Below are 71661 nucleotides of genomic sequence, written 5' to 3' on the forward strand. Positions count from 1 at the left end.
CACATTCACTGTCACAGTACTGTAACAGGTCTCCCTCTCACATTCACTGCCAGAGTACTGTAACAGCTCTCACTCTCACATTCACTGTCACAGTACTGTAACAGCTCTCACTCTCACATTCACTGCCACAGTACTGTAACAGCTCTCACTCTCACATTCACTGCCAGAGTACTGTAACAGCTCTCAGTCTCACATTCACTGTCACAGTACTGTAACAGGTCTCACTCTCACATTCACTGTCACAGTACTGTAACAGGTCTCAGTCTCACATTCACTGCCACAGTACTGTAACAGCTCTCACTCTCACATTCACTGCCACAGTACTGTAACAGCTCTCACTCTCACATTCACTGCCAGAGTACTGTAACAGCTCTCACTCTCACATTCACTGTCACAGTACTGTAACAGGTCTCACTCTCACATTCACTGTCACAGTACTGTAACAGCTCTCAATCTCACATTCACTGCCAGAGTACTGTAACAGGTCTCACTCTCACATTCACTGCCACAGTACTGTAACAGCTCTCACTCTCACATTCACTGTCACAGTACTGTAACAGGTCTCACTCTCACATTCACTGCCACAGTACTGTAACAGCTCTCACTCTCACATTCACTGTCACAGTACCGTAACACGTCTCACTCTCACATTCACTGCCACAGTACTGTAACAGCTCTCACTCTCACATTCACTGTCACAGTACCGTAACAGCTCTCACTCTCACATTCACTGTCACAGTACTGTAACAGGTCTCACTCTCACATTCACTGTCACAGTACTGTAACAGCTCTCACTCTCACATTCACTGCCACAGTACTGTAACAGCTCTCAGTCTCACATTCACTGTCACAGTACTGTAACAGCTCTCACTCTCACATTCACTGTCACAGTACTGTAACAGCTCTCACTCTCACATTCACTGTCACAGTACTGTAACAGGTCTCACTCTCACATTCACTGCCACAGTACTGTAACAGGTCTCACTCTCACATTCACTGTCACAGGACTGTAACAGGTCTCACTCTCACATTCACTGTCACAGTACTGTAACAGGTCTCACTCTCACATTGACTGCCACAGTACTGTAACAGCTCTCAGTCTCACATTCACTGTCACAGTACTGTAACAGGTCTCACTCTCACATTCACTGTCACAGTACTGTAACAGCTCTCAGTCTCACATTCACTGTCACAGTACTGTAACAGCTCTCACTCTCACATTCACTGTCACAGTACTGTAACAGGTCTCACTCTCACATTCACTGTCACAGTACTGTAACAGGTCTCACTCTCACATTCACTGCCACAGTACTGTAACAGCTCTCACTCTCACATTCACTGTCACAGTACTGTAACAGGTCTCACTCTCACATTCACTGTCACAGTACTGTAACAGCTCTCACTCTCACATTCACTGTCACAGTACTGTAACAGGTCTCACTCTCACATTCACTGCCACAGTACTGTAACAGCTCTCACTCTCACATTCACTGTCACAGTACTGTAACAGGTCTCACTCTCACATTCACTGTCACAACAATGTAACAGGTCTCACTCTCACATTCACTGTCACAACAATGTAACAGCTCTCACTCTCACATTCACTGTCACAGTACTGTAACAGGTCTCAGTCTCACATTCACTGCCACAGTACTGTAACAGCTCTCACTCTCACATTCACTGCCACAGTACTGTAACAGCTCTCACTCTCACATTCACTGTCACAATAATGTAACAGCTCTCACTCTCACATTCACTGTCACAGTACTGTAACAGGTCTCACTCTCACATTCACTGCCACAGTACTGTAACAGCTCTCACTCTCACATTCACTGTCACAGTACTGTAACAGGTCTCACTCTCACATTCACTGTCACAACAATGTAACAGGTCTCACTCTCACATTCACTGTCACAACAATGTAACAGCTCTCACTCTCACATTCACTGTCACAGTACTGTAACAGGTCTCAGTCTCACATTCACTGCCACAGTACTGTAACAGCTCTCACTCTCACATTCACTGCCACAGTACTGTAACAGCTCTCACTCTCACATTCACTGTCACAATAATGTAACAGCTCTCACTCTCACATTCACTGTCACAGTACTGTAACAGCTCTCACTCTCACATTCACTGTCACAGTACTGTAACAGGTCTCACTTTCACATTCAGTCTCAGTACTGTCACAACTCTCATATTCACTCACATTCAGTCTTAGTACTGTAACAGTTCTCACTCTCATATTCACTGTCACAGTATTGTAACAGCTCTCACTCTTACCTTCACCTCCTTGTTTATACTCTCTTTATAGAGATTCTCAGCACCTCAGCACTGCAGTTATGCTGATGTGGTGGTGATGTGTTAGTGTGGGTTGCACTGGTACAAGTGGATTAGACTATAAATATATATACACTGATCAGGCATGACGTTCTGACCACCTCCTTGTTTCTACACTCATTGTCCACTTTATCAGCTCCACTGACTGTATAGCTGCACTCTGTAGTTCTACAGTTACAGACTGTAGTCCATCTGTTTCTCTGATACTCTGTTACCCTGTTCTTCAGTGGTCAGGACCCCCATGGACCCTCACAGAGCAGGTACTATTTGGGTGGTGGATCATTCTCAGCACTGTATTAACACTGCTGTGGTTGTGCTGGTGCGAGTGGATCAGTGCTGGAGTTTTTAGAGAGCTCGATTTTTATATTTTTTTCAAAGGGCAGCTGCCTTTTACATTGTGTGAACATTTCATGATAAATGGACCAGTAGAAAAGGTGAAGAATTGCTTGGAATGAATGAATGAATGAATGAATGAATGTCTGCATATAAAACTGCTTGTAGAATGTAAAACACAATCACCATCATCACTTTTACGAGACCATATAGAGAAATTAAGCAGAAGAGGGCGTCTGTGTCTGTGAGCACTCAGTCCGCATCTCTCTCCTCCAGTAAAGGGTTAAACTCGGGGCGTTTCCTCCTCCTCCTCCTCCTCCTCCTCCTCTGCTGCTGCAGGTGCTGCTTCCCTGCAGAGCCACAGCTGCTCCATCCTCTCTGTCTGCGGCTCTGCACTGCAGCCTCGCTTACACAGGCCGGCAGTTCAGCAGCGGCGCTTAAACAAACGACTGGACGACGCCTGGAGGAGCTCTACTGATGCCCGCTGTCTGACTCTGACTCTCTCTCTCGCTCTCTCGCTCTCTCTCTCCCTCTCTCTCTCTCTCTCAGTTAGCCTTTCTCTTTGCAGCCATGGCGTGGCCGTGCATCGCGCGCGCGTGCTGCATGAGCCGCCTGTGGAGCGAACTGGACAAGGCGGACATCGCCGTGCCACTGGTTTTCTCCTCCAGCTACTCGGAGGTGGCGGACGGGCCGCAGGCCGGAGGAGGTGCAGCAGAGGCAGCTCGGCGGGACGGGGCGGCTCCCAGCGCCTCCAGTGTTATGCACGAGGACTTCAGGGCCTGGAGGGTCCGGCCTGAGAAGAGCTGCAAGCCCAAGCACGAGTACAGACCGTCAGGAGCGCCGTTCGCGGACGAGACCCAGTACCAGAAAGACTACAGGCCGTGGCCCATCCCAAAGAGAGGAGACCACCCCTGGATCCCCAAAGGCCAAGCAGGGCAGGGCAAGCGCGAGAAGAAGAAGGAGCGCGAGGAGGAGCGCGAGACGGGCGTGGAGAAGTGCGAGATCGAGGAGAGGGTGCACGAGAAGGAGAGCAAAGAGAAGGAGAAGGAGGCCAAAGGAAGATCAGCGGTGGATGCTGTGAACAGGCAGATTAAACAGGAAGTGTCCTCTGGAAGCTCGTACAGGTAAATGGGGCTCCCAGCATCCTTAGTGACTGTTATATAGTGAAACCATCAGGGGTGTCCAGCCTTGGTGTGGGTCATCTACCATCCTGGAGAGATCAGTCTCAGCTAGGGGTGGGCAATATGGCAAAAATCCTGCATCACAATACTTGAAATACTTGGTTTAAGAGGTTAGAATAGAGCAAAAAGACCCAGCTGTGAAAAACTGGATGCCCTAAAATGACAGGCTTATTAAATATTAAGACTTTTTATTCAGTGACTACAGAGAATTCAATGCGAGCTGGCTGAGCTATGATAAGGATAGGGAAGATGTAATAAAACGTAGGCCCTCGCTATTTAAAAATACTGTTAAACACAACGATGTTCAACATTTTAAACCCTAAATCCGTCTAAACAGGACTAATGCTGCGGTTTTTGTAATGACGCGTGCTGTTGGTCAGTGTGTTGTCATTTATCACAATAACAATAAAACATGGTCATATATTGCCCACCCCTAGTTTCAGCGTACCTGGCTCTAGTATTGAAATGCCCTTGAAGGCCTTCATTAAATGGGTTTATTAACGTGAGCTGAACTTATCAGGGTGGTGGATCGGTAGAAGCAGGGTTGGGCACTACCGCACTTAGCAGCTCCTCATCCGCATAATAGAGCTGAGCAATACATTGTTAATTGTTATCACTATATTGCCCTTTGCATTAGCTCACATTGCAGAAGACTGCAATATGCAAATAAGCTCCCTAACCAGTCGCAGTGTTTTTCACTGTGTGCCATAAGCAACCTGACGGTTCACAGTTCCGGACGGTTGCACATAATGCATATTATATAATATAATCGCAATACTAGTATAGTGTCTATAGGATGCAGTCCTGCTGCATAGTGATCCTTCTTTGTTCCGTCACACTGGACAGTGGCCTGAGTGCCGGTACACACAGCAGAAGAGTGACTTGTGTGCTGGGACACAACAGAACAGTGGCAAATATACGCAATATTAAAAATTGTACAAAACTTGGCTATGAATGTTCTGTCTTTATGCTTTCACCTGCTCCGCACACCTTTTTGCTCAAGAAAGGAGGGATTATTAGCAGTACAGCTCAGGTGTATAAGAGTATGCAGGTGTATGCAGAGCAGGAGGGGGAGCAGGGGCTATTTCACAAAGCAGGATTTCTCTGTTTAGCCAGATAACTTAATCCTAAAGTTAAATCTGTCCCAATGGAGGACAGCAGAGGAACATTCCTACTTGGTCTTGGACTTTAAGCTTAAGTTTTCTCTAAATGAGAAATCCTTTTTCGTTCACAGTCTTTCAGAAGTTTGATCCTTGATGGCTTTCCAATTCCCTTTATTTGTAAACAGTACTAATCCTGTGATACTCAATATTGTAATCAATGTTGTGTAATTTAGCACCCGTTAATATTTTTTTCTGATGTAATGTACTCCAAGAAATAAAAAGATCACAAATTGGACCTCAAAGAAAAAAATTTAATATTTAATAGAAAATGCGCTTTTCATGGTTATAGGACCGTAAAAGGAATCAGCATAAGATCATCTATATTTTAAGATTTTAGTAATAATGGATTAGAGTATCAAACACTTCAGCACTTTAACAGACATAGCCACACATCTCTAAGTAAAGATTTTTGAATGATCTTCCAGCAAGTGATATTGAGTATACTGCAAAAGTCCCTGATGTTGAATTAACTCCACATTTTTTGTAAATCCTTTAATATAGCGTATTAAACGTATAAGCACAACTTATCACAATAAAATATCACACTCAAAATCGGTTGAGTGTCTGGTTTACAGCTGAAATACCACAGACTGGCGATCCTGGTCATTGGCTTGCTTTTAAGCAGCTTGGGAACAGATGCACATCTGCGATGAGAAAGTCTAAATCTAATGATCGGTTTTACTTCTAAAATCACATTTTAATCAAATCCAGCAAAATTCTGCAATGCAGGGGATTCTCGTAACTGTAAGTCTTCCCTCACGGTCCCCCCTCACAGCCAATGGGTGTTTAATATGAGATGAGATTTGTGTAGCTTTAATAACCATTTTGCCACTTATTTTAGGAAGTTTATGCAGGTCCTGCTTCATCCATTACTGATCCTCATGTCCATGTAACACCAAGGCTTCCCTTCACTTTACAGCCGTTCTCTAGTGACATGGTTAATGCATTACTAGCTATAAATTCAGTGACATCAGTTGGCGAAGACAAACTTAATCCGTGTCTTAAAGTTTGCCGCTCCAATTGTAGTCAGCTGCATATAGTGTATTTTTAGTCTTTCAGTTTTAACTGAGATAGTTTCTAAGGTCTGGAAGGCTGCTTATGTAACCCCTCTACATAAAAGGGGTGGAGTCTTACAGGCCTATCTCCAAATTACCATGCTTGGCAAAAATAAACAGAATATCTAGTAAATAATCAGCTTAAATCATTCATCTCAGCACATTCTCTTCTGAGCATGCATCAGTCTGGTGTTTCAATGACATTATTTCAGCTTTAGATGAAAAGAAGCATCGTGCAGCCCTTTTTATTGATCTTTTAAAAGCATTCAATACAGCGGATCACTCATTAGAAGTGGATTTAATGGAATTGCCTATAAATTGTTTTAGAGTTACTCCATGGACAGACAGCAGTGTGGCTGGGAGATTTTAAATCTGAATTTGTGCAGATTATTATGGGTGTCCCGTAAATCTCGTTTCTTCTGTAACTGGATGCAATGATGATGCAGATACGGTACCCTCTACTGTTAAATTCCTTTAGCACCGCTTTAATGACTTCCATGTTGCATACAGTAAACATAATATAGTTCTTAATGCGGATAAACCTAAATTCACGTTATTTACCATAGCCAGAAATATTGACTATGATCAACTCAACATCTCTACCAAAAGTGGTACAAATATTGAGTCACAGTATACAAGCATCTTGGATCGAAGAGAATCCATCCATCCATCCATTTTCCAAGCCGCTTCTCCGTCAGGGTCGCGGGGGGAGGGGGTGGGGGGTGCTGGAGCCTATCCCAGCGGTCATCGGGCGGAAGGCAGGATATCGAAGAGAATACATCCTTTAAATATCATACAACTAATCTTGTGAGCTAATTAAAGGATTAGGATGAATTATAGGAGTAAAACGTTTCCTTCTGCACTGTACAAGGATGCATATTGAGGCAACTGACTTTTTGTCTTGGACTATGATGACATTTTATGCGACAGTCATAATACTCATCATTGTGAGCTGTATGTGAAGGCGTGGTAGACGCTAGATTTTATTTATTTATAAGGCTCTTACTTGTTCTCTGCTTCCTTACATGTCTTCATTGTTGTCTTTTAATGCAGCCCTTACATAACACACTGAAATGATTTAACTCGGTTGCAGGTTACTGTTTTTACTGAATGTAAAAAAAAAAAAAAAGTCTTATTTACTGTGTGTCTGTAACCTGGAATTAAACGCAGAACAATCTAAAGCCTCATTTCTATCCTTAGCGCACTTTAAACTTTTCATTCTGTATTAATTTGCTTCTATTTGTTTGTTTCAGTTGATGCAGTTGTTTTATATTTAGTTTTATTTATTTTTAAGGTTTTATTATTTTACCAATGTGGCTGTTTAGTTTCTTTCTTTGTGCTATTTAATGCCTAGTTTTCTTATATTTGTATATTTTACTTGGCTATATTGGGAACGAGGCCTTTACCTCAGTACAGTTCTTAGAGTTTAAACAAAGTTTGAATGAAATGAGCCGCTGTCCCATACTTCCAGTGTTAGTATGGGGACGGCCCAGCAACATCTCGGATACAACCGGCTCTCTACATAGCTTACATATTTGATTGATATATTTGAACGTATGTCATCATAGCTGAAAAAAAATTATAATGAATAGCATGTCTTCAAATTCATAGCCAAATAATAAGCCTGTACCTCAGGAGCTTAATAATATGATAGTTCCTAAGGTCTCACTGCTACACTCAGTGTCATTTTCAATGCTCATGCAGCCCATGTGAGCCTCGCTGGATTGAAAATGGTCACTGACACTCACTGAGGTCATTTCTACTTGATGGTTGGCTACATAGATTCAAGCAAATGGAGATTCTAGTCATTAATGTGATCTCATTCCTTAGGGCTCATATTTCATTCACAATCTCTATTTGTTTGTCTTTAGCCCAGCGTATCAGTTGCCATGGCAAATCATATGGTAAATCACAGCTCAGTTCCATCATTACTTATGGTTCCCTACATTAGGACTCACGATTCCTGTGCTAACTAAAAAGCCTTATTTTTGAACAGCGGTACAGCTGATCTGCGTTAATCTGTCTTTAGGGATCTTTATAGACGTGGCACACAGGCCTAATCCACTGAGCTGAAACCAGCTGTCCGTCTGTATCCTTGTCCTAAAATCTGATGAGTCATGCCTGGCTTTTAAGCCCTTACAGTTCTTGTCCTTTAGATGCTCTTGCTGCATAAATGGAAATGCCCTTCACATTATAGACGAGTGTGTGATATTTTGGTTCATATTTCTCTCGTATACTTCACATACACTCATCATCCACTTTACCTACCTTGTACTTGCACTCACTGGGCTCTTATAGGTCCTCTATATATGTACAGTTACAGACTGTGGCCCATTTGTTGTCAGGCATAATTTCTTTTCCCGAAATGGATTTGTGATCATCACTAATGGTCAAACCAGACTGCAGCTCTTTTTCGTGGTCTTCATCTCTAAATTACTAGGGGTGGACAATGGGGCAAAAATATTATGTAATGATGCTATACAAGTTAGATGTTTTCATGATGCACGATCTGCATCACAATATTTCTTTTTTTCTGAGGTTTTCAGTCAAAACAACACAGTGCTACATAAAATACTATAATAGTAAACCTGCAGCTATAATAATAATTTTTCAGTGTTTTGCAAACTGTGCAACACTAAATCCAAAAAACAGGCCTAATTATGCTCACTTTATAATAAAACATGTAGTTATTCAGTGTTCTTTAAGTACTGACGATATATATATATATATATATATATATATCATATATATACACACGACATGCTCAGAAAAGCATATTATGACATCATTTGTCATGATAATGATAATATATTGTCATATTGCCCACCCCTACTTCTCACATTGTTCTCTACTCTGCAGTATTTGGAACCCAATGTATTGTTCTCCTGGTGCTTCTTTCAGGACAGAATTCAAGGCTTACACTGACGTCAAGCCAGTAAAACCCATCAAAGCCAAATCACAGTACAAACTGCTGGTGGAGGAGAAGGCCAATCTGGAGACCAGCTACAGCGCCACCTTTAAGGGGGAGCAGGTCAAGCCACAGGCCACAGACAACAAAGTGGTGGAGCGGCGGAGGATACGCAGCTTATACAGTGAGCCCAGCAGCAAAGAACCCAGCAAGGTATGGACATGTTGTAACCACTGTCCACTGAATCTAGTCAATCTTAATACGAAGTTCATGTATTGCAGTAATGGCAATATTTTTGTGGTTTATTTATTGATTCTTGAACCTATGCATTGGCCCAAAATCAAATTAAAACTCTTTTCCACTTACCTAGAATTTTTTCAATCAGCTGAGAAACGTTTGGTGTGCAAAGTTTGCATCTTTAGTTTTACACTGTAGCTACAAGCCTAATGTAATGGAAGGTTATGTACACCAGTTAGCTTCATGCAAACTGCAAGCCGAAGCCACAACTATGATACGTTGTTAGTTAATCCCAAATAGACTTGCTTATGGGGTTTTTGACACTGTATGACATACTTTTATCTCTAAAAATGAAAAAAGTACATTACTTGTTAGATACATTAGCCTTAGTGCAAAACTAAAAAAACAAACAAACGTGTCTTGCCTGACGTGGAGAAAGAGGAAAATTGTGTACGTTTGATTTTTGACTAAATCATTAGGGTAAAATCTATGGCTCTAACGCTCCCGAGTGGCTCAACTGTCTAAGCGTTGGCCTTGTCATCACGAGATCTGTGATCTCGAGTTTGATTCCTGGTGATGCTACAGCCGTCCGTAGCCGGGAGTCCAAGAGAGCACAGTTGGCCTCGCTCTCTCTGGGTGGGTAGCATGGCCCCCCTTCTCCCCCCATCACTGAACACGATACTAGTCAGTGCAGGCGTCTCTTAGCTGACATAACAGATCTGGCGGTTGACGCTTTCCTCCGAGCGCGTTCGGCTGTCCCATGACATTGCGTGAGCGGCAGTTCGAAAAGAAATGGTGGTTGGTTTCACAGGTCTCGGAGGAAGCCTGTGCTGCCTTCACCCTCCTTGCGATTGGGGGAGTCCTAACCAGTGGGTGGAATTGGAGACGACTAAATTGGGTAAAAAATCCATAGCTACCTCATGGAACTGTCTTGAGATATCTTTCAGCGCATAAACGTTAGTAGTTAATGTTTTGTGGCATTTTGAAAGGTTGTTGTTCAAAGAACTGGGGCAGAACTGGCCAGTCATAGACACTTAATTGACACTTAACAACAGATTTCATTCCATTGAAAACAGTCACCTCTACCACAAATTAAGATGATTAGCTGATATTTCATAGCAGTATTTCTGTATGCATGTATCAAACAAGGGCAGTGACTGTGCATACATGTATGTATGTGTTTATGTAGTCCCTCTTCTCATCCTCTTAGGACGGTTCAGACAGTGACAGCAGTTCTGTTCTAAGTCTACTGTAGTCAGGTGTGTTTTTTATGTCTCTTATGCAAAGCATGGAGGACCTGGAGCATCTCACCACAGCACACAGCACCATGACTGAGATGATAAGACCACTCACAATGGGTCAAATTCAATCCCCCCGCAAGTATGACATGTAGAGGGCAGATACAGTGTTTAGGGCAGCAGAGGTGTAGAAACCAGGAAACAAAGCTGGTTTTGTGTAAGAAGTAACGGCTTTATGGACGGATGAATTAATCAGTTAATCATTACCGGCTGAAAGAATGGATTTATGGATGGATGCATGAATGAATGAATGTGTCATTTTACATTTTCAGCACTTTAACTTGCAAACTACTTGCAAAGAAGTAATAGATTAATGAATGGGTGAATTAATGAATTATTAATGGTTGGAAGAATGAATGAATGGATGATTTTTAATAGTTTCCATTGCTTTTAACGTGCAAACTTCTTGGAAAATGCTCTTAAATAGTTTAACTTGCAAAAAACTACCCCTGAAGTGTTTTACTGCTAGCTAGTTATCATACCACACCACATATCTGCTCTGTGAGGTCGGGTACGCAGAAATTTTCAATGCAGTAAAAATTGAGTTGTGTTGTGATGGCAAAAGTATTTTTATCATGGGGGAGAATAGAGATGAACAGTCAAAACGACAGGAAGCAACCAGATTAACTGCAAATACAATAAATCACACTGGAAAAGTACCTTTGAACATGTACAATTAACCCATATTATATTTCTACTTCATAAAATAAAAGGGGTTTCTCACTTCTTTTTAGCAGGTGAAAAGTGTGCTCAGTTAGGATAAGGTCTGGTGATTGACCTGGCCAGTCTGAACCTTCTGACGAAGTCTTTTACTGTGGTGGCAGTGTGTTTTGGGCCATTATCTTGCTGCATGATGATGTTCCTTTCAATTAGATTAGATGCATTTCTCTGTACACTGGTAGACAGAATGTTCTTGTAGGCTTCTGAATTCATTCTGCTGCTACCATCGTGAATTACATCACCAATAAAGAATGGTGAGCCCGTTCCAGAAGCAGACATGCAAGCCTTAAGTCATGGTACTACCTCCACCATGCTTCACTGATGATCCTTTCTCCACACTTTGGCCTTCCCATCTCTTTGGTAGAGGTTAATCCTGGTCGTGTCAATGCATAAAACTCCTGTTCCTGAACTTTTGTGGCTCTTCTCTGTATTTTTTTTTTTGTGAAATCGAATCCAGCCTTCTGGTTCTTATTGCTGATGAGGGATTTGCATCTTGTTTTATGGCCTCTTTATTCCTATTCCAATGGTGGATTGAGATCCCTCTGCCTTGTCGCTGACTCTTGTTTTTTGGATTTTCCTTCACAGCTCTCACAATGTTTCTGTCATTAACTGCTGTTGCTTTCCTTGGCCAGCCTGTTCAATGACTGGTTGTTAGTATACCAGTGGTTTCTTTCTTTTAAGCACATTCCAAATGGGATATGCCTAATGCTTGTGAAATGGTTCTGATTGATTTCCTCTCTTTTCTCAGCTTCAAAATGGCTTGCCTTTATTCCCATAGAAGCTCTATGGTCTTTATATTAGTTTATCCTTTTTAACAACAAATGTAGTCCTTACAGCAAAACCCAGGGCTCAAACTGAAAGAAGACCTTCAGAGCTATTAATTATTTACATAATCAATCTAACAGGCCACGTCGGGGTAACAAGAGACACCTGTCAGTCACATGTCCCAATATTTTTTTCCAATATTTATATCGTTTAATATAAGAAATAGTTTTGTGTGTGTATTTCCCAACTTTCTGTCTTTAGAGGGAGTTAGTCTTAACTAGACAACCCCTCTATGCCCTCCCCTGTTGATTTGCACCCAGTGGATGAATGGATGGATATTTGAATGCATGGATGGATTTATGGATGGAAAGCTGTATAGAAGTAGGGAGTTATTGGTGAATAGGATGAATGGTGTATGTTTAGGTGGTTTAAGCAGCAATCGTCCCAAAGACACTTAGTTTAGGATTAGCACTTGTGCGGGAGGATTGAATGCACACAGAGAGGTGCTGATGGTTTTGAATACTTTATGAATGCTCAACTTCTTCACAGTGAAGATGAGTCTTAAACACCATTCATTTATTTGCACGTCACAAAGTGGCATTCTCATTAGTCTAAAGCAGTGTTTCTTAATCTAGCTCCTGGGGAACCACTGCACTGCACAGGTTTAACTATTCCCTCAGCATAATCCGGTTCATGAAGGGCTTTTTAGTTCACACATGAATGTGGATCAGGGGTGTTGAAGCAGGGAACAGGTCATCTGTGCAGTTCTGTGGGTCCAGTAGCAGGATAAGGAAACACTGCTCACAAGAAATGGGCCCTATTTTCCTGCCAGTCTGAACTGATGCAAATGGCTTACGCAAGATCGTTGGTTATTCAAGCGAAATTCAGGGACCATTAATGATTTATGCCTTGAGATGAGATGAGATGAGATGCTTTTTACTATGAGCTTCTCTGCTGAAGATGGTCAGTTTATTGACCGGGTGTGTATTATTACTTTGCATGCATTTAAAATTAATACAAGTGATTTTATAATCCATTTTTTCTGTTTTGTTTTGTTTAACAGGTTCATACATGGAAAAAAAATGTCCAGCTCCCCTGTCCATATATTCTATATATAGAAACAAAGCAGCAGAACATTTTTTACTCATTGTGTTTGTGATGCTATGAACAAATGAATAATTTACATATATCTGCTTATTCAGCCTATAGCATTAGCCCTGCCCATTCATGCTGAAGTTATAAGGAGTGTTTCCACCCAGACTCCTTTTAGAATAAAAGTTCGGTATCAGTCAGAACAGAGCTCGTTTACATGTATCAGCCAAACAGCACAGTACAATACTAGCCTGTTTTATCCTGAGTATATGGGTTCATGACAAATAAGGTTTTCAAAAATGACCATTTTTGAAAATGTTATTGAAAAGGACATGATGTGCATTTTTATATCTGTAAATATATATTTGGATTTATATTTATGTGCATTTTATATCTTAAATATAGTTAGTGTTATCAAAGCTTTTTATTGCCTATTTCAGTGATTAAAACTGTACAGGTCTGGCTGCACCATTGAGTTTACTGGTGTGTATGTATATATATATATATATATAATATTTTCATTGCTGAGGTTATACTGACACGTTAAACTGAACATTTTTTTCCAAAATTTGTGAAAGGGCTACTGACCTTGGCATTGTACCATGAATTTCACTTGAGGTTTTCTTTATGATGCAATACACTGACCCCTCATTTGTAAAAACATGTCAAAATAAAAGTCCTTTGTTTTTGGTTGTGCTGCCTGAGAAGTGGTGGACAACAGTTTCTCAGATTGCCTTAAAATAGAGAATTAAAATTTTTCGACATGGTTTTTATTTTAAATGTTTGAAACGTAAAATCATGCCAAATGATTTTATTTAGATTTTTACTAAATTATGATAGTTAATCAACATACATGCTTGCACGGTTATACCACCTGTCAATTTTAGACTTTTGGACGCAAAAAAAACTAAAATGAATTTTTCCATGGATGCAATAGAAATTGTTTCGCATAAAAAGGTATTATTGAACAAGTTGATAGATATTTATTTAATAAATCATTTTTGGAGAAAGTAATGGACACAAAAAATGCACATCATTTCAAAGACTTATATATAACTAAATAATGATTATAGGTGGACCTCAGGGAAAAAATGTGGATGGATGTGGACACTTTATAATATTGTTTTGTTTTGTTTAGATTAACTATGGTTATAACATATCAATCCGGTTAATCCAACACAAGAATGTAATGTTTAAATGAACCAGTATTTGTTTTACTCAGCAGTCTGTTACAGTCATATTTATATTAGTTTAGAGTACATTGCACTGAACCACTCTCTCTTGCGTTGAAAATGTCATCTGCATTTGTTGAAATAGGGCCCAGAAACATCATACCGTAACGCAAAATACTGCCATGTCTGTACTAACAAAAACACAGCAATGGTGACATTAATTAAAAATGGTACAAATGGTTTAATGTGTGATTTTGTCTCTCACATTGAAACACACTAGCAATCCACTAGCTGTGTTGTGTGTTCATCACATAACAATCAGAAAGAAGATCAAACACATTAAAAGTTGTCGTGATTTGAAAGGTAAAATATCACATGCAATATGTTTCACTCTCTTTATGGCTGAATCACTGCTTTCACGTCTGCTTGCAGGTGATACTTTTGAACGAAATATCTGATTTTTGTGCTCTTAGGTGGAGCGGCCCAGCGTGTCCCACTCAAGACCAAAAAAGACGACAAGCCATAGCAAAACAGTGAATAAGGCTAAAGCGAAGCAAGTCACTGCTGCCCAACCTGCCAAGAAGAAAACCTCAGTGAGCAACGTGGAATTAAAGCCAGAGGGAGGCGTCACCAAGAAGAGTAAAGAAATTATCAACAGACTGGCTGAGGCGAAAGATTAAGTGCACTTTGAGTGTATAGATTTGGCTAGGGGAGCAGGGGGTGGGGAAGGGGCAGGAGGGGTTGGGGTGTGCGTTAGGAATTAGTGGAACTCTCACTCCCTTATAGTTAACTCCATTTATTATTGCCCAATTCCTTATGTTATGCTTTCACATAGACATTTTAGTATCAGTAAAAATGCACTTAAATGTGTGGCTGGTTTCTTGTAGACAGCAAACTTAGACAACTTGTGTGAACATTTTGTAAGCATAAACTGCTACCAGCTGACGTTCGTCTTCAAACGGTAGAGAAAACAGCAAGTTTCAGCAGGAACTGTCCTCCTAGATCTTTAGATTCGGATTGTAGAGCTCCGGATGTGAGCCGACAGCAGTGATTAGTTTCTCCTCGACACGACTGACTGAAGCCCCAGACCATCTCCTATTGACTGACACATGCCAGAGTACAGTCCGACAAAAGTTCATTGCTGAATCGTTGAATCGTTGTCTATGGCTATCAGTTCATTGTTCTCAATTGAAATCAATGGCAAGAAGTGCATTAATGATAGATACCAAAATGTCCTTGTGAACGCGCCCTTAAGCTTTACTGCGGACTACTGGTCTGATTTTGTCAGCTTGGTTCGCCTTGAATGTTCCACCACTACCAATCCATAATGGTTTTAATCTCTTGTATTTATCTCTGTCTTTACTTTTCTTTACACCAGCCTTCGAACTAGAAAAGGGCATTCATTGTTGCATGTAGCTTCTGAGCCGGCAGTGCTCAGCCCTTACGAAAGATTGTTTCTTGTAAAGACAGAAAAGAGTCAATAATGTTAATAACGATTGTCTTTCCAGTCACTCTGCAAGAATCACATTTTTTCAAACACTTATTAAACGTCATACAGGCGTAACTGCAATATAATCACATAGAATCACATACAATGTTGCATATACACATAAGGCTCCTAGCAAGTGAGCATTTCTTTCCTGTAATCACAGTCACTGAGTCATTAAAGAAATACATCATACCACCATAGCCAGAGTTATTGTAGGTATTAGCATATGTTAAAATGGTTGGAACAACCAGTTCCACTAACACAATACATTGCTGGGTCCAGCTGGGTGTAGGGCTGGCCTGAATCATTTGAACGCTTGAATATTCATTTGTTACATTAGTATTTGTTTCAATGTTCAGAAGCTCTTTTTGTCTTTCAAGCGGCAAAATTTGTAGCCAAAACTTTGCCACATGTAAACAGCAAAGGCCTCTAAAAATAAGAGATTGTTAATTAATATATGGAACATGTATATAGTTGGTTTAGTTTAGGCATCCATGTCACCTCACCTAAGAGCGCGGCCGACTTTACCGCTTTCCACGCAACCATTGAAGCTAAAAGAGAGCAGATACCTCTGTTTAAAACGTATGTGTGTGCGCTTTATAATTATTGGACGATACAAACAATGCTTAGTGCCGAATTTCTGATGAGATTCGCAGTGTTGTGAATGGAGGCACAACACCTTTGATGAATCATGTCAAATATGTAAGTATAGTGAGTACTGCTAGTCCCAGGTGAGGGTGAACGCTAAAACCATGGAGCTCACAACCTTAACCCTGTTTTAAGGACCACCATGTCCAGAGCGGTCTTCCTCACATTCAGGTCTGTAGCTCCAAAAGTTCTTCAGTCCTCTGATCCCGTCTATGCAGTTCAGCTCTGAGCTGCCTGCATGTCGCCCTCACTGCCGCTTTCCGTGATAAAAACAGTGAACCAGACAAATAAAGTCATTCAATAATATTTTTTAAAAAAAAGCAACAAACTAAGAGAAAAATTGTGACGCTGATAAATAAAATGCTAATTCATTACAGCCTTAGAGTCTCTGAGACTCATTAAAACTATCTGAACAACAGGGATACAATCAGGACTTCTATAGCATCAGTGTACAAACAGCTGGGCTTCGTACAGCGGCTTGGGACATCATTAGTGCCTACTTTATTTTGAACTTCCATACCAAATACACTTTAAATTATGGCAGATTATGAGAACTGAATATTCTTATTTTTAAAGGTGATTTTGAGAGTATTTGAGTACTGGGAAATACCAACCAGTATTTCAAAGCCTGTAAAATGCTATTCAGGCCAGCCCTGGTTTCATCATTATACATCACCAAACCACTGCTGAAAGCATTAATATATCAAGTCCATGAACACCTGATCAAAATAGCACCCAACGATTCACAATGATGTTTCAATACACCTTACTTTTCAAGCTGCACATCCAAAAAAATGAATTACTCCTATACACAACAATCCACATTGTGGTTTACCAGTCTGAAGGGATGTGAGGCTCAGACAAGCCTCTGTGTGTGTGTGTGTGTTTGTGTCTCTGTAGTGTACAGCATTAACCCCTTAAGCCATTCGAACTCTCAATTCTCATACGTGTTATGCTATGTAATGAGAAATAACTTGCTCATTTAACCTTAAAGCTGCCTGCTATCATTCTAGTTAAGCTATATGGAAGAATGCTGCTAAACATAGGCCTACTACTTTGGTCTTTAGAGTTTGCTCTTTCGGGGGAATATGAAAGCTGCTGTTCCTCTCTTGTCACACAAAAAGGCTGAGACTCTTACAGGTGAGCTTGGTCACCCCTGCCTTCTGTAGGAGTCTTCGTGTTGAGCGGCCGTACTGTCATTATCGTCTTGAGATGGGTTCCCCCTCTCAGTGTGAACCTGCAGCCTTTCGGTATCCCGCATCTCCTGGATTGTCCTACAAACGTGCTGTGCACACGACACTGGGTGCTATCTTCAAGCTATGCTGTCCATTTGAGAATACAGTGCCTGTATAGAGAGCAACATAATGCCACCAGATGCCAAACCTGTATGCGTTTGTATGTGTGATGTGCTTGTGGTGTTCGCTTGCTTTGAATGAAACGATTAAAGCAGTTAAAGATGACCTTTGCTGTGAGTCCTTGTTAACTTTAAAAGGGGTGGTATCCTGGAAACCCAGGCTTTTCTTGCTTTTTCGAAATGTGTTTAATGTAGTAGGAAAACTCTGATTTACCATTCAGTCTCCAGTACATGGCGTAGATGAAAACTGAGCTGCAAAACAGCCTGTTGTGAACAACCATGAACCTATTTACAGAAGACCCCCGTTCATGTTAAAGGGGGCACTTCAGTTAAAGTGAAAAATGAATATCTGTCAAACTGTCACTACTTCTGTTGTAGACATGCCTACTCGTCTCCTGCAGTGGTGTCACAGAGGTCTCTAGAGTGAGGTTTTCCAGTTTTAAGTCTGGCAAAAACCCCTGATGAAGTGAGAGGAACGTCTTTATACCCAGTTTTCTACCTACTATCACACAATGCCACCAGGCTGGGAGGTTGAAGGCTAGCATGTGCTTCTTCAGGGACATGTAAAGCCAACCACCGTATCTTTTCGATCTGCTAAGCATGCCTGGAGGAGAAGGCTAACTGCTAATTTAGTTACATCAGCTAACCCACTCGCCCATTAGCATTGCGCTGAGGCTGAGGTAGAAAAAGGGAGCAAGAGAGCAGACTAGACGTATAGCTGTGGCATCACCGGGGACTGAACTTGCAAAATCCTAATGAAGTGTGAAGAACTTCCAATGCTTTAGGGCAAATAAATGCTAACTGGTAAATGCAGAGAGAAGCCAGGCAGCTAACATTACTGCTAGGAGTCTGAATATCACATCTGTATTTATTAGAGATGATTAAACATGTGGATGTATCACTGCAGCTTTTCAGGGGCAGACGTGGGCTTGAGGTTAGGGAACCAGCCTTGTGACCGGAAGGTCGCCGGTTCGATCCCCAGAGCTGACAGCACATGACTGAGGTGTCCTTGAGCAAGACGCCTAACTGCTCCCTGGGCGCTGCGGATTGGGCTGCCCACTGCTCCAGGACCCTAGTGTGTGTGTGCTCACTAGAGTGTATGTGGTGTTTCACTTCACAGATGGGTTAAATGTAGAGGTGAAATTTCCCATTGTGGGACTAATAAGGGTCACTTAAACTTAATACTGCTTTCAAGTGGGAGGAGGAAGAAGTTGGACAATTTGTCCTGTGTTGAAAACTGCAGTGTACTGCACCAGCCAACTTTTCTTTTATTTCAATAAAACTGATACCACTATAAAGCAACATAAATCTCCAGACATCTGATTCTTGAAATGAGTCACAAAATACGGCAGCCAATCAGAACAGACATGATTTACATATATCGGTCTTAAAGGCATAGTGACAAAAAATACTGGTGTAATTCTAAGGAATAAAAGAGGATGGAAATAGTTCATAAAACCACGCAAACACAAATGACTAAAGAAAAATGGACAATATAAGCCCATTATGACTTGGGCCATGGGCCTCAAATGGAACAAGCCAACAAGGAAAGGAAAGACTGCCTTAATATATGGAAAGAAGTAAGAGTAGATCATTACACGTGAAAAAATATCCTCCCAGTCTGCGTGTACAGTGCTTCAGCAGATGTAAATATTTAATCTGGGTTTTAAATATTCATTGAATTAGGCATGTTTTGAATTAAAATAACGTGGAAGTTTGTGGTCAGTCATAATCAGGTTTCAAATGCACAATTCATTTTGTAAAGATCCTGAAACACTACAGTACATACACTACAGTGTTGTTATCCTTTGGGTGATATTAAGGACTAAATTGTCTAAATTGATACAATTTTGTTCCAAATTTGTTTGTTTTTTTGAAGACAGGCTTTCTGCGCTGCAAATTTTGTTCCAAAATTGTATGTATGTCAATGTTTGGAGGGCGATTTTACAGCAGCCTATAAGAAAAGTAAGCAGTATAGAAGCATATCGTACTTTTTATCTGAGTCATCACATGTACTATATGGTGAATACAACATTTTGCCTTCAAGTAGACGGGCAAATGCTGTTGGAGAAGAGAGAAGTGTTCACTCTAGCAGAGCCACTCATCCTTACCAAATTCAATGAATAATTTAATAATATCTGTGCTCTGTGCTCTGTGCTCTGCTAGCAGGGTTGAAATGTGAAATGCTGCATGCGAAGAGGTTTGAGAGACTGAAATGAGAAATGGACCGCCTTATTTGGGTAAATACACGTGAAAACCATGGAGAAAACCATCTAAACACGATTTGGCTAAACTGTCTGTAGAAGAATACAGTGAATATCTGTTTAGAGTGATCTATGTAGAAATACTTAATATAAAGCCTCTTTCCAGATTGTTCTGGTCTGGTGAAGATAAATGTTGGTTAAAAAGTGCAATGACTTTTATATTAAAACTGGGAAACAAGGTGAGGTAGATATGTTGAAAACGGCGACATCGTATGTTGTAAGTACTGCAGCTCCAATCTTTTTGCCTAGTTAGAGAGATAAGACATCTAACTGGCACTGTTTGTTTATTTAACACAAGTGATGCATATGTTTGTTTGTTTGTTTGTTTTTTTGAAGAAAGGCTTTCTGTGCTGCAAAGAGTTTAGAATAACCATGAACTCTTAAATAAACAATATAAATCAAATGAATCAATCTTTATTATTAAAGTCTTAAAGGCACAGTTTCGTATTCTAGCCAGGGCCTATATTGATGAAACGTCGTAGATTACATTGTGTTTTTAAATACTTTATTTCGATTCATGTTTTATGGAATTTCTTTAAACATTAAAATAAAAAGGCCATTATTTAAGTGCTCATTTAATATGAAAATTACATTTATAAAATATGTAATAATGATTCATTATAAGCACTGAAAAATGTATTATTTTTTAAACTCAAAGTAAGAAAGTCTACAATAAAAACTACACACTGAGCTCCACCAGCTCACTACTGACAACCCAGCACACTACACACTGAGCTCTACCAGCTCACTACTGACCACCCAGCACACTACACACTGAGCTCTACCAGCTCACTACTGACCACCCAGCACACTACACACTGAGCTCCACCAGCTCACTACTGACCACCCAGCACACTACACACTGAGCTCTACCAGCTCACTACTGACCACCCAGCACACTACACACTGAGCTCTACCAGCTCACTACTGACCACCCAGCACACTACACACTGAGCTCCACCAGCTCACTACTGACCACCCAGCACACTACACACTGAGCTCCACCAGCTCACTACTGACAACCCAGCACACTACACACTGAGCTCTACCAGCTCACTACTGACCACCCAGCACACTACACACTGAGCTCCACCAGCTCACTACTGACCACCCAGCACACTACACACTGAGCTCCACCAGCTCACTACTGACAACCCAGCACACTACACACTGAGCTCTACCAGCTCACTACTGACCACCCAGCACACTACACACTGAGCTCCACCAGCTCACTACTGACCACCCAGCACACTACACACTGAGCTCTACAAGCTCACTACTGACAACCCAGCACACTACACACTGAGCTCCACCAGCTCACTACTGACCACCCAGCACACTACACACTGAGCTCCACCAGCTCACTACTGACCACCCAGCACACTACACACTGAGCTCCACCAGCTCACTGCTGACAACCCAGCACACTACACACTGAGCTCTACCAGCTCACTACTGACCACCCAGCACACTACACACTGAGCTCCACCAGCTCACTACTGACCACCCAGCACACTACACACTGAGCTCCACCAGCTCACTACTGACAACCCAGCACACTACACACTGAGCTCCACCAGCTCACTACTGACCACCCAGCACACTACACACTGAGCTCCACCAGCTCACTACTGACCACCCAGCACACTACACACTGAGCTCCACCAGCTCACTACTGACCACCCAGCACACTACACACTGAGCTCTACCAGCTCACTGCTGACAACCCAGCACACTACACACTGAGCTCCACCAGCTCACTACTGACAACCCAGCACACTACACACTGAGCTCTACCAGCTCACTACTGACCACCCAGCACACTACACACTGAGCTCTACCAGCTCACTACTGACAACCCAGCACACTACACACTGAGCTCCACCAGCTCACTACTGACAACCCAGCACACTACACACTGAGCTCTACCAGCTCACTACTGACCACCCAGCACACTACACACTGAGCTCCACCAGCTCACTACTGACAACCCAGCACACTACACACTGAGCTCTACCAGCTCACTACTGACCACCCAGCACACTACACACTGAGCTCCACCAGCTCACTACTGACCACCCAGCACACTACACACTGAGCTCTACCAGCTCACTACTGACCACCCAGCACACTACACACTGAGCTCCACCAGCTCACTACTGACCACCCAGCACACTACACACTGAGCTCCACCAGCTCACTACTGACAACCCAGCACACTACACACTGAGCTCTACCAGCTCACTACTGACCACCCAGCACACTACACACTGAGCTCCACCAGCTCACTACTGACCACCCAGCACACTACACACTGAGCTCCACCAGCTCACTACTGACAACCCAGCACACTACACACTGAGCTCCACCAGCTCACTACTGACCACCCAGCACACTACACACTGAGCTCCACCAGCTCACTACTGACCACCCAGCACACTACACACTGAGCTCCACCAGCTCACTACTGACCACCCAGCACACTACACACTGAGCTCTACCAGCTCACTGCTGACAACCCAGCACACTACACACTGAGCTCCACCAGCTCACTACTGACAACCCAGCACACTACACACTGAGCTCTACCAGCTCACTACTGACCACCCAGCACACTACACACTGAGCTCTACCAGCTCACTACTGACCACCCAGCACACTACACACTGAGCTCCACCAGCTCACTACTGACAACCCAGCACACTACACACTGAGCTCTACCAGCTCACTACTGACCACCCAGCACACTACACACTGAGCTCCACCAGCTCACTACTGACAACCCAGCACACTACACACTGAGCTCCACCAGCTCACTACTGACCACCCAGCACACTACACACTGAGCTCCACCAGCTCACTACTGACCACCCAGCACACTACACACTGAGCTCTACCAGCTCACTACTGACCACCCAGCACACTACACACTGAGCTCCACCAGCTCACTACTGACCACCCAGCACACTACACACTGAGCTCCACCAGCTCACTACTGACAACCCAGCACACTACACACTGAGCTCTACCAGCTCACTACTGACCACCCAGCACACTACACACTGAGCTCCACCAGCTCACTACTGACAACCCAGCACACTACACACTGAGCTCCACCAGCTCACTACTGACAACCCAGCACACTACACACTGAGCTCCACCAGCTCACTACTGACCACCCAGCACACTACACACTGAGCTCCACCAGCTCACTACTGACCACCCAGCACACTACACACTGAGCTCCACCAGCTCACTACTGACCACCCAGCACACTACACACTGAGCTCTACCAGCTCACTGCTGACAACCCAGCACACTACACACTGAGCTCCACCAGCTCACTACTGACAACCCAGCACACTACACACTGAGCTCTACCAGCTCACTACTGACCACCCAGCACACTACACACTGAGCTCTACCAGCTCACTACTGACCACCCAGCACACTACACACTGAGCTCCACCAGCTCACTACTGACAACCCAGCACACTACACACTGAGCTCTACCAGCTCACTACTGACCACCCAGCACACTACACACTGAGCTCCACCAGCTCACTACTGACAACCCAGCACACTACACACTGAGCTCTACCAGCTCACTACTGACCACCCAGCACACTACACACTGAGCTCCACCAGCTCACTACTGACCACCCAGCACACTACACACTGAGCTCCACCAGCTCACTACTGACAACCCAGCACACTATACACTGAGCTCCACCAGCTCACTACTGACCACCCAGCACACTACACACTGAGCTCCACCAGCTCACTACTGACCACCCAGCACACTACACACTGAGCTCCACCAGCTCACTACTGACCACCCAGCACACTACACACTGAGCTCTACCAGCTCACTGCTGACAACCCAGCACACTACACACTGAGCTCTACCAGCTCACTACTGACCACCCAGCACACTACACACTGAGCTCCACCAGCTCACTACTGACAACACAGCACACTACACACTGAGCTCTACAAGCTCACTACTGACAACCCAGCACACTACACACTGAGCTCCACCAGCTCACTACTGACCACCCAGCACACTACACACTGAGCTCTACCAGCTCACTACTGACCACCCAGCACACTACACACTGAGCTCCACCTGCTCACTACTGACAACCCAGCACACTACACACTGAGCTCCACCAGCTCACTACTGACAACCCAGCACACTACACACTGAGCTCTACAAGCTCACTACTGACAACCCAGCACACTACACACTGAGCTCTACCAGCTCACTACTGACCACCCAGCACACTACACACTGAGCTCCACCAGCTCACTACTGACCACCCAGCACACTACACACTGAGCTCCACCAGCTCACTACTGACCACCCAGCACACTACACACTGAGCTCCACCAGCTCACTACTGACCACCCAGCACACTACACACTGAGCTCTACAAGCTCACTACTGACAACCCAGCACACTACACACTGAGCTCCACCAGCTCACTACTGACCACCCAGCACACTACACACTGAGCTCTAGAAGCTCACTACTGACAACCCAGCACACTACACACTGAGCTCCACCAGCTCACTACTGACCACCCAGCACACTACACACTGAGCTCCACCAGCTCACTACTGACAACCCAGCACACTACACACTGAGCTCCACCAGCTCACTACTGACCACCCAGCACACTACACACTGAGCTCTACCAGCTCACTACTGACCACCCAGCACACTACACACTGACCTCTACCAGCTCACTACTGACCACCCAGCACACTACACACTGAGCTCCACCAGCTCACTACTGACCACCCAGCACACTACACACTGAGCTCCAGAGGACTGTATGCTGTGCATCTCTGGCTAAGCCTTATTTCTAGTATATATATAGTATATAAATATATATATATTTATATATTTATACTGTTACTGTTTATTTCAGATGTTACCTGAACATTATGCTGCTACTCTCTACCTGCACTGTACACTTTATATACAGATCACTGTTTGCACCAATAGTACTTCTGCACTTACTGTACTGCAATTCACCAGCACATTTCTGTCTATATACCTGATACACTTGAATATCTGACTATGCACTAACTGTCTAGACGTCCAGTACACCTATAACACCTGCCTATGCACATCTTGTCTACGGTCAGGACCTACTGACTGCATATTTTGTCTGTCTTTTGTCTTTGCACTGTTTACTACGCATCTTTTATTGCTGCACTGGAAAAGTAGCCCGATAGTGTTTCATTATACTGCACTACCCTGTATCGTATAATGACAATAAAGTTGAACTGAATTAAATTGAATTCAGTTCAAAGAGACTCAGAGCGGGACTTTTAATTTGCCTATTTTGATGATCCAGTCAAAGCGCGACTCGAAAAACAAATGATCCCGCGTAAGAGTCCGAGGTTCCTGGAGTTTTCAGAGATCTGTGTCCTGACTTTGTGCTATAAAGGTTTGAGTAATTTAACCTTAAAGTCTTAATTTAGTAGTAGAGATGCGTGTCTTGTGCCATTTCGGCTGTTTTATGTTTCACTGCACAGGTTCTGTCTAACTCTGGTCTGGTTAGCCAGGCTAACTAGCTTGTGTTTTGCGCGAAGCTGAAGTCGAGCCTCTTGTTCGAATTTCCCCGTTCCACCTTAAATGGTCTGAGGCGCCAGAATGTAACTGCCGCACCGTTTAAGGTGGAACGGGGGAGTTCGAATAGGAAGCTGAGCGTTGGTAATCAGCGGACGCTAACCAACCTGCCTCTGTCACTTCCTGACAGCTGCGATTAGTGCGTTGTGGAATTTTATATTCCTCAGATCCCTTTTCCCGTCTTAGGCAGGCTTGACAGTTTGTAATGATGTGGTTTAATTCGGTTTAGGACCACTTAAAGTAAGTTACCGCTCTCTGAAGGTGAAATGGCAAAGAGAAGAAAGCTCTCCAACATGGTGCTCGCGTGTGAGTGGGGCTCGTGCACATTTAAAGGCAGCACTATGGAAGAGCTTAGTGACCACATGTCTGAGCATTTGAAGGAGCATCTCGGTGACGGGGATACGATGGAGGAGCTGGGTGAGTGGATTTGTGCATTATTCAGTTGCATTTATCAGCGTAACTGAGTGCCATAACCCTGTCTGTGAGTGATCTCTCCTGTCTGTGAGTGATCTCTCCTGTCTGTGAGTGATCTCTCCTGTCTGTGAGTGATCTCTCCTGCCTGTGAGTGATCTCTCCTGTGTGTCCGTGTCCGTCGTCTCTCCTGTGTGTCCGTGTCCGTCGTCTCTCCTGTGTATCCGTGTCCGTCGTCTCTCCTGTGTGTCCGTGTCCGTCGTCTCTCCTGTGTGTCCGTCATCTCTCCTGTGTGTCCGTGTCCGTCGTCTCTCCTGTGTATCCGTGTCCGTCGTCTCTCCTGTGTGTCCGTGTCCGTCGTCTCTCCTGTGTGTCCGTCATCTCTCCTGTCTCCTGTGTGTCCGTGTCCGTCGTCTCTCCTGTGTGTCCGTCATCTCTCCTGTCTCCTGTGTGTCCGTGTCCGTCGTCTCTCCTGTGTGTCCGTCATCTCTCCTGTCTCCTGTGTGTCCGTGTCCGTCGTCTCTCCTGTGTGTCCGTCATCTCTCCTGTCTCCTGTGTGTCCGTGTCCGTCGTCTCTCCTGTGTGTCCGTCATCTCTCCTGTCTCCTGTGTGTCCGTGTCCGTCGTCTCTCCTGTGTGTCCGTGTCCGTCGTCTCTCCTGTGTGTCCGTGTCCGTCGTCTCTCCTGTGTGTCCGTCATCTCTCCTGTCTCCTGTGTGTCCGTGTCCGTCGTCTCTCCTGTGTGTCCGTGTCCGTCGTCTCTCCTGTGTGTCTGTGTCCGTCGTCTCTCCTGTCTCCTGATTGTCCGTGTCCGTCATCTCTCCTGTCTCCTGTGTGTCCGTGTCCGTCATCTCTCCTGTCTCCTGTGTGTCCGTGTCCGTCATCTCTCCTGTCTCCTGTGTGTCCGTGTCCGTCATCTCTCCTGTCTCCTGTGTGTCCGTGTCCGTCATCTCTCCTGTCTGTCATATTGCTCACCCTGTTCAGAATTCTAGAAGTTCTGAAGATAAACTCAGCAAAGTGTGTTGTGTGTCGTCATGATAACATATCATCAGGTCATCCGCCCAAATTTACCCACTAATACAGTACCATTGTAATTGTTTGTTAATTGTCACACTGTGTTTTGTGTGAAATGTTCTTTCTCTCAGATGACTACCCGTGTCTGTGGCAGGGCTGCGAGTTCCTGGCTATGGGAAGCCCAAATGAGCTTGTTGCCCACGCCCACTTTCACATCTTCCACAACAAGCTGAAGTTCATCGGGACACAGCTCCTGCAGTCCCACCCAGAGCTCCCCAGCTGCACTCAGGACCTCCATAGCAACAACCTGGTCACAGACATCTCGGAGGGATTTGTTTGTCAGTGGGAGCACTGTGATGTTAGTATAAACCTCCTCAGGCTCATACAGACTTGCTTTTTGATCATTATCTTAAATTGATTCACCACTGATCATTAGAGGCTGGTATGGACAGCATTGTTGGATACAACAAACATTCAAATCGGTTGTCTTCTGTTCCGGCAGAGCTCTTTCAACAATCCAGAGTGGTTCTACAGACATGTTGATATGCATGCACACTGCACAGAACTACAGCCGCTCCCTGATCAACAGCAAGCCCTCTTCTGCAGCTGGAAAGGTAAGCTGCATGTATTTAAAAGGAATTCTTAAAAACCCTCGCAGTTACCAGTAGCAGCATATTGGAATTTGATATCTCAGTAATTCCCCAATGTCAGACCATACTGCTAAAAAGTGAGTTTTCTGTCCCTTAGATTTAAATTCAATTAAATCCAATAATTATGGGACTGTTGATTTTGAACCCAAATTTGATTGATACTTTCATTTCATTTCAAAGTTATATAATCAATCATGGTATATTGGGAACTGTTGAATCCAGGATTCATCACTGTAAAGTTTGAACTTAAAAAAAAAACAAATCAAACAAAAGACAAATCTAGCCAAAAGTACCTCACACTCACGTTGGCCTTTATTCAGATATTCAGTCAGTTCTGATTGTAAAATGAGCACACACACATTTCACTGCCAGTTTTGTTATACATCAGTTTGGTCTTTGGCGTGTGTGTACAATCAAAGTCACATCTGGTAGGAGTGTGTGTAAATTTGAGTGTGTGTAAATTTAATATTTTAACAGCCTGAAAAACGTGCTTGACTTTCAGTTAACTAACAAAAATTATTGTCAGTATCATCTACGGTACCAGTAATGAGACAAAATAGAATATAACAGGACTAATAATAATTTGTACACATGGCAGTCCAGCACAGGACAAGACGTTCTTATTTTACATGAACATTGGTGTAAACAAGTGCTTCATGTTCAGTTTCAAGGAACATCACGTAGTGGTTTTGTTTTATACTGACGACACCACCCAGAACACAGCTAGTGCAGAAGCATATTACAGTAATACAGTGTTTAAATGTGTAATTAAAGGAAATGACCACATTACACAGTCATACCATTCAACAGTCTTAAAAAGACATTTAGCTTATTTCACATTTTATTATTTCCAGTCATCTTAATTTTAACACTATAACGTTTGGTCAAACAAACATTGGCTCACAAGCTACTGAATGTAGTGGTTTTATTTGCTCCTTACTGAAACATCTGCATGCATTAGTTAGAATTAGAATATGTAGATATGTAAATGAGGTACCAGTGGGCCGGCTCTTGATTTCACACAGTGAAACTGATTCAACATTTCCATTCAAATCTTCACTCATTCCTGTGTCGTACATAAGTTTCGTGAATCAGTGGCAGAATACTTTGTACGTCATTAAAGGCAGTCAAATCTGCGCTCTTGTTTACACAGCTTTGATAAATAATAATTGATCAAATAAGCAATAATAATAATTTATCAATAAAACTATTGGGGCAGTCGTGGGCTGAAGGTCAGGGAACTGGCCCTGTAACCGGAAGGTTGCCGGTTCGATCCCCAGTGCCGACAGTCCATGACTGAGGTGTCCTTGAGCAAGACACCTAACCCCCAACTGCTCCCCGGGCGCCGTGGATTGGGCTGCCCACCGCTCCAGGCAAGTGTGCTCACTGCCCCCTAGTGTTTGTGTATTCACTGGTGTGTATGTGGTGTTTCACTTCACGGATGGGCTAAATGCGTGAAATTTCCCCGTTTGTGGGTTTTAAAAAAGTATCACTTATTGTGTCCTGCCATATTGTTAAATACATATTTCTTTCTTATATGATCATCCTAAGTTAAGTGGTTTAATTAAAAACACTTTAAAGCGTATTAAAGAGTAACTACACCCTGTGACCTTTTTTTTTTCTGTCATTACTAACCGAAGTGCATTGTTCTGTGATAATTTACATCAGCCTTGTTTGAAATGTGATCACTTCTTTCCAAAATGTAAAAATATCATTTTTGTCATGGTCAGTCAGTCTGTAGCGCCCCTCTGGTTCAGCTGTATTATAGGCGCGGATGATGTCATCTTGCTTTGGTCAGCGGTACCGCCCCCTGATGACGCCCTACTCGTGCCCAGAGCCATACTGAGCTCTGCCCGTGCTGCACCGTGCTAGTCTGAAGGAGAACATCGGCGCCGCTTTAGATGTTTTTCCATGCATATCGTCTCATGGCGTTTAGCGTGTTATTTAGTGTTCTAGGTAGTTATTATTAATAAATCTTAGTCATTGTATTTGTAGATATTGTAGTTTTTAGACATCTAAAATACCAGCCCCCGTAACCAAGTGCGAGCCCAGAAGTGCACCTCTATAGGAAGAAACGGTAGACGTACGTTCTTCACAGCTCGATGTCAAAATGAAAAACGTATACAATGTTCAGAGACATCCACTTTAGTCATTCAGAACTTGGGGCGTCTAAGAAATCAGGACAAATGTCGATTATGGACCTGCTGAACAGATAATTAGAAGGCAGCTGTCACTATTTTAGGTGCACGGTTAATGTTCTACCATTCGGACGCCTCTGCCGCTCGCTGCTCATCATTTTCTGGCACTACGTTAACTCTTCGACTCTTTGGGAGTTTGAGTTAGTGGCTAATACTGTTAAGGCTCAAGACACACTGCCTGATCGGAAACACCTTCCCCCTGCGAAGTGTAGAAAAATCGTCAAGCTCGGAAGAGCTCTCAGTTCCAAACGTTCCATTTGATTCCGTCACTCTCCGGATTTTCTAGTAGTGAATGCTGTTAAAAACACAGCAGTCCAGCCCACCTGGTTCCATTGCAGCCCCACCTCCAAACCCATGCATCACTGCAGTGCTCCTTCCAGCGTGGCCCTCCCATTGTTGAGCATTTCTCACAGTTGAGCCATGTTTGGTGTGAAAATAATGGGCTATAGTTACTCTTTAAAAATATATATATATATATATACGGTTGATACTCACGGTTTCAGTATCAGTATGGGAAATGAAAAAGTGGCATTGTGGTAGTTGGTATAGGATATAAATGTAAATAATTCTGTGTAATTTATCTTGTGACTGTGTAAGAGCACTTAAATAATTAAATGCATAGCAATATGACTTCTAAGGGTTCATTTATGAGCACTAATTTGTCCTGTTGGTGACTTACTGAAGAGTGTTAAATCATTGGATTTTAGGCTGTGATGCCTTCTTTAAAATAAAGTATCGTCTGCGGGAGCACCTGCGCAGTCACACTCAGGAGCGCCTGGTCGCCTGCCCCACCTGCGGCTGCATGTTCTCCAGCAACACGAAATTCTTTGATCACATTCAGAGACAAGCTGAGCCTGAAGGTCAGTGTACTGCTCTTACCCTCTTCATAGTTACATATTTTCAGCGGGGACCAAAAGTCTGGGAATTTTTTTTTTTTTCGTTCAAACCTGGAAATAAACAAGTTTTTAGTTTTAGCCTTTCATTAAATTTAAAATAAAATAAAACTAAGAAATATTCAAGATTCTTAACCTTTCCTTTTTTCTGCTCTTGTTATTTATCAGTTAAACATTACAACAGTATCCATTCCCTAATAGCCTTGTACAGTCTACCTGTCCCTCCCTCCTCTCTGAGTCTCTAGAATAAGAATATAACGGATGAGCATCCTCTGTTCACTGTTTAAATTAGAAAGATGTTTCAAATAAAGGCTGAATGGTTGCCAGATCCGGTTAAACATGTTTGCACTTCCTCTCTGATTAAAGTTAGTCCTCTCCAAGCTCAGGAAAAACATGATGGGGTGACAGATTTCAATCTGAGAAGAATCCTTTTCTTAGCCAAGTGGGAAGGAACGATAACTGTGTCAGCCTTGGAAGAGAGCGATTCTGCCAGGATTCCAAGTATTGTAAGCGGAGGGCAGGGATTTATACTCCACTCAAAGGCCTCGGTTAGTGAGCTTAACACCGCCTTTCAAAATGTTCATGCTTCACGCAGGCCCAAAACGTGTGCGACAGGTTGGCGGGTTCTTTATGGACGTTATGGCTTCACTTGTGGATGAGCACTTACTCTGTGGACGAGTTTGAACGGTATCAAATTCAGACAAAGACGAGAGGAAGAATAATGAATCCTTTTTTCAAGCTTTGGTCCACCAGTTCTCGTCTGGTTTTGCCCCGAGCTCCCTTTAAGGTTCTGCACTGTTTCTAGGTTGCTTTTCAAATTTTAGCAAATTTATGATGATGGCAATTTTAACGCCTTTGTACAGAAGTCTTGTACTTTCCAATGAAGAACTTGTTCACACAAGTCTCTGTATTTGATCTTCTTAGCAGACACATGTAAAGGGCCCATAGCGTGAAAAAACATATTTTCATTCTCATTTTTGAAATGAAGTTATTCGTTGTAGTGTGTAAACATTGTTAAAGTTTCAAAACATTTGCTCCGTAAGGTCTGTATACAAAAACTGACCTCCCCACTTTGAATACATTTTTTTTATGTTATCACCAAAAATTAAAACTTGTACATAAATCCATCCATTCAACCTGTATCAGTTTAGCTCCACCCATTCACATTTATGTTATAAGGAGTGTTTCAGACTGAACTGCTATTTGAATTAAGTGCAATACAGGGCAGCCAAACAAGCAGGGGCTATATACCTATTTTAGTCTCAAAGGTACAGTAATAAGGGGGCAGTCGTGGGCTGAAGGTCAGGGAACCAGCCTCATGACCAGAAGGTTGTTGGTTTGATCCCCAGAGCTGACAGCACATGACTGAGGTGTCCTTGAGCAAGACACTTAACTCCCAACTGCTCCCCAGGTGCTGCAAATTGGGTTGCCCACTGCTCTGGGCAAGTGTGCTCACTGCCCCCTAGTGTGTGTGTGTATGTGTGTGTGTGCTCACTAGAGTGCATGTGGTGTTTCACTTCACGGATGGGTTAAAGGTGGAGGTGAAATTTCCCCGTTGTAATAAGGGTTCTCTTAATCTTAAAAACAGGCTGTTTAATTTTAAGGGATAAAGAAAATAGTAATTAGTATTAATTAATTTTGACATGGAACCACATAGAAGACTAAATTCACAACAAATGTAGAATAAAGGCCCTTTAAGATAATCAACTTGCAGCCATTGTTGACCTTGCATGCTTACGTTAAAGGTTATCATTTGTTGCATGTATCTTTTGTGGGGTAAAACTTGATGAGCTTTAATTTAGTCAGATAAGATTATACCAGTCTCCTCAGGCATTACCTGTTCGTTCCAGCCCACCTTTCAAGAGACTAGGCCCTCGTTTCAGCTTGAGCATTTCACCAGCTCACTTTGCTTTTCAAGCTGAGAACTGGGATTGAGGTCTGGGCAGTTTGTTCTTTCACGTCTGCTGAACGAGTTGCATGAAGACACCCTACAGTCCTTCCTGTCTCCTGCTGGGACAGGAAGCTTAAAGTTTGTGGAAGACTGGACTGAGATGGGCAGAATTGGAAGACGCTGGTGTAATCCTTACCTGACATACTTAAAGAAGAAATTAGACATACAACTAATTTGTACTAATTTGCTTACACCGTAATACAACCCCAATTCCAATGAAGTTGGGACATTGTGTAAAATGTGTTGCAGGCGTCAAATTCAAAATGTGAATATTTGCAAAAAACAAAGTTTATCCGTTTGAACATTAAATATCTCGTCTTTGTAGTGTGTTCAGCTGAATATCGGTTGAAAAGGATTTGCAGATCATCGTATTCTGTTTTTATTAATGTTTTACACAACGTCCCAACTTCACTGGAATTGGGGTTGTACAGTACGTAGTGAAAATTAAATCGATTAACTTTTTGGTGCGTAACCATAAACAGGGGTTTCTCACTACTCTGTGCTTCCAATAGTAACATGTTTATATGGGTGGGGTTATATATTCCAGATTCACTGACGTGTGGGCATTGTGACAAAGGCTTTGCTAATGAGAGACTTCTGAGAGACCATGTTCGACAGCACGGTGAGTTCACTGAGCAGGCCTGCCATGCTTTTATATTGATTTGATTTGTGACCTATGGATCTCTCGGCCGAAGTAAGGTTAGTGTGAACGGTCAGCCTTTCTAAACTGATGATCGTAGCTTTGTAGATGTTCATTTTCAAAACGTGTTGGTAACCAAACTGTTTTTTTGCAGTGAATCACATAAAGTGTCCACTGTGTGACATGACTTGCACGTCCCTTTCCACCTTGAAGATTCACATCAAGTTTCGTCACTGTGATGAGCGGCCTTTCCCCTGCGACTTCTGTGAGAGCAGGTAGCAAATTCAGATCAACTTTTTCCACACCTCCACTTGGAGAGACGCTCTGGTTCTGACTAGGAAAATCCTTTTCCGATGAGACATCTTGAAGATGGGAGGAACTGTATCTGCATTCTGGTGGTTTTTTGGGAGTGGCTCCTCTTTGGCTTCCTGCTGCATTTGCCAGCAAGTGAAAGAAATCCCCCACACATCAAACTAGGAATGGGATGTATAAATATACAAATAGCCATGAGAGTTAAACAGGGAACAGTGGAATAGGGTATTATATGCAAATTAGCTTCTAACTAGCAACTTAGAATTATGAGCTGTCTGAACTCTGTACAACACCAGGGGGCAGTGGAGAACCAGCGTCTTATTATTTTTTATCCCTTAAATCCCAAGGAAGCGTAGAAAAGGCTGCTGCTCTCTGGGTGAAACTATTGAATTATGCTTTTAAACATTTGAATATCAAATTTGATGGAAATGCACAAACTGCGCCCAAAGCAGTTGTATTTGTGTATTTTCTTAACTTTTTCCAGTCTTCCAGAGACGTCATTGGAAGGGTTTCCTTTCCTAGTCTGGCAGGGGTGTCCCTATATGACGGGGGTCACCACCTTAACCTGGAAAAGGCTGCAGATTTTCAATTGAAACAAGCAGGAGCTGCAGGAGAAACGTTACTATTACTATCCATTACTAATCAGTTGTTTTCAGACTGAGATCAACTGATTAAACAAACGGAATCTAATTGTGCTTCTAATTGATTGGAGTGAAAACCTCCAGCCACATCAGGCTTTGCAGATGGTTGGTGGTCCCTGCTTTAAGAGGTATGTGAAAAGAAGGGGGCTACTGTATTTTATTTAATTTGCTTTTCCTTCTCAGTTTCAAGAACCAGCATGATCTTAGGAAGCACATGGAGACCCATAATGAAGGAGCAGCGTACCACTGCACGGTGGAGGGCTGTGGATACTCCTCTCGAATGGCTCACACCATGAACCAGCACTACAAGAGAGTGCACGAGGTCAGCCAGCAGAGGGCAGCACATACTCATAGTAGAAAAGTGTTGGAATTTGTCCGTTATGAAACCAGCAGAAAGGGGCTTAAGGTTTAAACGTGGTAGGCACTGATCAACCTTATTTTTACATAGTTTCATATCTCTCATCTACATCTCTCAAATGCTTGATTTACACTCACTGTCCACTTACAAAGTGTTAGAATGTGTACTTCCACTCAGTGCCCACTTTGTGAGGTCCACTTACTTAAAGGTCACTATATAGGTGTACAGTTACAGAGTGCAGCCCATCTGTTGTCATGCACCGTTTGCCAGCGACTCTACGCCATTCGTCATTGGCCAATTTCTGATCACAGGACTGTTGATCAGATATCATTTGGGTGGTGGACGTCTTTGGCATTACTGAGGTTTTCACATCAGTTGTTGAAAGTCGACTAAAGTATCTAGCCGAAGGTGCTTCTGTGGTCAGACCACGACTGCTGGTAAAAGGCTAAAGGATGATTTATCAGTAATTGTGATTTCAACAGATATGCTAGTTTCTTTTATTGCACACCAGCGAGGTGGAACCAGAAGGTAGATTCTTCTAAATGAGTTGAGAGGCCGGTGTAACATGTTAAATTATACCCAACAGGGAAACATGGTGTCGAGGTATAAATGTCATCTTTGTGATAAGAACTTCTCGTGGTGTTACACCCTTACCCTTCACCTGCGGAAAAAACATCAGTTGAAATGGCCATCTGGACACTCCCGATTTAGGTATGGACCATTCTTGCTTTTTTCACTGGCTGCTTTGTCATATCTTATAATAAAAGTACCCCTTAGACTTCTTAGATTATTACCCTCGATTTCTTTTTTTGTTAATCAGGTATAAAGAGGATGAGGATGGATACCTGAGGTTGAACATGGTTCGCTTCGAGACGGTAGAAGTTACAGAAGAGCTGATAAAGAACATGGCTGAAAAACGCACCCCACGTAAGGTCTCGGGGTCGAGTGGTCAGACAAAGAGGCCAGCACTGCAGGCAGAGAGCGTGAACGATGCTCCCACGCAGTCTTTGTCATACTCCTCCTCTTCCAGCCCTAAGCTCATAGGTGAGGCTGACAACACTGCAAAGGATGAGGCCCCTGTGTACTGCATCCTAAGCCCTGTGACTGAGGTGAACGGAGAGCCAGAGGCCGCTGCCGAAGCAGGGGCTGAATCGGGCGCTGTCCAAGCCCTGGCTGCAGTAGCCAGAGGGCTGGGTATGGATGTGGTGTGAGAGGCTAAATTGCACTACGTATGAGAATCAGAAGTGCTACAAAACAGGTTCAGTATTGACCATGTGGCTTAGACTTATATTGCACAGGAGGTACTATGGAAGCAAAGACTGTTGTACTTGCAGGACATTTGGGTTATTCTCACTGGAATAGTAGTTTTAGGCTGTTTTAAAAATTTCCTCTTTAAATACAGGTTTTCAGCATTTTAGAGTAATTCTCACTCTCTGGGGCCCAATTGTTGCTTTGCCTCTGAAATTCATTCCACCCTGCAGCTTTTTCCCTTGCTCTTTTGTTTACCCTAGTTTTTTAAGTCTTTTTATTTAGTCGATTGTGTTTTAATGTGGTGTTATTTATAATTGTTTTATAAAGTTCAAATAGGAAAATTCAGTTTTAACTAGTATATTGTAAATAGATTGCCTGTTTTGAATTTATGTCCTTGATCTCAGTTGATATTAAACAAACAAAAATAAATGAGTGGAGTCTTTTTTTTCATAAAATTCTTTAATTTTTTTTTCACAAAAAAGTAATGGGTCAGTTTCCTGGTGATGGAGTAAGCCTAGTAGATATTGGGCACAATGAACTCACCTTTGACACAGCAATTTAATGAAAGACTAGACTTAATCTGCAGCCGGAAAACTGCCCAGATGATTTTCACCCCTGTACATCTCAATATTGTACACTCACTTGAACATGGAAGTGCTTGGCTTGGCCTTCACATTCAGGCCCTCATACTGTCCGGCTCACCGAGCCTCTGTGTCCCTGTGAGGATGGGTGAGGGATCTGTCCTGCCTGTCTGGAAGAGGGGTAGTCCGTCTAGGGGAGGCCGGCCGTGAGGGAAAAGCAGACAGCAGAGAGGGTGGAGGACCGTGTATGTAGCCAGGAGGAGGCAAAGTCTTGCTGAGAGTGCTGTAGTGCGGAGCCTGTGGGAGTCCTAGACGGGGGAACAGCGGGCTTGGGTAGGCTGCGGGCAGAAGGCCCGGATGGGCCAGGTGGGGGTCCAGGGATGCGTGGTGAAGAGCCAGCAGACGGCTCCGCTCACTCTCCTCCCTCAGGAGGGCCAGGCGCTGCCGCTCCTCCAGCTGACTCCTCTGCTGCTCCAGGGCCAGTGAGTGTAGTAGCGGATCCCGTGGGTAAACATGTTGCCCCGCCATGGCACGCTGTAGCGGATCAGCCCTCAGCAAAAGCTCCTTGGGAAGGGGCTCTTTTTGAGGAAAGTCCACGCCCCTGTACATATTCCGCATGGGATCCCAATGCTGTGGAGAGTATGGCAGTCTCTCAGCACCTGGCAATGGGCTCATCCCTATGAATGGCGCAATTAAACGAGTCCTATCAAGGCTGTTTGGAACCCCTGTGACTCCTATGGGCACAGGAATGGATGACAGGGGTGAGGGCTGTATTCCTGGGGTCCCACGCCCTTGCAGTGGTTTCTCCAAAGGTTTAGGAGGTGGCTTGACTTCAGGGGAGTCCTGGTCCTCCCTTCTCTCCTCCTTTACCTTAACCTGGCCACTTTTTGCATGAGGCTCAGCTTCTACTCTACTTTTCTTTGTCTCTGGCTCCCAGTGTGGTCCATCACTACTGCGCCGCTCTGCTTCAACCCTCTGTTGCTTTGGGGACAAAGTATCCTCAGCAGCAGATTTATCCTCTGTGTGATGGTGGTCATACTTTATAGCCTTCTCTCTTTTCTCTTGGTTCTCTCTGTGTTTTTGATCATCTGGCTCTCCACTTGGCTTAGGTGGATCCTGAGTTTGCACTCTCTCTTTGGCTCTGTCCCTGTCCTTTGGCTCAGGAGTTGGGCCTCTAGAAGACTCTGCTTGCTTGTGACCCAGTGGGCTAACATTAGCAGGTGAAAGGCGTTTCCCTCTCGTGTCCCTACAAAGGAAGTAAAACAGCATAAGTAATGCAGTATCCTCCAGTATATAGGTATCTCACATTCTCATTAAACATCTGTGTTAAAATAGATGGAGAATCTGAAACCTTTCATCATGTTCTTTGTTGGGTAGGGTGTCTCTTTTGTCCAGTGCTTTGTCCAGTGCTTTGTCCAGTGCTCTGTCCAGTGCAGCCTTTTCGGGTTCAGGGGCTCGAGGCCACACAGGGGGTGTGGGGAAAGAAGAGGGTGTTTGGTGCAGTCTGTTCCAAGGCTCTTGAGGTCCTGCAGAAGACAGGGCTGCCTTGCTGTCTTTGCTGCCGTGTGTGGAACTTGGTGCTGTTGAGGATTTGGAATGGATATTCAAATTCCTGCAGGCCTTTGCACTTATAATTTCTGTACATCTGCTGAAATATATTAAAAATACACAATAAAAGCAAGTTTTATTTACTCACTTAATGTAGGGTTTCCGAGCCCTCCGAAGGCTGTGGAACTCAATGTTCCCAAACCGCCAAAAGCAGGTGGCTTGTTAAGAGACTCTACGCAACAAGAACAATTCATGCTTTTAACAGCATCCATTTAAAATGTTGGCCAAGCATGAGTCACACTTTAACCACATGGTAATTTACTCTTACCATGATGAAAGGGTGGGGTGTGCAGGTTGGTGTGAGGGTGGGGCAAATGTCCATAGGGAGAGACTGAAGGGTGTGTTGACCCTGAAAAAGAAAACAGTCATCTTGAATATGAAATAATCATTTTCTTTTTGCTTTGAACAATCAGTAATTGCTTGTTTTTCCTTGTTTTGAGTTCTTCAAACATTTTGGCCAGTGAAGAAGTGCTCCAGAGATCAGTTAATCTAGAGTAATTACACACAGCTAATATGGATTACATAGATCTTTCTGATCTCCACTGAGCACTGAAATACAGTAGACTCCGATAAGAAGTGCCCATTAATGTCGATCTGCCCTTGTGCCTCTGGACGTAACAGAATCTCTGATACTTACCAGCACTGGAGAAGATGGTGGAAGGGCGGGGTAAGTCACGCGGCTGCTGGATCATTCCTGCAAAGCCTGAACCAGAGGGTCGACTCAGGAACTCTGGCTTTAGCCCAAAGTCTAGCTTGTGCGGCTCAATTTGCATCTGTTTCTGAAATGCACAGACAAGAAAGCATGAATGATGAGAAGCCAAAAAACAGACCTGGTAAACAGATGGAGAAAGACAAATGGAATAATCCTCTCATTGCAAAAGAGATAAACACAATTAGAGTCATGTTATAATGTGAGTAAATATACCTTTATTTTTTGCTGATGGTGGTACACCTGCCATGCAATGTGAACATGCATTGCGCACCACTTCCCTGGCTTCTGTAAGGAGAAAAAAAACATTTAAACATTTGAATTTTTTATTTGAGAATGTCATTGAATGAAAGTTCATCGATTGCATGTTTCATACGTCTTACCTTCGGCGTAGGACACACCGAGTCCAGCAGCTGAAAAAAGATGGGAGTATGAAATATTTAGTCCATGTACTACTTACTGTATTATTATTACTTCCTTTAAATAGTCCTTTGTTTTCTTTTATGTATTGTTGAATCTTTAAATAAATTTTTTTTATTAATAAGTGATACTTTTTGAATCCAACAAACGGGGAAATTTCACCTCCGCATTTAAACCATCCATGAAGTGAAACACCACATACACACTAGTGAACACACAAACAGTAGGGGCCACTGAGCACACTTGCCCAGAGTAGTGGGCAGCCCTATCCACGGTGCCCGGGGAGCAACTGGGGATTAGGTGTCTTACTCAAGGACACCTCAGTCATGGACTGTCGGCACTGGGGATTGAACCAGCAACCTTCTGGTCACAGGGCCAGTTCCCTAACCTCCAGCCCACGACTGCCCCAAAACTGAAGGTTTTTAAACAAACCTCCTGACACAAAGACTCGGCTACATTTTATATCAATTTAGATGCTTACTCTGGTGTCCTTTTGCATGAGTGGGCGGGGCATTGCTCCAGGTCTGGGCACTATATCAAGTGGGTTAGAGGCCTGTCAAAACAATAAAACAACTGTTGCACTACACATATTATATTGAACTGGTATTATATCTGTTTTTTCCAAGCATGGTTTATAAGCATAATTAAGTTAAATGTATTTACATAAAACCAGAAATACAATCGCTCTTGGACATAATACAATACTATAAACTGGACCATTTTGGCTCAGTATATAAGCCATCCTATAAAATTTCTAACAACACAGTTTATGTCTCTTTCCTTCAGCAGTTCTAAGTGCTAATAATGTAAAATTACAGTCAAATACAATTCTGACCACTGGGGCTTTTCAATTTATGATAACTAAATATCTTACATTACTCAGAGGTGATATAAAACAGATAGATAAGTCCATTTGTGCAGTACCTTGGGCTGGAAGGCTCCCTGCAGAGAGCTGAATATCCCTGTTGGAGGCACCACGGGAGACATCCCAGGCATTACTGAAGGGTAGGAGTGGAGTAACTGTAAAACATGATGTGGCAGTATATCATTAGTCTGTGAGCACAGTAACTGCTGGGTCAGAATGCTAATTTCCATAAAAATAAGCTGTAAAGTCTCTGAACAAAAGAGCTGTTCATAACGATTTCAGTGATTAATGAAAACAAAGACAGGCTTTGGTCCAGTCAAACTTCAAATAAAGTTATATAAAAAGTTCTAGGAACTGTAGAAATGTAGCTGGAAACAAATGAAATGCAGTGGGTGAATTAACCAAGTCTCTGACTTCAGGCAAACACATACTCTATTTGCAATGCAATCACTGCGACTTACACTGTGCCTGTGGAAGGAGTCGACCTTTGGAGGGTATTTATCGAACTGAAAAGAAGGCAAGAAAACATGTTACTTTTTAAACAGGAGAAACTAAAACAATGACACAAATATCCAGGGAATAATCACAACAGCAGAGTGCAAACAAAAGAAAACCATTATCCTCACTGCTGAAACTAGGCCTGTCATTATCATGACATCATAGCTGATTATTAACTGACATATAAGTAATTAATAAACATTAATCTTTTTTTTGTTCATTGCATGCAAAGTACAAGCCTGAAGCAGTCAAAGTGGCTGATTCTTGCTTCTGAGCTGTTGGTTCTCAGTTAAATGCAACTGATGAAACACATGAGTTGAGCTCAAATAAACATTACTCACTGCTATAAGATGTTATAGCAACAGTCAGAAGACAGAACCTTTGTTGTCGATTTTTTTTTTTAACCTAAAACACGTGTCTTAATAAATTCGCTACCTATGATACAGCTTAAATAACTGCAATCAGCTCAAGCAATTGCGTTTAGGTGATTGTGTTAACTGTGACAGGCATGGCCAAAACTCTAACTATACTCATACTACAATAGTCATATATAGATCAGCCTAGTCCTGCAATAAAATCAAATACAAATGAGTGTTTTCATTCAAATCAGGTCCACTGATAGATTAGAATAAAAAGCAGCCTGTTGGCCGCCCTGAGAGTACTCATCCTCACATGTCTGGCAGCGGTACGCACCAGTGGTGCCGCGGGGCCTGGCAGGATGGCGGGATGGGGGAAGGGGGTGAAGGTGTGCTGGTGTGTGTGCTGGTGCGTGTGTTGGTGCTGGTGTTGGTGGAACTCTGTACGCAGGTAGGCTGGCGTGGCCAGCGCCGCTCCTCTATCCACACCTTGAGAGGCTAGAAAGCGAGAGTTCAACTCCTGACGCAGCAGGTCCTGCTCTGTAAATTAACCATCATGCACTGTTAGTACATGAATGCTGAAACTTCAGTTGTCTAGTTGTGAAGAAGTCATGAACATGTGGTGACATACCTGTGTAGGGACCTGCAGGAGAAGCACCTGGCACCGCTAGAGCACTTCCGGTTAACAGAGGGGGAGGAGGCAAGGCTGCAGTTGGGGAGAACATGGTGCAATACTGCAGAACCCAGGAGCAAATAAGCTGTTGTGTGATAAGAACAGCCTTACTTCCAATTGTTCTGGTGCACAGTTAATTATGTCCTTCTTGAGTTTTTGTGAAGGTCCTACTGTTTCCTTAGTCCTTCTCCTGTCGATGGCACAGCTGACTTGACTCTAATCTTCTTACCGTAGTACCTCCAAACACACTTTTGTCTGGTCTCGCATCTGCACAGGCACCGACATCACTGATACCTGCAAAGAGAAAACTAATCCTATGAGTGCAAATATATGTCTTTCAATACAACCTTATCGCACATCAAAATGCATCCACCTTCATATTGTTTACTGCTGTGAGATCATCGCAGTGGATTAATGTCAGTACGAAAATACATCCAGTGTACTCAAACTGCATTAGGGGGAATAATCCAATTTAGGACAAGGCCACTAATAATCCACTAATTTCATTTGATAACATGTCATTCCAAGAAAGGATATTAGTATAATGCTATCAGTTAATGTTGTTAAACAGGGCAGAGCATGTTGCAGCAACGCAGCTAGGACAAAGACGACAGGGTGCGAAGAAAGGAGGGCAGGGCATGTCATTTGAAAAAGCTAATAAAACAGGGGTTAAGCAAAATAAAAGAGAGCCTCTCTCTTTTATTGCGGCACCTTTTCCATGGCATTACGCTGCCGTCCTCTTTAATTCTGCTTCGCTCAAAGTAAACCTAGCATTTAATGGCTAATGTTGGTGTCACTTTGACATTTACTGGACCTTCCCAGGGGTGCGCCAATGGTAAATGCAAATGGGGTGGAGGACTGAAATCCCAAGAGGATTGCTGATGTATACAACCTGCAATTACCTCCTTTTGAATGCCACTCATGCACATGAAGATAAGCAGTAAATCTCCTTTGTGTGGAGCTGTCAATTCGGGCCTTTTTCCCCCTTGGAGCCTGTTGTATCTGGAGTGAAAGGTCTTTTGAGAGGTCCATAATGGATGGTTAGGCTCTCTCAGAGTAAAGCTTCTTTTGGGAACACCAGGGGTCCATGGAGGAGGGAGCAGCAGGAACAGCTTATTCCTCTCTGCGGAGCACCAGTTCTCCCCTGGTGAACAGTTTGTATTGAGCAGGGTGATGCAACCACAGGGGGTAAGCATGGTAACGCCAAGAAGAACCGCAGACTCTTGTGCTGCTGCCTGAAGGAAAGTGCTATTGTGCTAAAAAGCATGTGACATAGCATGCAGACCACATGGTACTGCACCAGCAGTAGTAGACGGTACGAAATAATTTTATGCAAGATGAAATGAGCCACAATCAAAGATTTGTGAGGGCGTTTTTGTTTTTTAAAGTTTACTGCTTATCAAAACCAAAACATTTCAGATGATTTTTTTTCCAAAAATAGCGGTTCTGCTCCATTGTGAACCAACACCATGAAGGCCTTTCCTTTATTGTTTATGTTAGAGCTTTCCATAAATCCAGTTCTTCATACCGTCAGTTCATTCTTCCATCTATGTATTCCTAAAGGCAATATAGCTACTAAAACCTTTTTTCGTGGGTTGGAACATTCAGTGCCAGGGTTACCATTTTCTCATGTTGAAATTCCTGATTAGGACTTTAAATGCTTATATCCAGTTAGAGTCATGGCACATTAATGTTCTTTTGATGCAGGTTAGGTATTAAGGTTAAGCTTCTCAGGCTGTCAGCCCACCAGTAAATGCGTCTTCCTATTTCAGTTGGCACCTCTCTTGTCCAAGCAGTTTTTGTCATTCATCAACCCCATTACTGGGCTAAACCTTCCAGGCATGCTGAGTCTAATGGCCTAATCCCTCCATTCACACAAAGGCAAGATTAGCCGGAGGTTAAATACTCTTGTTCTTGAAAATTTTTGTCCCAGTCAGAGTGCCAGGGAAAGCTCTTAATCTTGTGAAGGAGCAGTTGGAAGAGGTTTGTGTGTACACAAAAGAGGCGCAGGCGGAATCAGGTAGGGTTTTGAGGTAAGCTCCCAGAAAGGCAAGTCAGAAAGCGTTTACTGTGGCGATTGTTCCGGAGCGGACGGGGGGGCAGCCCATAAATCATCCGTAACATCGCGGACTGTGTACAGCATTGGCCGAGAGCAGTTGGCGAATGACTCAAACAGAGAAACAGTTGTTCTTGTACGCTGACAGATTCCCACGTTGCTTTTAGCTTAGCTGTGAATGAAGCCTAGTCAGCTAAAGGTACATCTGTTCCACAGCACCACTCATAATATCTAGTAACATTTGTCCAACATCTGATGATCACACAGTGCTACCACTCTGCAGTGCAACAGACACTGAAATATTCCCTCGCCTAGCAGTTTCCACAAACTATACAGTAACTTTTCCTCTAAACTTAAGAAAGTTGAGACAACAGAGTAACTAATATGTAAAAGAAGAAAGCAGACCAAAAAGAAAAAGTGACACATACCCATTAAGGGCCTCACTGGTTGTTCAGTTGAGATAGATCAACTGAGTCCTCCACAGCCATCCAATGAGCTGCAACCTTGGCAACTCCACAGCTTGAAGTGAGGAAACCACCGTCCAGCGAGTTTAACGAGTTAAGTTCCAGAAGCTTACCTCCACTGGACCTCTAAGTTTCTCAAACGAGGCACCAGGGAGCAAATTCTGCATATACTACTTCTGTCTCAAAGATCACACTCTGTGGTGTAGGGTAACTCACAGACTAAGCGAAGACTTCCTTTATGTCTGCCTCTCTCTCTCGCTCTCTCTCGCTCTCTCTCTCTCTCACTCTCTCTCTCTCTGGCAAGTAAGCACGTTCTCTCTCCCCTGCTTAACACTAAGCCTATTGGATTGCGAATGCACCACAGAAAGCTAGCAACAACAAATCACCACAAAAAGGCCATTATGTTTCAACACCCTAAATAAAAAGAACCGTATCAAGAAAACTGTACTAATAATTTGCAGCCACTCTCTACTCCATAGTGATGAACAAACAAACAAAAAAAAACATAATTATAGCCAAACCTTGTGTACGTGAGAAAACTGTGATTAAAAATGACATTCAATAAAACACACCATGTTATTTGAGTAAGACACCCCCGGCATTGAAGATAATCCCTTCACAATGCACGTTGTAAGACAGCAGCCATGAAAAGAGCACATGAATTGCAGCAAGCAAATCGTCCGTGCCAGGAAATAGGTGAGTGCACTGGCATTGAGCTCTTTCATTATTTAGTGGTCAGGTTTCTCTCAGTTAGGGATTAGTGGCAGTGATGTAGGGCAGGCATGCACACAATAGCTGTCAATGCCTATGGGATGTGTCGTACCGCCTGCTTCCTAGAAACCAAAGCCGCAGCGCAGCAATCTGCTGCGCTGAGGACCCTGGAGACTCCCTCTGCTCCTTAGCTATAATGGATCGCTTTAAAGAATGACCTTACAAATGAGGAAGGAGCCTGGGCTGGGCCTGGCCTCGTCCGGAGTGCCAACACGGCGGGCTGCTGGAACAGTTGCTGCTCTAATATGTGTGTGCTTAGCTGGGGCGCGATCTTAACGCTCATAAGTTAGGTAGTCAAAGTATTTATTTGAGCCGCGCTGAAAGCTCCAAACGGGCAGCTGTCTTACTGATCTCTCAACAGAGTTGACCCTGGCTGCACACTACCCCCCCCACCCTCTACTCATGCCTAGGCCCAGCTCAGGTTACCACAAGAACAATGTGAACCCTGTGCAGGCTCCCCCGTCTCCCAGGATCCGCCAGCACTAACATTCATACCTATGTCTGCATTGGACAGGGAATTAATATATCATGCTGTGGCCTTGGATGGGTTCTTTCCTATGTTTCATTTACAAGCCAGTTGCAATTAAGGCGGTTTGAACATTCTTAGACTCCGTGCCCAGAAAGAACCAAAGAAATCAGTATGCATTCCTGCCCTTACAACCACAGGCTTTTATAAGAAATCTCTGAACAGTACTGAACACGGAGGAGATTCCGGAGATGCTGCACATTGTGTTGGAATATAACGCACTTTAGACATTATGCGGTATGTGAATGTGTTTTAAAATTACGCCTCTCACCTATTCCCATTAGCCTGTTTATAGGGTTATATTTCACATTACAATTTTTCCACCATAGCTATTCCAGTGCAGTATGTATTTGCAGCAAATGAACAGGCTATTCATAGCTTTAAAATGATGTTTGGCATTCTACCGCATATTGATTTTCGCATTCAGAGCTAGGGTTATGAATTTACAGAGGCCAAAACGCCCCCAACCCCTTGCTTCAATGTTTTAGAGCATTCAGTGGCAGTGGCAGGGCTGTTGTAAATCCCAGAGTGCAAATGTTGGACCTGTGCGCTCTAAAAGCATTAAGGTATGCTTTTAAAGAGCTTTTCAAAAGTCCTTCCCACAGACTGTCTGCAGGCTATTTTGTTAAAATAAAAATAGAATAAACAAACAGCAGGATTTGGACTGCAGCAACACCGATGCACTGCTACCCTTTACACTCTGGCTGCGTCTCCATGTTCCACTGAGGGTTCCGCTCCAAATGCAGTAAAAGAACAGGAGCGCGAACACCCTGGAATGTCCTTTTAATACACATTGTTAACAGAAGTTACAAAGGTGAAAAAACCCTTCCGCTGTGGCCCATTGCCACATGCTGTGACCAATACCGAGGCCTAGGCCAAAGACAGCTCCACAAATAGCCCCTCTAGTTATTCCAGGCAGTGACAAGGTAAGACTTCAGCGCTGAGGGAAGCTGTCAGTGTTTGACAGCTGGGTGTCAGCCAGGCGGATGAGCTGCGGCGAACTCCTCCGGGATCCTACTTTAAATGGCACCTCAGCAGAACCACCATACCGAAAGCACAGATACGTTCTCAAAGTCAGCGCCGTGCTAATATAACCAGTCCCACCTTCAAACACGCCATGAACTCTTTAAAAGGCTTCGGATGCTTCAGAAAGCAACACTGTCAGTCGCAGAACCTTTTTTACTGCAGATAAAGGCTGCACCATTTCACATTACCTAGCATAGCCAAAGGACATTCAAAATGAGGTCATACAAAAGGTTAAGCACTAATTATTATACCATGAATGAGTATTTCTGATTAATAGCTATCTAAAGAGTGAGGTTTAAAAATGCTAATCTACACCACTGTGGCTCCAAGAAACGTCGTCTTATTAAAAGTGAATTCCAAGAACTACCTGGAGGAATGCTGTGGGGAAAAAAAAAAAAGACAACGAACCGTCTAATCGCCCATAATTGCGGCAAGTGTCCTTTAACTCAGTTGCATTATGACGGCTCACGGCGAAACAGGCTTCCAATGACACCAAAGGATGCAACTGGATACATCTATGAAAAAAAATGCTTTCCAGTTCTCCACTAAAGTCAGTCTGAGTGCCAATTTCCACCTTTAGACTGTGCAATGCAGCATTAAGTGACAACTAATGCCTTGAGCCTCCTGGTAGTCATCTCCAAACGCGGGAGGATCCTATATCCACTGACTCATTTGGGGCCCCTGGAGGAGCCCCAGCCCAGCAGGCTAATGCACACCCCCAACACCTAAATCCCAGCAGACCTTGCCACTGCTGCTTGGGGTCGCTGACCAGGCCTCAGTTCCTGCTGACATATGTGCTAGACAGCAGCTTTTCAAAAGCACTGCCGCTAACTTAAAGACCCAAATACCATTAACTATCGCTGGTGACTCTATAAACATAATCTGTTTAAGTTCTTAAGTGCTTCTTTTTTGATCTCTTAAAGAGCAAAGACAACACGAGGCGGACTATAATGCACAGAAGCAGTGGTCATACTTACCTCTTACGAATGTGCATTAAATGGATGGCAGCATTTATCAAAATGTCACGTTTAATGCCGTCTATGTAAGTAACCTTCAATAAGGTTGAAGTGATTTACAGTAATGGTGCTGTCCTCCAATCCCATTATTTTAGGGATTACTGGCACACACTTGGCTCGGGTGTACACATGTCTTTAAGTTATCCTGAGACTAACCGGTTAACAAGCTAGTGTGTTTTGCATCCTTGCACTCGGTCCAAGGAACTTCTCACCATGCCATCTGCTCAAAGCTAACAGGAGACAATGTTTCTGTATTCCAACACCAGTTAGGCCCACAATAACAATACAGCCAAAATAGACTGCCAGAAAAACACATTTCACCTATACAAGATTCCCTGGAATACGTAGCCAGTCCTTCTGCAGCAAGGTAAAACAGGTGGGCCTTATTTTACAGCAAAGAGAAATACGTATATAAAACACCAGACACGCCATGCCCCAGCATGTTACCATCTTTAAGGAGAGGACTTATGGTCTTACAAATGACCCTGAAGAGGAGCATATCATTCAAAACAATCAGCTGTTCCTTGATGCAATAAAGCTTAGTTAGTTCTTATACTGTGACAATGACACACCGTGATATTGCTTTTGCGTCCAAGCAATAATTGAAGGATAATGAAGGATAATGATTGTGATATATATCACATAAAATAGAAATGCCCCTGTTGTCAAGGGGTGTGGTTTTTTTTTTTATTCCTTTCTGTGGACTTCATTGAACGCATCCAGGACCAGAGTCTTGAACTCTCCCCAGAAAGTACGTCATTTGCTGTCTGCCTTAGACTGTTCTGAAAGAGCAATTTAAGGTACATCTATTAAAATAAACAGCAAGCTTCCTTTCTTCAAATGTGTTTTGTCTACGGAGAATGTTCCCAACATTGTGTAAAGCCCCCTCGGTGTTTATGGTTAAAGAGTGTGTGTTTTTTACATCATAAATACCCAGGACCTATAGGTTCTTTAACTCAATTAATGCAAACTTGAACATAATCTGATGCTGAAATTGATCAATATCACTCAGCACGAGTTAAGCTCTGTCTCTAGAAATGAAGAGGCCAAATAACTCACCATAATGAGTAACGAGTGGACGTTATGAGTCGGTTTCTGGGGAATGGCATGTGCTACTCGGAAATCAGTGCTGACAGAGACTGCAGAGGTGAGGACACTGTTACCAGGTAATTGGGTTTACATGATCCTGTAGGCTTCACGTGTTGTTTTTCTCTCTCAGCAGCAGAGAGCGTTCTGTTCATCACCTTACCTCAAATATGATACTGTCCCAAATAAAGACAGTGTACAGCTGCCCACTAAACAATGAAGACGTGTATGAAGCAAAGCAGCAAAACGACACACAACACAGTAATCACAGTGGAGTGAATGGACGTCACATGGAGTGAAACTCCGAACCACATCACACTTCGGGAAATGGGTGATAAAATATATGCCCCAGATTTCATTTTCTTTATTATGTTTTATCTCAGCCTACAACAGTTTGTGCCCCATAAAAAGTGATGGCATGCTTTGATTTGGTGCGAATGCCCTCTTTCACCCGAGCCCTGCGAGAAGCCTCTGTTACGCAGCTCACTTAAATCAACAAAACAGGAGATACGTTTCTAATACAGCTACACCATCCACAAGAGAGCACAGTTAGGCTCCACTGAAAAACTGTACGTGCATTATTTATGCCAAAGAAAGTTATCACCAAGCACCGAGGCGTCGAGTTCAAACATATAAAAATAAAGGCACATTTATTATTCAGTTTCATTACTGCATTACAGGAACTACATCAAGATATCCGAAATAGTAAGGTCCTATCATCTCACGATCCGGCAATAAAAAAAACAGTAAAGACGCGACTGATTCCAGCTCAATTCAAGTTAAATGACAGTCAAGGACGGTTGAATCTAAGGGCTTGGGGTTTTTTTTACAAGCAGTCGTCACCGTAGAATAATTCTGGATTTACGGGCAATTTGCATCACACACTTCCACCGTCAAGTTTATTGTGAGGCAGATAACCATAAGCCTAACTGTCAACGACACGAGCCTCGCCTCTTTTATCTCAAAAAGTCGACTTTCAACTGTAATCAAGAAGCTATTAAAACGAACAGGTTCTGAAACTTCTAGTTGCTGGAACGAGCTAGGTTGGCTAACTAACTTACCCAGTTCGGTCGTCAGAGTGGCACAAAGACGAGCGGGAGGAACGGGATGATCCCTGAGGGACAACTCGACGGTTTAATCCACAAAACACGGAGCAAAATCCACCAGATAAGCCAGAAGGAGTTCTTGGACGTTTTTTCTCCTGTTCTTTCTTCAGCTAGAACTGCTCCGGCGCACCGCTAAGGAGCCAAGACTTGGTCACAAGGACTCCGCTTGCGAAGTGAGGCAGCTGCCGCTACGCTGCTAGCGCTTATCCAGCTGTACCTCGCTGACGTGACTGAAGAAAGATATTTGTTTTTTCAGTCACCGTCGTCTACCGGAGGGAGAATTCGTATCCATTACAATCCATCGAGCGAAGTAACGCAGGAGCGCTGTGTTTCTCTGAAAAGCGACGAATTCCGGATTTACTGAGAAGTTGGCTGACGGTAAACTGTCACACGGCCCAACGGTCGACGAGAGAATCTCGCTCGCACGCGGGCGTTCTGCATTCCACCTCTCAGTCTCCACCCTCCCGCTCTCTCTCGCGCGCTATTTTTCTCTTCCCGCCTGTATTCCGACAAAGCCCGCCCCTCTACTGCAACGATTGGCTGACTGCGCCCCCCTGTTCTACGTTGGGATTGGCTGAAAAGACTGGCTCGCCGTATCCAGCGTTCTCCTGCGTGTGGATAGGCTAAATCTACCGAGTCCCGCCTCCTCCTGCACTAGGATTGGCTAATAGTTCGCACTCTCGAGCTCTCCGCCGAACCGCGCTGCGGATGCTGAGAGTATGAACTGCTGCCCGGTTCTAGCCCTGAAGGAGGCGGGGTTTTCCGCAATACGGGTGGGAAATGAAAGAAAACATAATGCAAGCGGTGTACTCCACCATGAACAACAATCACCTGCTCGGAGTCTTCGCTCCTTTTCAGTCTCCGCCGACTAGAACTGTCCTTCTGATTACAGGGGGAGAACAAGCAGAGGGGGGAGTGCGGACAGGAGCAGAATGCTAATGAGTTGCTTCTGACTCATTCTGAAATGAGGAGTTAAGTCTCTGTTAAGTCCAGGTAATGGTGGTGGGCTGGTAGAGCTCTGCTGACTGTTGACTGGGGTGCACTTTATGGCCAAAAGTATGCAGACACCCCTCCTAATTATTGAGTTTCAACTGCACTCGTTGCTACCAGATGTATAAAAACAAGCACATAGCCATATAATCTTCATAGACAAACAACGGCGGTATAATAAGTCATGCTGAAGAGCTCAACAACTTTTTTAAACATGGTACTGTCATACAATTCCACCTTTGCCAGATCAGTTTGTGAAATTTTTGCCCTGCTAGATCTGCCCCAGTCAACTGTAAGTGCTATTATTAGGAAATGAAAGCATCTAGGAGCAACAACAGCTCTGCCAGGAGGCTGCTGGATGCTGCATGGAATCTCACAGAGCCGGGCGGCCAACTGCTGAAGCATGTAGTGGATCAAAAAGTTCCAAACGGCCTCTGGAATCAACTTCATGAAATGGGTTTCTAAGACGCAATACCCTGCGTCGACTGGCCTTTTAGTTTCAGTGAAGCGTAATGTTAATGCTGCAGAATACAAAGACATTTTAGACTATTATATGCTTCCAAATTTATGGCAACAGTTTGGGGAAGACCGTTTCCTGTTCCCCTGTGCACAAAGCGAGCGCCGTAAAGACGTGGTATGATGATTTTGGTGTGTAGGAACTCCAGTAGCCTGCACAGAGCCCTGACCTCAACCCCCACTGGGATGAATGGGAACATCGATTGTGAGCCAGGCCTTCTCGTCCAGCATCAGTGACTAACCTCATGAATGCTCTTTTGACTGAAAGGGCAGAAATCCCAAAGAGTCACAAAATCTTGTGGAATGCCTTCCCAGAATAGTGGATGGTGTTAGCTACAAAGAGGGGCCATATTAATGGCCATGGTTTTGGAATGAGATGTTCAGCAAGCACATATAGTTATAGTGGCCAGGTTTCCCAATACTTTTGGCCATATAGTGTATATAAGCCTTGATACGACCTATACACCTCTATATGCAAATGGATACATCCTGGTGTATATATAGCACCATGAAATAATCTTGCTTGACTTACTATGAAAAAGATGTCTGTTCAAGCTGTTATTTACTTGCTACATCCATAACAGATTTTACACAAAGAACTATCATGGCATTGTAGAATATTCTTACAAATCTTACCTGAATGACCATGAATTGGTGGCTGTTGGCTCTTTAACAGTACTATCTTGTGACAGGCCAAGCCGTTCACAGCTCACTCCACCAGACTGACCAACAGCACTGAAAAGGTCACCTGACACCAAATGCACAGAGAGCTGAAAAATCAACAAAGCTGGCCACAATCACATGAAACCCTTTCTGAAATGTTTTCTCTGTAGGGAAATAGCCCTGTGGTCAATGACATCGAACCCAAAAAAGAGGCCCGCAGGTGAAGATTAAGGCAAGCTGTGTGCACACCGGCTTGCCTGCAGCTTCAGCGTCCCCCAACGCTCCTCTCCGAAATGCTCCCCAAAGGGCAGGGCTCGGCGGAGGAGAGATGGCCAAGGACTTCAAAGCCCGCAGGCTAGCTAGGCCAGCAGGGAGGTCTGTGCCTCTCCCTTTCCAGCCCGCCAGCCCCGCCAGCCCTGTGGGGGTGTCTAATTGCATCTCACAGAGCTCGAACAGAACAAGGCCTTGTTGGAGGCGCGGCGAGCCGTCCCGCTGGGACGGGGCTGTTATTTGCGACTCCTCAGCGGGACGCAGAGCCTCAGCGAGTCAGCAGGCCGAGGAGAAATGGGCTCCACTTCCTTCGGCTGATGACACACACTGGGAGACTGATCAAGAAGGGGGGAAAAAAAAGTATATAGAACAGCAGGCGCCTGCCTTTTCCCTTCTTTTTCTTCCACCCCCAAGAAAATGGTCCAGATCTATTTGCCTGATACTTGACTGATGCTTCAGTTGGTTTCCTGTTCAGCTTTCTGAGTGGAAACGATCAGAATTACAAGTGGGTTTTGAAACTGGCGCAACAAACCACATTTGCAGCGTTCTTGGTTATATTTGTACATAAGGATTGACAATAAATTACCATACTGACAATGCTTTTGTTTGGTTGCATGACAAAAGTACCGCAATGTATTTAATTGTAATTGTTTGGTTAATTCTACCTATTAGGGACATTTGCGTTGCAACCCAGCAATGCTGAGACATTCTGCTCTCATAGAGTACATTAAATATGTAATCAAATATCAGTTTGATTAATGTAAATAAATGTAAAATCACCTGTCCAGTGTTGATATTTTTCAAAGTGAATATCTGCTGATACCAATGTGATTCTGATATCATTGCACATCCCTAATGCTCATGCTTCTCAGTGTCATCTCAGCTATCTCTATATACTAATTACAGAACAGGCAGTAGAACTGATGTGACAAACAGAAATAAGCTGTAATAAGAATTGACAGGGCATGCACTCTTATTTATGGCAAACGCACATTTGCAAGTTTAGTTAGGTGCATCTGCACCTTACTAACAAACACATTACTAGCAAAAGAGTTTATTCACCATTCTGTTCTGCTGTGTTTTAATGTGTAAGCTGCAATAACCTGAAATTAAATGTTTCTATTTCCTTCTGCACTGTGATTTGAATGATAAGTGGATAATGCTCAACATCCAAATACTTTGATTCAGAGCTGGAGAGTGCTCATGAAAGAACACTTGAAAATGCATGTTAAAGTCACTGAATATTCAAAAGCAGACTGTTTTTAATCAGTCGTTGGGCTTGGTTGGGGATTGTATGCAAAAGATATGCAAATGCGCAATAAACTAAAGACCACTCGACCTTGCATGGAATACATGCAGCTTGCGGAGTTGGTGACTACAACAATAGTCCTTTTTGTTTTAGTGTTACATCTTAACTCTGGCCTGATCGGGAATAATTTAAAGTTATGGGCTCAGGAGTGCATGAAACTGACTTTTAATTCCTCGTAGCTGGGTGGCGAGCAGAGGAATTGTGTCAAATAATGCCCAAAACTGCACTTGGTTTACAATAAAGCATTTTTCCATCTCTTTATCAAGTAAAATCTCGGGTCATTAGACTATTAATCTGTTGGAATTCGCTCATTGTTCACCGAGGCTTATCGACAAAAACGGCTCCAATAGCCCCGTTTCCTCATCGCTTGTTTTTAAAGCTTCTAGAAGATGATTACACTTCTCAAAACTGTGAGTTTCTAATAAACGTATAATTATTCTCAAAGGCTACAAACCTGAGGCAGACATAATCACGGAAAATGAGCTGCGGAGAGAGCAAGCGGGTCTCTTGATGAGGCGAGTGCCCATTTGCATGAATCCTTTCTAAATCATGTTTTTATGATAATGAACCAGAATGGTCTCATAACAATGTCGTATGGCAGTTCAGTACGCCTTCAAACTCACCAAAGACATGAAGCCGAGGAAGACCACAACATAGTCATATTTATGAAACAAAAAAAAAAAAAAAAAGCGCAAATCTTGTAGACCTGCCTCAAAGGCATAGTCATTAGTGTTGCTTGGCCTGATTGTTTTTACCGATTTTCTGTCTGGAGGAGGGCTAAATTGATGTCTTAGCCCTTCAGCTCGAGCCTGGCTATTAATTTCAGCGAGCAGGTCCGGCCTGATGGCCCAAAGTGAAGGAGAGCTGATTAAACGAGATAACTGTTAATGGGGATAGATTCCTCCATAGTGGCCCTCTGGAGCAGCGCATGTCCTCCATAACCATCGGCCTGTAATGGCCTGTGACTCTTATTGACTATTATTAATGGGCAATCGGCCTTGGAAAGAAGTATATCACCTGAGTGTATTGTGAGATGTGGGCTAAACTAGGGTCAAGACTTAAACGACTCGCTTATCCAGCCTCCCGCAAGTAAAAACTCCTACCTCTATCCATCATTAAGAGTGAACATATGCCAAGACCCTGGTCAGCTAAGGTTATATCATGAATTGTGGACAGCCCTTAGAAAAAGGCATTGATTGTCAAAGTCAGACTAAGGAAATCAAAGGAACTGGAACTTCTTTGGGACCATAGCGAAACGCCAGTCCTCTTGGATTTCAAAGCCCATCTATCCACTGAAAAGATCTCCCAAATGCCCTTTGGAAGGGATGATACAATGTTGCGTCTGCTCCGCGCGGGATAAATTAAGCATGTGAAAGTTTTAGTGAAATCCCCATTTTCCAGCTAATCAAATCTCGCCTAATCAAATTAGGAGCCATAATTCCCGAGGATGCGCGGCACAAAAGTGCATTATTCCTGCCTTGGGAGCTGAAAGAGGGAAATCAGCGTGATGCCATTCCCCTCTGCTTCAGTGGCCCTGAATTGAATCGCTCTTCCGACTGACCCGGGACTAAGAGGCAGGGTCGGGGTAAACTTTGGCAGTGTTTAGGTTCCCAGCTCATTAAAGAGCTGCCTCAGTGGCCTCCTCCCGAGACCGCTCAGCCGTTCATTAACGAGCCACTTGTGTAATTTTCCCTGGACATCTGTGACGAACAGGCTCTTTTCCAATGCCACACACAAAAAAAGCACCTCTCACAATGAAGCGTACCCCCCTCCTCCCCCGCCTGCCAAGCTGATGAATAACGTGAACGAGATTATTCGCGACAAAGTTGAAAAATCAGAATCTTCTCATTAACTCGTGCAGTCTTGGGAGTGCATGTGGGTTATTGGCAAGCTTTAACACGTTTTCTGTGTGCATCTTGGAGTGACAACAGTAATATTTTTGGCCATTTGTGAGCGCAATTGTATATTCAGTGTGGAATCTGCTAACATATTGGCAATCGGTGTGGAGCAGCAGGCCCATGTGACGATCTTGGCGCCACAGCCTGAATGCGGTATGAATGTAAGAAGTGCCCTGATGTTTCACTCGCTGCTTCGCACATCACCCTTCTTCTTGGCTCCAATACATGTGACAGCTAATGAATATGGCCCTTTAGATGTCTTGAATTGTTCCTTTCCATTCATTGCCCCCAGTGTTAACAGCCCTTTATACGGATTCTTAACACCTATTGCATAGTCTCTCAAGGTCACTCTGCTGGCTCGGAGAGACGGAGAAGGAAAAGAAAAAAAAACCTGAGAGCCTCAATCCCTATTCATTTGTCACATTTGCATGCATGCCTCTATACTCCATCAGACAAAGAGCATGGTAGCTTAGTCATTGCCCCCTACCAATTACAAATGAGTCCATTAAGCTGTCTGCATCGGGCCCAGCCTCTTCATGGTAATGGCTTGTGAGATTTCCATCATAATCACGCGGCTCCCATTGCAGCTATGAGTGCGGATGGAAGAGGAGAGCCAAGCCAAGCGAAGAGGTAGCGCTTTTTTTCTGGTGATAGGTTTTTCAGAGAGACTTCAAGCTTAGAAAAAAAGCGGAAATTATCAATCATGGATCATTTTTATCCGTGACATCTTGGTTGGATCTGGACCACGCAAGGAAATCTGGTCCTGTGCTCTGTTCAGCAAGGGTTTGATCATCTGCCAGTGACCTAAACGGAAGTTTCCAGCAACCGTTGCTGTTCAGGGCAAGCTGTGATAAGCCTTTGTTTACTTAACCCTCACCTTTGCATCCGAAGGCTTTGAACCTTGTACCTGGTACCCCTGCGCTTGCAGGGATGGCCCATGTTTCCTTTCCTCACCGCAGGAGTTAAAGTGCTATTGCTTGATCTCTCTATATTTCACATCCCGGCACACTCCCCAAGCAGTAGCCCTATATGCTGAGAATGATTGCAGCGATCACCTTGAGGACATCTAGACCAGCGCTAATGCAGTGCCCTAGCCCGCGGAGAGCATGAAGAAAGATGATGGGACTTGGGAGGTATTAATCACTAGGACAGTGAGAGGCTCAGCCTCGAGCCACTGAGGGCTCTGGATAAGCTCATGAAATTGCACTGCCCTCCGCAGGGTCCTCATGTCTCACCGTTTTATGGCAGTCGAATCCCGGAGGAGGCCGCTAGCCTCTAAACCCGTGCCGTCAGAAATGATCTATGACCGTCATTAACAGAAAATATCACTTCAGTCGACCCATGATCTTGCTCCGCTAAGGGTCATATTATCTGCGAAGAACAAATTACGCTCCCTCCAAGTACATTCAAATAGCCCTCGAAAAAAAAAGGAAAAACAGTAGCGCAGAGACGGTGATATGTCATTTCTGACAATGGCCTCTGGTGCAATGGCGATGAAAACACATGGGAGGAATCATGAGCTGACAGGGTGGTAAGGTTCTCTTGTACCCTCTGTCAGCTGCCAGCAAACACACTCGATGAACTGAAGCCTGCAGACTCCCACTCACACAACACACACCACAAAGAAATAATTGGTTTGAACAGAAGGGGCTAATTGATGACATTTCTCGCTTTAAATCTCAGCGGGGTCATCATACTAATGATTGTTTATCACTCTTTATCATTATTGTTTAAGCACAAGGATTAAATGAATTAATCTAAACCCAAAGTAAGACGCGCCGCTTTGATATCTTTTATCTGGAAAATATACAGCGCTGTGCAAAAGTGAGAGACCACACTGTGTCGCAACAGCCATTCAGAACAAGTTATTCCTTTTCTGAGATATTTCGGAGGAGATTAGATATACGACGATTAGGAAGGGATTCTTGGCGGCTACACATCCTTTCAGAGCCACAGAGTCGAGCCGTCTTCTCACAGTGGAAAGTTGGACAGAAACGCCTTTGGATTTTTTCAGATCTGAAGAGCGGGGCTCGTCGTTAGGAGTCTTACTTTCTGTAGATCTTCAATTTTGAACTTTGAGAAAGTCCTGTTTTCCCCTCATTTCCTTCCTTCTTGACAAAAGGAAGGAGACAGAAGATGAGCAAAGAGGCTGCTGGGGTTCTCAGAATGAGTCCAGACCTCAACATCACTGAATGCGTTTGGACAGCTGAGATCATGAGAAGCTGAAAACGCAACCAACTTCTAAGACTGAGCTTCAGAGACGTGGGAAAGTGGGGAAAAATATCCCTGCAGGTTTCTTTAATGTCTGAAAGCAAGTCTCCTGCAGCTGTGATAAACAGCTGGTCAGAAAAATCATATCAGATTTGGATGCTGAGCTTCTGTGTCATTTTCTGTTAAATATAGAATCTCTGCTTTTGTCCTGACACTGACAAATGTGTAACTTGTGCTTAATGGCCGTTTTGACTAGAAATCAAATAAGTGAAGGGTGGTCTCTGACTTGCCCAGCACTGTATGTCTTGATTTGCTGTTGTTGTGGGCAAGCGTGGTTAATGGCCTATATGACAAATGAACTCTGAACAACCTCAACGCCTGTCAGGGGGTTCGTTTCGCCGTTCAATTGAATGTGCAATTAAAAGCGCAGGCCTTTGGTTAACGCTTCTCGCCGATGAATCCGAAGCGATCTATAACCATAAAAACCTGTCAATGAACGGCATCCATTATCACGCGCCATTTACCGTAATAACAGGCTGAGATTTCCATACATGAGACGACGCAGCCCCTTCATAAATTGGTTCTGCATTTCTCCTGCGGATTTGATTTTTTTCTAGGGTGGGGGTGCACAGAGGAGCTCGCCCGCTCTCCCGCCCAATATCAATTTCAAGGTCCATTTACTGCCTCATCCCCGCATCCCCGCCGCGGCGAACAGACGGCGGCGCCCTGACTGCGCGCATATGGCACAGGGCTGCGAGTCCGCTGGAGCTGGTAATGACGGCGGCGGCTCGTGCGCGTGCCAGAACCGGGGCCTCCACCGGAGCGCCGTAATTGACAGGCGCGCGCGCTCCCGCCGAGCTCAAACGCCGCTCTCCGCCGCGCGCTCTCTCATTCACGCGCACCGACTTGGCCGCCCGGCTCAGCGGGGGCAGGGCCATCCAATTTACAGCTCTGTCCAGCGCCGCCCCCGGGAGCCGTCCCCAGCCTGGCCGGCCGAGCCTAATGATGAGCCTCTCCAGCAGCTCATGCATTATGGAGGGAGTGAGAGACAGACGGGAGATCGCTGCCAACGCCCCTCCCGCGTTCTCATGGCCGGAAAGCATCAGAGGCTCCAGCCGCAAACACACAACACGTAAACACGTAACACGCGCAATTCGCCCTCTAAATCTCTACATACGCGCAGAGCTCTGCTGCGTTTTTGCTAAACCTTTGGCTGACACTAAACAGCACACTTAATTAGAATACCATTTACATCATTAATTAGATCCATTGTGACGTCTCGTCACAATGCCGCTCAAGGGGCGGGGCATGCAAAACTGCGCCGACGCCACCCCTTTCCGTTAAAAAAGGACATTTGCTGTTGCTGTTGGTGTTTGTTAGTGTAAGATGCGCTTACCTGTCAGTATTTTAATGCGCTCTCTGAGGGTTTAGTGTTCTCTGTCAGTAGGCGTTGTATTGTTAGGTGACCCTCAACGCTTTTTTCGCTGTGACACCTTTTCTGCATTTAAAATGCCGTGATGAAAGTACCTGCAACCGGATCGCTTTTGAGACACTCCTCGAAGGCATTGATACGTCATGTTGTTGCCAAGATAAGTGATACTTTTTTTTTTAATCCCACCTCCGCATTTAACCCATCCGTGAATTGAAACACCACATACACACACTAGGGGGCAGCGAACACACTTGTCTGGAGCGGTGGGCAGCCCTATCCACGGCGCCCAGGGAGCAATTGGGAGTTAGGTGTCTTGCCCAAGGACACCTCAGTCACGGACTGTCGGCGATGGGGATCGAACCGGCGACCGTCCGGTCACACGGCCAGTTCCCTAACCTCCAGTCCACGACTGCCCAAGGAGAGCTCACCACTGTTAGCATTAGGTGTTCGCATCTTTAACCCAGAATAACGTCTTTAAGAAGGCTAGCGTGCTGAACTTACACCCAAAATAAAAAGAGTGCACAAACCAGTCTCTGCCCTGCACTGGTGCGTTCTGTTGTTTATTGCAAAGGACTGATATGTAAGGCAGTGGAGGAGAGATCAACGCTGCCTTCAAAAAATCGCCGACAGACAGGTTTCAGTCTGCACTGTTTGTCTCACAGTAAAAAATGAGAATAAATCCACTTCATTAGAAAGGATGATTTTTCTTTCTGCACCTGGACGCATAACCATAACTTTGTAATCTAAGTCACCTCATATTAAAATAATTCATGAACTCAAGGGTGGCCACGATGGAAAGTTTAGAATCTGCACGTCGGCCAGAACTTCTCTGCGTGCTTCGGTGATCTACGAGTGAGAAATAATCCATATCAAATTGCACCACGCCTTTGTCATCGTCGGCGATAACTGCGACTCCTAAGAAAGAGTAGCACAGAAAAAGAAAAACAACTTGCGTTGGCCTTGTTTCCGTTTGGTTGGAGCCTATAAGGACATTAAACTGTCTCAGCCAAAATACTTTCCCGTCAATCTGCGAAGGCAGACGCTTCACAATCAGGAATGCATTAGAAATTCTGTCAATATGTGTGTTGGCGTAGGCCTTGATTGCTACCCTGGAGCTTCTCACCGAAGAGGGTCTCTGCCTGGTGAGATTGCGCCTCTCCGCTCGGCTCCTGCATGCTTATGAGAAAGCGGACCACTGCTGGCCCACCGCTGAGGATGCCTTGGCACGCAGTTGCGGTGAAACAAATTGTGTGCTGTGATAGCTCTGCGTGAGGCTTGGCTTCGCCAGCGTCCTTGGGATGCTTACCATCTGTCAGTTCTATAGCTGCACTCGGATACATTGCATCAGAAGACAGATACTCTGCACTCGGCATTGCGCATCACTGTTGAAGGAAAAAGACACACTGGCATTTACTATTAACAAGGGATTTAGACAGAATACTCATTGTGAAAGCAATAAGGAGCATAAAGGGTAGAAAAAAAGTAATGCAAATGTTAGTTTTGTTCCTACACAGGCTTAGTAGACCTCAAATGCCTAGAAATGCAATTCTCCTAAGTCGTCTTCCTACAGTGACAGTGTGCTTAGGAGGATTTGTCTGTTGTGACAAGCTTCAATTTAAGAATAAGGAAACATGTATTTAACCTCCGGCACAACATCCAACACATAATTAACCCCCTCTGCTGAACTCATGTAATCAATTCTGAATGGGAAGGACGATGCTTCAATTCATTCTGGCTGAAAGAAAAGGGACTGTGTTCATTCTTGATGCCCTGGGAATTAAACATCAACTCTGATGGTCAGCTGGTCCAGCAGGGACTTGCCTGCAACCCCTTTGACGATTCTGCCTCTCAATACGCAATTAACCCTGATCTCTCGCTATTTGGCCCCCAGAGGCAGGCAGTCCCGCAGCGGCTGGAGCAAGAAGCACCGACGGGTCATCCGTCAGCGCTGTGGCAGATGGCACGGGCTGCTTATACCCAGTGGAGTGGAAAGGAAGGGTTTAGAAACACACGCTGTTCACCAAGCAAGCAGGCGATGAGGTCAGCTGAAAACGTCAGGAAATGGATATGGGAAATAGCAGAGTGAGACTGTGACTCTGAATTCTTTACGTACACTTACAGCAACAACAGAGGGGCTTACATTACCTCTAGTGGTACCACAATAACAATGCCACATGTAAAATTCTGTAGAAAAGTGAGAAATTCTGTCAAAATTTGAGGCGTTTTGTGGTGTTAAGCTCAGAGATGGATGAAGTACACAGATCACGTACCTGAGTTAAAGTCGAGACACCCAAGGTCAAATATCACTCCAGTGAAAGTAGAAGTCCTTACTCTAGACCTCCACTTGAGTAAAAGTACTAAAGTATTTACCTTCAAATGTACTTAAGTATAAAGTAAAAGTACTAAAAGAGTAATTCTGGCTCTGATGTCCTGTTATCATTTTTATAACCAGACTGGCTTCATGAACTCATTTCAGGTGAAAGTCCTCCAGCGTCTCTCTTGGTAAACCAGTCTTTTAATAGAACGTCATTAATTAGTGACGCTGACGTCTATTAAAATGATCAGAAGCACAAAACACTGAAGGTAAACAGTTTCCATCAGGGAGAACCGAGTGGCTCTGAAATCACTTTTTACACACAAGCAAAGTTTCAGTTTCAGATTTATTTACAACTTAGTTCCAAGTTTAAGTTGAATAAAAACTGGCTTTAAACTCAGGATCACAGATGAGCTCCTTTACTATGTTGATCTGTAGGCGTCTGTTCATAAACATAAACCAGCCCAAACTCATTTACTATAAAATGAAATGGTGTTTGTAGAAATTCAGAAAAAAGCCGCGTCAGTCTCGACTGCATATGTGGACATATTTCTATATTGAGCTCTATTTACACAAAGTTAGGTTAGTTCATCATTTATGTTGAACAGACTCTCCCAAAGTTTTACGCTGCTGCGCTGACGTTGAACCGCGTGCTGCACTGGGTCGGTATGACCAACAGGTCAAAACCAGCTCTAAACAAAGTGACCGCTGGGCCCTGATTGGTGCTCTGGCTTTGCGCTTCTTTTGTTTTCACATGTTACGTTTTTATACACACAGAAACCAAAAGGAACGACAGATTTCTCAAAATGTAGGAGGAAAAAGTCGGATATTAGACTCTGAAATGTAGTGGAGTGAAAGGAGAAAGTCGCCCAAAAGTACAGATACTGAAAAACACTACTTAAGTACAGTAACGAATCACATTTACTTAGTTACTGTCCACCACTGGTTAAGCTGCACGTTTGAAACACGCACTGGCCAGAAGAACCAAAGAAGCCTGTGTTTCTAGTAGTTCATTTTCTAGTCCCTGAGAGACTGGAGCCATCTCAATAACCACGGTGCACAATGTTATTGCCTTCTTGGTCATTTTATTCCACTCTAAAGCGCCTCATTTTTCTAATTAGCTACACTGGCCGCTAGTAATAGTTGTAACTTAAGGGCAGATAAGAAATGGACACTCATTCTGCGGAGACATCAATGCTACTAGTGTTAGTGTGAGCTTATGTCACCTTGGCGAACTCTTTCTGAAATGATCATTCTAAAAATAGCCCTCGACATCTCTGCAACACCATCCTAGTGTCAAATCTGGTGCACTTGATTAAGTGAGCCCCCCAACCCCCCCAAAATTGCATGTTTGGCTGCTGTGTCCTGCCTCGCTTCTGTTTTGCAAAACCTTCTTTAAATGTAAACATTTTAAGGCCGTTTTTTGGTTTGTTTTGTTTCATTTTACGTGTGAGGTCACGTAGTTTTGCTGAGTAGAGCACTGCAAGTGCACACGCACACACACACACCCACCGAAGGCCTGAAGGATGGCCCATAACACGCCATTATCTCCCTCTTCTCACGCTTTTAGTAACACCCCGAGACGGAATTGTGCAAATGGCTTGTGACAGGTGAGATTCGCCACGGTGTTTACCAGGCTGAACATGTCGGTCTCTAACACAGTCTTTTGGCGTTCCCTGATAGCGATGATCTCCAGCGATGACAGCTTACTTGACATTTACGCACTCCGATTCCCGGCGGCTAATGGCCGCGCCTCGTCTCCCCAGGGCTCGCTGAGCAGGCCGGCCGATAACAAACCTGTCAGGCTGGCTTCAGCACGGAGATCAATTCCGCGCCGCGTGAGAAATTAAGCGTTGGATGGGAGAATATGGAGTCTGACACGAGCGGCGCACCAGCTCGGTGACAGATGATTTTTTTTAGATGCCGTGCACTAAATGGAAGTCGCCACGGCAGCTGATTAGGTCTTACCGGGGCGGTTTCGAGCGAGCGCCTTTTTTCATTTCACGTCTCTCCAAGGAGCCCACATCAAAGGAGATCAGGGAGGTTTGCTCTGGTTAGGCCGTCAGCTGAGCTTGAAGGAACGTGGTGGGAGGAAGCAGGCGGGGGGGCTGGAAAGTGGCTGCGATAACACAGATGCTCGAGCTGCACGGAGATGAGAGAGGACAAATTAGGCCCACACGAGCGAAGGCACAGGCTGCTAATGCATTCAGTCAGATTACAGACAAGCAGCAAGCCAGCTGGTTGTCAGCAGCAAATCTTTTTTTTTTTCCATACAAAACCAGAAGGTGATTGTTCTCCCGGTTCCAAACATCTCAATGTCACATGTGATTACAGGGTTTGCGAGGATTACTTCCAGAATCTAATCTCGCAGATTAAGGATTACCCAATTAAAACTGTAATCGGTAATCGGAAGGATTAAGCATCCGTGATGTGTTCTGAGTCGACAAACACAAATTCTGGTCCAACTGCGTTCTGCTGAAATGTGATACGCTGAAGTGTGAAATTAACCACTGGCTGTACGTCTGTCAGTAAACGTGAAATGCTTCCTCCCAACTCATGCTCATCACCAGCGTTTGTTTACCTCTTGTGTCTTGTGAGAAGGGGAGGTGTGTTGCAGTCTTTTCCTGTAATCCCACAAGTACTTAATTCTCAATAGCACCTGTAATCCCATTACTGTCTGTCTGTAGTAGCAATTATGTATTTAAAACAAGAATTCTGTTACGTATCAACCCCTGTGCTGTCCACGGTGCGCCCACAAGGGTCTTCTTTTGTGGCAAATGTTACCGGGTTGGACAAGCGTTACAGAACAGCGACGAACCTTTCAACCTAAGAAACTGTAGCACACCACTCGGCCTTCTTCAAAACACCTACATTTCTGGTGTTTTTTCTCTACGGAGTGCACACGGTTATGAATCCATGATGGCATTTCCACTACCAAGAACCTTCCAGGAACCTGTGCTGAAGTTGGGGTACCAAGCAAACAAAGCCAAAGCCATGGGAGGAGCTAGGAATATTGCCAACCACTGGGTGATCAAACACAAATCCTCAAGTGTTGGACGTAGGCGGTTAAAAAAGGCAATAAAATAGCAAAGCTTTTATAGAAGTTGGCTTACTTGCCAGACGGAAATCTAGTGTGCTTCTGGTTTCATATGTTTCAATCAAAATACATTCCACCAATATTCCCCACATAAGAAAAAAATCTTAGTTGAACAGATTGGCCTACAAAACAGGGGGAAAATACATTTTATGGCTACTGTGAAAAGGTCTTAACGAGGGCCTACTTTCAGCCTCGACAAAACAGAAAAGCGCTGCTTTAAACAGTGGTGAGTTATACACTGTTGTGGTGCAACTACAGCAGCTAGAAAGGCCATTCTTGGCATCGTTTTCAAAGAATTTTCAGGGCCTTATGAAATGGGTTTAAATAAGCGTTTAATACTTCACAATCCATATTTTACCGTCTTTATTGTTGCATACACCAAGCTGAAGAGGCCATTTGTATAGGACTTTATTAGAATCTATTGTGTGCAATGGGGCAGCACGGTGGCATGGTGGGTAGCGCTGTCGCCTCACAGTAAGTAGGGCCTGGGTTCGATTCCCTAGCCGGGTGACCGGGGTCCTCTCTGTGTGGAGTTTGCATGTTCTCCCCGTGTCAACGTGGGTTTCCTCCGGGTTCTCCGGTTTCCGTCCAAAGACATGCAGTCAGGCCAAATGGACATGTTACATTGCCCCTAGGTGTGAGTGAGTGACTGTCTGTCTGTCTGTCTGCCCTGCGTTGGACTGGCGACCTGTCCAGGGTGTATCCTGCCTTCTGCCTGAAGACTGCTGGGATAGGCTCCAGCACCCCCCCACAACCCTGATGGAGAAGCGGCTTAGAAAATGGATGGATGGATGTGTGCAATGCCTTTTTAATAAAGCTTTGTTTATATACACATCTCTGCTGATTGGGTAACACCTATGACACGCCCATCAAACAACCAAAAATGTCCCTCAAAGACAAAACGCGAACTGTTTTAAGACTGAACGTGCCCTGGACTTCAATAAAAGTGACTCGCGCAAGCCTTCTACTCTGTTATGGCAATTTTTTCATTGTTTTCTGCCGAGTTTTGGTTATCTACAGTTACACAGTGTAGCCTTTAAAACTGGAAACTCATTAAGTAGCAACTCTCAAAACAATTCAGTTTCTCTCTAGGTTAAATGGGACTTTTGCTGAAGTTCTGTAAAACCTGTCCAACCTTGCAACAGTTACTACAAATGAACACAGTTATGGTCAGGATCATGGGTTGGTCAGTTATATAATACACTCAGCACACTGTGGGCAATAGATTATGTCATGTTATGCTATACTGAGCACATCGTGGATATAGTCAGAATGTAAAGAACACTAATGAACTGCATGTTTCATTACAAAGAGAGCTGAATTGGTTCTGTTTAACTGGATTTGGTTCAGTATGTGAAACATTGAATACATTTCATTGCCTTAATAGCTACAGATAATATATTTTAAACGTGGGACTCCTGGGAAAAGTGAAAGAGATTTGATGTGTTGTGATATAATATTTTTTTGCCATATTGCCCACAAGTATGCTGAGGAGCAACAGCAAAATATGTAGTGGAAGAATCCAATTTGAGAATATCCATGATCTACCACATCACTCCCAGTCCCTTGAAAAGACTAGACGCCTATAAAAAAGCTCAGGACAGATTAGCTATTTCTGAATCAATTTTGCCTTCCAGGTCCTAGTCACCAAATCATTAGTATGGACAATAGGGAACCAGATCTGGGGTCAACACTTCTTTCCCTCTCAATTGAAGCCCAGATGGTGCTCATTAAATATGGCATATCCATCCATTTACTGCCTGAGTGACCATTCAAACCAGACGAGCCCATTAGGGGATAAAAATCAGCATCAAAAAAGATGCTCCTGTAAATGATAACCTGTGTGATGAGCTCGAGGCAAATCAATAGTAATCATAATTACAGTTCATACGCACGGTATTGATCATCTATGCCTGTCTGTGTAGCTTCTTCGGACTTCTGCAACAGTCCACATTCCCTTGACAACCTGAAAAACAAAAAGACACACGTTATTCATTTTTAATGAGCTATTCATTATTTATAATTGTTCATTTGAAATTCCAAAGGCCCGGCCCTCGTCCACCGGTTCCTGTTTTGACTGTGTGGAACACCTTGGCTGACAGCTCCTCGTCTATTGGTGTCCATTTACTCATAGATCTCATTTGCTGGGACATAAGTCTGTAATTGGATGAGGCTTTGTGATCAGATGTTCTCCAGGAGAAGCTGATTCCACTCTTTCTGACCACCCTAATCTGCTAAGATGAACTCAGGTCAAGCTGGGTTAATGGATTCTTCTCCCCACCCGCCGCTCTCGGGTCAGCAAACAGCCAGCATATGGTCCGCGTACAACTGCGGATGCACACACGAGCTGCCCTCTCCGTGACGCAGATTATGCTTTACAGTATGTACTGCAAACATGACCTATTGATAAACCAATTAAGCATTGTGTACTTAACCGCAAGTGAATACGCGAGACATTTTTTCAGAGGTTCTGCTGATGCGAAAGGATATCGGGTAACTGCACTGCTGATAAAAATCGTTACTCTGACTGTAATCGTTCCAATTTACCGGAAGGTTGATTTTCTTTTCCTCCTTTGGGAAATGGCTAATAAAACATGATCTTTCAGCACAAAGCCTCTGTCAACATTATCACTGCTGTTCCCTATTCAGGCCCAGATAATGAGTTTCTGATCCTTTTTGAACTACCCATTTCACCATGGCCTCATTCCAGTAGACTCAGATGTTGCAGCATTGCAGACATCACTTACGACTTCAAATCTGCAATAGGGTTACATAATCTGGGGAAAATCCAATATTGTGATTATACTGCTAGATGCTGCAACTGCAAAGTGCCTTGGAATATACTGTGGAAGCACTGTGAAGAAAGTCAGAGACCACCATCCGTTCATCTAGTTTTCCAGCCAAAAACAGACATTAAGTATATGCTGAAAAATATCATCGAAAGCATTTAAACATTCTGTTGGTACCTGGTGGTGTCCAATAGTCACTCATGGTGTAGCTCGCTATCCTGATGGCTTGATATCAGTGTTAAGGATTCTAATGGTTTAACAGGTGTTTTATGGCTATGATTCCAGATGCTAAAAGTGTCCTACCAGAAACTTAATCGCAACTCCCTAATCGTAACTATTAAGCCAACTGCCATTAAGAAAACAAAGCCATCCCTGCTGGAAAAAGACCATTAGAACTATTGTTCATTTTTCAGATGTTTCTCAAGAAATAAGATATAAAATAATCCACTTGCACACCGAAGGGCGAATGCAAAGGAGAATAAGTACTAAAACAGGACTTCCATACTTGCAGTTCAAAATATGATTAAACGTTACAGAGATAACGAGGCTCCTAACATGACTGCAAGACCTGAAAGCAGGGTATGAAATAACCTCAAGGTATTTGGGAGGGTTCACATTTGGCTGGCTAATAATTCATTTGCCATAGCAGCACTGATGCTAGCTTGAAAGGCAACAAAGTGGTTGGTTTAACAATTGTTCTTCTGGAAGTGCTCTTTTCTAATTTAGTAAAGGTTTCCTTTCGCACATTAATTGAGACCTTACGCATCTCTTTTGTCTTCGTTTTGTGAAATGAGCAATAATTCACTCATTTCCACCAGTCTCTTGGGAAATTGTGCAAGTTTTCAGATTTACAAATAAATTGAGGTGACTTGTGAAAGTATCCCGGGCGTAGTTACAGTTGCTAGGCCACGAAAGACCATGTGGGTGGACCATTTTGCCGCAGTGCCACCCTGAGGCAGATAAGTGCTGCATTACAATCTAGTTAAGAATATTAAAGACAGAAGCTTGCGTGTCCTGAATGAAGCAGCTACACAATGACTTTCTCCTAAATTTGCATTCTTTTCACTAACAGACAGCATAATGTCATCATTTTTCAGGAACCCTCCAGAATTTTGAGTTTGATACATTCAGGTGGTGCAAGAGGTTAATTAGGGGGTCCTGGATTCTCCAGGATTCCCTGCGCTCCACATCTTGCCTGAGAGACCACCAAAACTGTTGCCATCAGATAAACAGATCTTAAAGCCGTCGTCTTTGAGAGAGATGAAAAAATCAAGCTCCACTGTTGCAGCAGATCTAAAAAAGTCCACAGGAGTTTCTGTCTGTTCATCCTCTGTGAAAAGACAACTCAACTCTATGAGTCTAAAAGGACGAGTAGCTGTCAAGAATCTAGAAAATAGACGAGAAGTAGAAGAGAAAATAGAAGAGAAAATAGATGGATTGTGAGAAGCTAAAAAGCAAGCAACTTCTAAGACTGAACTTTGCAGGTGTGGAAAAAAAAAACCCTGAAAAACGTCAAGCACACCGAACACACTAAATACTGAATTAATATTAAATTGGTTAGTTGTTGAAGTTTCTGTGTAATTTTGTGTCAAAGATGTCATTTCTATTTTTCCCCTGATGCTAAGAAGTGAATAACTTGTCATTAATGGCCATTGTGACTAGAAATCGAATAAACGAAGGGCGGCCTTTGGCACAGTACCTTAAAAACCCCGATGTGACATGATTAAAGATCGGCCTGCGCTTTTTTCACTTTATTATGTTCGTTAGATCACATAAACGCAGTGATTCATCAGAACGCTCCTATGGAAATAAAAATGTGATATTTATTAGAGGGCTCATTTGCATATTGCAGCTTCCTGTGATATCAGTACTGCAAAGGCCAACGCTGCGATAAGGATTAACAAAAGTTATATTGTGCCGCCCCAATGTACAAAGAAAAGAGTTCATTTGATTTTGTTTTCAAGGCATCCAAGCGCATTTCGCTGCAAGTGCTGACAGCTTTGCAGTCAATATACTTTTGCCAGCAATGTGCTATCCATCCCATAGAAAACACTTGCCTCTACCTGAATTGTTAATCTATTTGACAGACAGCTACATTATAATGGTATGAAGCAAAGATGATTACTTTCCTGCCCCATCTAACATGATGCTAATGACTTCCTGACACACACAGATTTACGCCACAGAGACACTGCAGCTCTGACATTCTTAAAGGAATAGTCAGTTTTTTCCTCGGAACCTTTTACCCCTCATTTCTTCGCTTTTTCTTAAATGACTTGGGTGTTTTTGTGAAGGCTCCAGCAGTAAGATACACTGAAAATGGGCTTGACTCTCTTCTATGGGGCACATAATTGCATCCAGTTCCAGGTTCAAATTGGTCTTGTACAACTGCAAGGCATAAAAATGTCCTTGAGTTATTGCGTGAATTATGATATCTTTATAGCTAGTATTCTGGATGTGCCAGCATCAGTTACCTCTATTAATGTGCCTGTGAGGAAGGATGTGGTATTGATATGTATCAAAGCCCACAAGCATGGAGCAGTAAAATAGTCCCAGGTGAACTGTAACACTACATGTGTTCCTCTCTTTATCAGCTCTTAGCATAAAATGGAAATAATAGCACAACTGCTGGAGAATATTGTGTTGATGCATTAGTGGCGTATTAAAGCTCCTGAAAGCAGAGTAGCTGCCTCCCTCTACAGAACCATGGAAGTCTACGGGTGGTGTTGCATCTTACTTCAGAGACACACATTAAAAATGTTTTAAAAAGTCTGAAAAATTGAGAAAGGTTTGTTTTGGAGGAACAGCTTGGAGCACTCAAAATAGTCTCATCGTTCCCTGCGGATCAGAACAGGACCTTCTGTCTTCAGAGTAATTCTATGTCCAATGGAAGCCTTAACTTCCCTTGAGCACATTTGATTGGCCAGAAAATTAAGCTAACTTCACCACCTCAACCCAACAAAAGAACATCATTTTATACTATATATAACTTAGACTCTTATTTTGCTTTATTTTGTGTGTATATATATATATATGTGTGTGTGTGTGTGTGTGTGTGTGTGTGTGTGTACAAATTTAATCTTCTTTGTTTGTCTATATAGTATCAAGAAATGTGACCTGTATTAATAGCAGAACCCTTTTTGGTGAATAACAGAAACATTTGAAGGTTATTTTATTGTTTCTAGAGAGAGAACGATTTGTGCATTCACATGGTTCTTTGTGTTGTCGTGGTTCTAAAGCCCTTTACTAAAGAACCCTTGAAGAACCGTTTTTATGTTTAGGCTCGAGCCAAACCAGTTATAGGGCCACTTTCTTCAGTCTGAGTAGTAAACCCTGCTAGAAACATCAGCATGGACCAGCAGTCACCAGCAAAACCAGCACATGTTGTGTTGTGAATACTGATATTCTGATCACCCATCAAGACTATGCTGGGTGACCAGGTAAACCTGCACCAGACCAGCATAAACAAGCATAAACCAGCTTGGACCAGTATAGAACTCGTGCTGTGTTTTTCAGCTGGCTCGTCTACGGGCCCTGGGGCGGAGGAGTGAACCAACTTTCTTTTTTTCTGAGCCAAGACAAACTTCCAGGACAGACCTTTGAAAGTAAGCGTGATTAAAAACGTTGCTAATCCCCTCCTAAGCGGCCCTGCCTAGTTCATGTCTCCCTCCGTGCCCATCCGCGAAGGAAATTTGTAGGCGATTAATTACATTCCCCCACGACTCAGCCCGCCAGCCATTAGCCTGAGAGCAGCCCGCCAGGCCGCAGCAGCCGCGGAGGAGGAGGAGAGCGGAGAGCAGGGAGCAGAGCCGGCCTCCATAAAGCCCCCTGCTTCCCTCTCCGCCCTCCACAGCTATCATCTCCCCTTTTTATCGCCATTCATTTTCCCGCCGGCAATACGATGCCGCCATTATGCCTGACTGATGTGGGGAGTCAGAGCAATTTCCTGAGACACTTAAACGCCAGGTCGCATGGGGCTTGTAACATGAGAGAAAGAGAGAGAGAGAGAGAGAGAGAGAGAGAGAGAGAGAGAGAGAGAGAGAGAGAGAGAGGGAGGGGGAGAGACAGAGAGAGAGAGACACACAGAAAGAGAGAGACAGAGAGAGAGAGAGACAGAGAGAGAATGAGAGGGAGGGGGAGAGACAGGGAGAGAGATATAGAGAGAGAGAGAGAGAGAGAGAGAGAGAGAGACAGAGAGAGAAAGAGAGGGAGGGGGAGAGACAGGGAGAGACACACACAGAAAGAGAGAGACAGAGAGAGAGAGACAGAGAGAGAAAGAGAGGGAGGGGGAGAGACAGGGAGAGAGAGAGAGAGAGAGAGAGAGGGAGGGGGAGAGACAGGGAGAGAGAGAGAGAGAGAGATAGTGATGGAGGGGGAGAGAGAGAGAAAGAGAGGGAGGGGGGAGAGACAGAGAGAGACACACACAGAAAG

The 71661-nt window shown here is 43.8% G+C and overlaps 3 protein-coding genes and 1 long non-coding RNA gene across 9 annotated transcripts; 2 read left to right on the forward strand and 2 right to left on the reverse strand.

Moving 5' to 3' along the window:
• Positions 1-2984: 2984 nt before the first annotated feature.
• On the forward strand, positions 2985-14984 carry map6b (microtubule-associated protein 6b). 2 transcript variants are annotated; one of them, XM_017711014.2, is made up of 4 exons: positions 2985-3797; positions 8974-9193; positions 10428-10476; positions 14738-14870. In XM_017711014.2, the coding sequence occupies exons 1-3, from the start codon at positions 3244-3246 to the stop codon at positions 10470-10472; spliced, it is 819 nt and encodes a 272-aa protein (XP_017566503.1). In that variant the 5' UTR covers positions 2985-3243; the 3' UTR covers positions 10473-10476; positions 14738-14870. The 2 variants fall into 2 exon arrangements, with proteins under 2 accessions (XP_017566503.1, XP_017566502.1); XM_017711013.2 differs by lacking the exon at positions 10428-10476 and having other exon boundaries at positions 2988-3797; positions 14738-14984.
• Positions 14985-25382: 10398 nt separating this feature from the next.
• Positions 25383-36409, forward strand: zgc:112083 (uncharacterized protein LOC550461 homolog). Of its 2 annotated transcripts, none has more exons than XM_017711033.2 (10): positions 25383-25481; positions 25893-26080; positions 27218-27444; positions 27589-27700; positions 30642-30794; positions 33326-33400; positions 33573-33693; positions 34555-34693; positions 35316-35440; positions 35550-36409. In XM_017711033.2, exons 2-10 carry the CDS (start codon positions 25930-25932, stop codon positions 35938-35940), a joined length of 1494 nt encoding a protein of 497 aa, XP_017566522.1. In that variant the 5' UTR covers positions 25383-25481; positions 25893-25929; the 3' UTR covers positions 35941-36409. The 2 variants fall into 2 exon arrangements, with proteins under 2 accessions (XP_017566522.1, XP_017566521.1); XM_017711032.2 differs by having other exon boundaries at positions 25406-25481; positions 25925-26080.
• Positions 36410-36420: 11 nt separating this feature from the next.
• auts2b (activator of transcription and developmental regulator AUTS2 b) lies at positions 36421-50194 on the reverse strand. Of its 4 annotated transcripts, none has more exons than XM_017711031.2 (13): positions 49697-50194; positions 41649-41984; positions 41355-41557; positions 40625-40669; positions 40223-40318; positions 39780-39851; positions 39262-39291; positions 39095-39166; positions 38807-38948; positions 38438-38518; positions 38258-38341; positions 37913-38141; positions 36421-37807 (listed from the first exon to the last, which is right to left on the reverse strand). In XM_017711031.2, the coding sequence occupies exons 2-13, from the start codon at positions 41740-41742 to the stop codon at positions 36679-36681; spliced, it is 2277 nt and encodes a 758-aa protein (XP_017566520.1). In that variant the 5' UTR covers positions 41743-41984; positions 49697-50194; the 3' UTR covers positions 36421-36678. The 4 variants fall into 4 exon arrangements, with proteins under 4 accessions (XP_017566520.1, XP_017566519.1, XP_017566516.1 ...); XM_017711030.2 differs by having other exon boundaries at positions 39095-39163; positions 41334-41557; XM_017711027.2 differs by having other exon boundaries at positions 41334-41557.
• A 13076-nt stretch (positions 50195-63270) lies between these two features.
• On the reverse strand, positions 63271-66412 carry LOC119265738. The gene is made up of 2 exons (XR_005131694.1): positions 66337-66412; positions 63271-63486 (listed from the first exon to the last, which is right to left on the reverse strand). It is a non-coding gene; the product is annotated as an uncharacterized LOC119265738 (long non-coding RNA).
• Positions 66413-71661: the final 5249 nt, after the last annotated feature.

The sequence above is a fragment of the Pygocentrus nattereri genome, chromosome 17 (genome assembly GCF_015220715.1).
Source record: "Pygocentrus nattereri isolate fPygNat1 chromosome 17, fPygNat1.pri, whole genome shotgun sequence".
Taxonomy (NCBI): domain Eukaryota; kingdom Metazoa; phylum Chordata; class Actinopteri; order Characiformes; family Serrasalmidae; genus Pygocentrus; species Pygocentrus nattereri.

Excerpts from the sequence above, each read along its gene's own strand:
- map6b (XM_017711013.2), top strand. The coding sequence starts at position 3,244 with ATGGCGTGGCCGTGCATCGCGCGCGCGTGCTGCATGAGCCGCCTGTGG. Across the intron at positions 3,798-8,973 it reads TCCTCTGGAAGCTCGTACAG|GACAGAATTCAAGGCTTACA; the intron begins GTAAATGGGGCT and ends TGCTTCTTTCAG. Across the intron at positions 9,194-14,737 it reads GCAGCAAAGAACCCAGCAAG|GTGGAGCGGCCCAGCGTGTC; the intron begins GTATGGACATGT and ends TTGTGCTCTTAG.
- auts2b (XM_017711027.2), bottom strand. The coding sequence starts at position 41,742 with ATGTTCTCCCCAACTGCAGCCTTGCCTCCTCCCCCTCTGTTAACCGGA. Across the intron at positions 41,558-41,648 it reads TCCTGCAGGTCCCTACACAG|AGCAGGACCTGCTGCGTCAG; the intron begins GTATGTCACCAC and ends GTTAATTTACAG. Across the intron at positions 37,808-37,912 it reads AACAAAGAACATGATGAAAG|GGACACGAGAGGGAAACGCC; the intron begins GTTTCAGATTCT and ends CTTCCTTTGTAG.
- zgc:112083 (XM_017711032.2), top strand. The coding sequence starts at position 25,412 with ATGATCCCGCGTAAGAGTCCGAGGTTCCTGGAGTTTTCAGAGATCTGT. Across the intron at positions 27,701-30,641 it reads CCTCTTCTGCAGCTGGAAAG|GCTGTGATGCCTTCTTTAAA; the intron begins GTAAGCTGCATG and ends ATTGGATTTTAG. Across the intron at positions 34,694-35,315 it reads ACTACAAGAGAGTGCACGAG|GGAAACATGGTGTCGAGGTA; the intron begins GTCAGCCAGCAG and ends TATACCCAACAG.